The sequence below is a fragment of the Benincasa hispida genome, chromosome 7 (genome assembly GCF_009727055.1).
Source record: "Benincasa hispida cultivar B227 chromosome 7, ASM972705v1, whole genome shotgun sequence".
NCBI lineage: Eukaryota > Viridiplantae > Streptophyta > Magnoliopsida > Cucurbitales > Cucurbitaceae > Benincasa > Benincasa hispida.
In genome coordinates, this window is record NC_052355.1 from 50,324,045 (window position 1) to 50,395,817 (window position 71,773).

Here is a 71,773-nt window from a genome sequence, read left to right on the forward strand (position 1 = left end):
CTTTTGTCATCGTCAGATTCATTCTGATCTTCTTTGTCAGAAAACTTCATGGCACGGATGATGTCGAACTTGAGCTTCTGTCCATTCATGCTCAAGGTGATCTCTCCTTTGTGCACATCAATCTGGGCACGACCTGTTGATAAAAATGGTCGCCCCAGGATGATGGGCACATCCTTGTCGGCTTCGTAATCTAAGACGATGAAGTCGACTAGTAATATAAATTTATCGATTGTAACCAGCACATCCTTCACCTTCCCTTCTGAATGCACTAGAGATCTATCTGCTAGTTGGAGAGTCACAGTCGTGGGCACAAGTTGCCCTACATTCAACTGCTTAAAAATTGACAGAGGCATCAAGTTGATGCTGGCTCCAAGGTCACATAATGTTTGCCCGTTTTACAATCCTCCAATGTAGCAAGGTATAGTAAAGCTCTCAGGATCGCGCATCTTTGGTGGGATTATGGATTTCGAGCTCTACGTCAAAGCCACCGTGGAAAACTTACCAGTACCTCTCTTCTTAGTCACCATATCCTTAAGAAACTTCGCATATGTTGGCATCTTCTCAATCGCTTCAGTGAATGGAATATTAATATGTAATTGTTTTAACATAGTCATGAAGCGTTGGTACTGTACCTCGTCAATCTTCTTCTTTCTGAGTCTCTATGGGAAAGGTGGCAACTGTACTCTCACGATCCCCTGCTCTCTTGGCTCTGAGGTGGACGCAATCTCTGGCTCTTTCACTTCTTTTTCTCCTTCTTCTTCTCGATTCACCGCAATCTCAGGTTCCAGCGCAATAGAAGCAGTCCGGCTAGGCTTCTTCTTCTCCCTTACCACAGTCTTTCCACTCCGCAATGTCACTGCTTGACATTGCTCTTTACCCGTACCCCCTAGGTTGTGTGGGAGTTCTGTTGAACTCGGTAGGACCCCTTGCGGTCTATTCTTGAGTTTGCTTGCAATTTGGCCCATCTGTAATTCCAGGATGAAGATGGATGTCGCCTGGTTTTGAAGCACAATTTCGTTCTTCTCGATATACTGCTTCAACAAATTTTCCAAGGAGGAAGATTGTGGCGGTTGCGAAACTGCTGCCTTGACTACCCGTCTGACTGGTATTTCGCGGGAAAAATTGGGTGGCCCTTCTTTTTACACCACAGATTGGAAGTTTTTGCTGCTGATTTTTCCACGCAAATTTGGGTGGTTTCTCCACCTGGGGTTGTAGGTGTTAGAGAATGGATCATTTTTCACAAAATAAATAACTGTGGGTTATGTAGGCATTCTTCCATTGCGTGTCCTTCACCGCAAGTCGCACACCCTGTTGGCAGTCTGATTGATTGCGTTCACTTGCCCACTATTGCCGTGTTGGGCTGTTTGATTGCGATTCCCTGTATTTAAGTTCATCATCGTAGTCATCTAACTCTGAAGTGAAGCGATAGCACCATTATTTGCATCATTATCCTTTATTCTCAATCTCAGATCGCTCTCTCTCCAGTCCTCGTGATTTTTAGAGATGCGATCCAGGATGTTCTTAGCCTCATCATACGTTTTTTCTAGCAGACCACCAGCGGCTACCACATTGGCAGCAGTCTGCGAAGCGGGATTTAATCCGTGATAAAAGATCTTCATTTGCAAGCAATCTAGTAATTCGTTGTGTGGACAATCCCTTACCAGCCTCTTAAACCTCGCCCAAGCATCGCTGAGCAATTCGTCCATGTCCTATTCAAAATTGGTTATTAATTTCCTTCTCCTGGCGTTCTCAGTTGATGGGAAATATTTCTTCATAAACTTCTCTACTACTTGTTCCCAGGAAGTGATCTCCCCCGGTTTGAGAGAGTATACCCATTTTCGTGCCTGATCACATAGAGAAAATGGAAACAAAGTTAGTCGAACTTCTTCGGTAGAAATATTCGGGAACACAAAAGTGTTGCAGATTTATATAAAGCTCCGGAGGTAGGCGTGCGGGTCCTCGCCACGGCTTCCTCTGAACTTTCCAATAGTCCTCTGAACTGATCATCTGCAGCATCACCGATTTCATTTCGAATCGAGATCCATCAAGGGCAGGCCTCATGATTCCTGGAGAGAAATTGTAAAGGTTTGGCGATGCATAGTCTCGAATGGTCCTATTACGATCATTTGCCAGTAGGATTGGATTCGCCATGATATTATTTTCGTTTGGTGCTCCATTTCCAGGCTGCTCCGTCATATCGTCTTTATCTGGTTGTTTTTGCTGGCGGCTATCTCTCAATCTTCATCGAAACGTCCTCTCAATCTTCGGGTCGTAATTTTCCAAAGATTGAGAGCTGCAAATAAATCACAAAAATTACTGTTAGCACACCGTTTTGCCGAAGTCCCCAGCAACGACGCCAAAAACATGATGTGTTATTTTATGTGATGAAATAATGGAATGAATTGCGGTGATGGGAATGCGTTGAGCAACAAGTTTTCTTAGCAGAATCCAAGTATAAATTCCACTGAGTTTCCTGGTAAGTCCAGGGTCAAACTCATGGACTAGGGAAAATGGTATGCGGTGATAATTTTAAAGAAGACTTTGCGGTAACCAATAAATCAAATAGTTGTTTTGGGTTATTGTTTGTGGTTTTTGGGTATATGCCCTAGTTTATTGTATTCATATGTTTATTGTACTCCTATGTTTCTCACCTAAATTCGACATTGTGATACTCCACTAGGAGTTTTAGTCCAAGTGGGAGTTTGTTGGATTTTATGTCCTAAAACTCGTAGTTTGTAAATTAATAAACATATTCTGTTTTATTTTTCGATAAAATTGTTATTGAAATTGTAATCTTGAATCCAATAAACTAAGATTCTGAGGCTATTTAAATGTAGACTTGAACTTTATGTGATGGCATAAAACATGGATCAAGTTCGAGTATATAGCCTAAAAATGGTCTATAGTATAGGGATAAGATTGGGTGCCTTATTTTGGGGACACTATGGATGCGGCCCATTTTGTAGTTAGTACAAACGATGTGATCCTAAACCGTTCATGTGGAGATATGAAAATGGGGGCATCCTATGTAAAGAGTTTACATAAAACTGAACTATGAAATAGTCACTTTTTACGTTCTAAATGTCGTTTTATGTATAAAACTGACTATTTCGTTAATTGATGACCTACGTAACTTAGTCTTAATCCTAAGCTAACTATGAACTCGTGTTCACTCGGAATTATCCTTAGATCTGCATAGGTGAGGGCAGCTCATTATCCCTGGCCCAATAAGCCTCCCATTTCAAGGCTAAGATCAGGTGGATAGCTGGGAACATAAGGTGCAAGACGGAATTCATTCCTACCCGTTATAGGGATAGTAGATAGGTTGTTCCCTTTAGTACTGAATACAGGTCTTGAATAAGGGGCCCCACCCTCTCTTTGGCCCGAGAGGGGTTCAGTTTATAGGTTAGACCTTAAACCAATTGTTCATTAAAGGATCGGTGGAACTTAAGAAACAAGATGTAGTCTTGGGGGTAAAACGGTTTTTATGACCCAGCCGAGATTACAAACAACCTGTGAAGGATTAGCTTACTAATCATGGTTATATCAAATGGACACAAATATATCTATAGTGAGGGGAGTGCAACTACGGGACTATAGTGGAATGACCCGTTAGTTAACGAATATTGATTAGCTCCGTCTAAAAGAGTTTTAGCCAGCTAATCTCGGATCGTTAAAGCCCATGATCTATAGGTCCATTAGGTTCCCCTACTAGCTCATATGGAATAAACTTAGAACAGTATGATAGAATAATTTGAATTATTCGAATTAGGTGAAGAGAGAGAAACCGACAAGTATATGTGATATAGTGGTCGGCTTTTCAGTTTAGAGATACAACTTTAATATTTAAATGTAATTTAAATATCAAGAATATAAATACGTTCATATTCGGAAGCTCGGAAATAATGGAAATGGTCAAAGATGTAAAAAGTATAGATTCTAACCTAGCTCTCTCAAGTCTTAGGTTCTTTCTTTAGACTCTCTCTCGAGTAGCTCTAAAGGGATGTTGGGCACAACATAAGACAAGATAATCGCATGTAATGAAGATCCTAGGTCATGTTAGCTTAGTTCTTCTCAACCCATTCGATAAATTTAGCTACTCATGCATGCTTTTAAGAGAGTGAACAGATGTAGATAAGCAAGTTCCATTTTGTAGATATAGAGTTGAAATACAAAATAACAATGTGAAATGAGAATAAAGAGCCTAGTAGCAATCTCTTGCTTCCCAAGGCTTTTATACTGTCTTTTCTACTCATGCATGCTTTTAAGAAAGTGCTGCTAAACTAAGAATTAATTAAGTGTTAGTCAGAATTTACAAAATATGGGAAATGTTTCTAAGTATAGACATATAATACATCATAGCAACGCAATGAAAAACACAAAAGTAAAAGATTAAGAATATCGCAAGTATTGACAAAGAATGATAAAGAAAAAGGCACAGGCAAAAAGTGGAGTGAATATGTACTTATTATATTGAATATAAACAAAGTATACATATTACGAATGAACGCAATCCAAAAAATTTTTTGCCTGTACAAGAATCAAAGAATTTGATTAACTTATAAAAGAATAAATGAATTGAAAAGAATACATAATGGTCACATAGAAGAAAAAAATATGGGAGGATCATTGATGAGGGGTTGGAAGGTCTGGAGGAGGATTTTGAAGTGGTACAGGAGGAGCTTCTTCAAAATTTAAGTGCTGTCAAAGATGTGGGGGCACCATCAGACCATGAAGATATGCGGTGAGAAAGTTAAGGTACTCTTGATTACGCTCTACAATTAGTCTCTGGTGCATATGGACTTTATAAATGCTACACTGTATGTTGATCAGTGCCTCTCTTGATGTGGCAGCACTACGCTGAATATCATCAATCTGCTCCATTACCACTTCAAATCTTTGGTTGAAGAAGTGTTGTTGTTGAGAGAAAAGTTGTTGTTGCTGAGAGAAGAGGGATCTCATTTCTGCTAACTCAGCAGCCATGGAGGTGATGGAGGGTTGTGCCTGCGATGTCTCACCAGCATTGTTTTGGGTTGGGCAGAAGTGCCTTCACCCAAATAGTGTTGGCCATCAACTTACGGCGGTCGAATGGGTGGTTGCGGTGATGATGCTGCTGGTGAGTAGACTGGTGGGAATGTGGTGGGAGAGTTTGGAGTTAGAAGAAGGTTGGTGAAATGCTCATGGAGTGGAGAAGAAGGTTGTATGGGTGAGCTTGGAGGGCTTGAAGGTCAAATGACTAAGGGAAGAGGGTCCATAGTTTCTAAAATTTGCGTTGGTGACTCTTGAACCATTTCTTTTCCCTTGTCTTCTCTACGCTGTCTTTTGGGCCTGGGTTCTTTCGACGCATTCAAATCGATCGTGGGCCTCTTTACTAGAAGCTCGGGGCAGTGTGGGGAGTCTTTGAGGAGCATCCTCAAAATTTTGATGTTGATGAGGTCATGGACTTCTGGCATGGGCTCCTCATCAACGCCTACGTCCATAGACAGGCATAGACTTGAAACGATCCACGGGACGAAGTACTGCCCTCGGATATGCCCCACCAATGATCTGATTTGCCTTGCGATCAACTGCCCTACGTCGATAGGAATGCCACGAGCGATGCAGTATACGGCCATGACCCAATCCCTTGATACAGTCCTGTCATGCGTTGTTGGGATCAGCCGCTTCTTGACCAGGTAAACCCAGAGTCTTCCCTCTAAAAGCAAGGACTTGGACTCCATGTTGCGGATGCCCTTGAGTGAAACCGACCACTTCGTGCCCAGTTACGTTAATATCCTCAGCTCGTCTTCCATCTGTTGTTCCGTGGGATGCTCAATAATTTTATTCCCTGGTGCATCAGGGTTGTCTTTCATCTGATATATTTTGTTGATGTCCCTTGCGCTGAAGGATACTGTTTCTCCTTTGAAGTTCACCGCATCCCTGTCCCATGTAGACGCCCGCGATAGAAGTCCCGTACTACCTGAGGCACAATGATGAATGGGCACTGGTAGAATGTGTCCCACCATGTTCCACAATCACGCTTCTGATGAGGTCAGGTAGTGGCATCGGCGCAGGAAAGAAGCCCATCTCAATCAGCATGTCACCATTCTCCTTTCTCTTTGATGAACGCTTCCTGGTCGGTGCGGGCTCACTACTTTTAGCGATTACCTTGCCTTTTTCTTTGGCCAACGCAAGGTGGCTTTGTCTCTTCTCCCGCTCCTTGTGTTGCTCCTCCTTCTCGTGCTTTGTGAGTTCTTTTCCCTTCTTCTTATATAAACGTTGCAAATTAGCTTCGCACTTCTTATCCTTCTCTTCCAACAATATCCTCTCCTCTTCCTCCCTCTTATTTTTCTCTTTCTCTTCCTCTTCTCTTTCTTCTCTCTCGAACTCTTCTACAAACTGCTTGGAGGCCAGCTATAGACGTTTTTCCTCCTCGTGCCTCCGTATCCCTTCAAGTCTTGCAAGCTCATTATTGCTACGCATTTCTTCGTATTCCAATCTTCTTCTTCTATTTCCTTCTACGATAATGAGCCTTACCTCTCCTTCTTTTCTTGCTTCTCCTCCTCTTCTTTTCTTTTTCTTTCTTTTTCTTCCATTGCGATAATTAATCTTTGTGGGTCAATCGACCCTTACAGCACATTCTGCCTGCGACGCCGCATTAGGGGGGTTTCTTCTGCTTCTTCTTTTTCATCGATCGCAACCGTTTTGCGTTGTTGCAGGTTGCGTCGGCTCCATCAACTGCGCTAATTCCCCATATCCTCCCTCACAGAGGTTGATTCTCTATCTTTCTCCAGGCTTGCAGCTCTCTACTTCTCTTATTCTGCTCTTTTTAGCGCCTCTTCTCACGTCGGCGCATTTTCTTTTCTTCCTTCTCCTTCTTCTTTCTTTCCTTCTTGGCCTCTTCATCTTCATCATCATCCTTTTTCTCTTTGTTCTTTCTCTCCTTGCGATGATGGGAAGATTCAGCCTCTCTAGCCTTCTTTCCTTTGTTCTTCTTCTTCTTCTTTTTCCCTTCAGCTACTTTTGGCTGCATCTCTACTGCAGCCACATCCAATGCAACTTAAGGGGTCTCCATCGTAACTTCAACCTCCTTACTCTCCTCCATCACAACCTCTTCCTCTGCAATTTTGGAGGGTTTGTCATAGGTTTCTGCGTTGGCAGTCACCTCAGGAATCTCTGGGGCCAGAATGCCTATCCCAATTTCTTCTTCAATCACCACTGCCTCCGCCATCACCACTTCTTCCATCACCACCATCGTCTCCTCCTCCGTAAACAGTGATTGATTTACAACCCCTGCCTCGGGTAATCCACATTCTTACTTCAAATGATTCAAAATGTTGCCAAACACTTCCTTGTCATCATGCCTCTTCTTCTCACTCTCCATTGAGACGGCTGGGGTTGGAACAGGTGTGCTCTCAGTGCTTCCCCCTCTTTTGAACAGAGGAGATCTAACAGCCAAGGGGTTTCTCTGGGCTTTCCCGACGAGTCTGGGGACAGTATGAGCTTGGGCGACAAGTCTACGGCTGGCAGCGAGGAATGCTGGCTCTCGCATCGCAACTTGGTTAAAGGAAAGGGTGGATGGTGAAGCAGATTGGTTGGAAGCTTGGTCAGTCATGGATAAGAGCTTGGAAGGACTGGTAAATTGTTGGGATGCTGGGGGAGAAGGAAGTTTGTATGCTAAGGTGCTAGGGTTTCTGATTGCAACAACGAGGTAAAAATGTCAAAATGAGGGAAGGGTCCTATTTATAGGTTGGGCCGTAGTGGGCCCAACGTGATTTTTGCGGCGATAGGCCTCGAGACACTCAAAAGGCGCGTCGTTTGACTTCCCTCATTTAGGAATTTCAAAAAAATTGTCCTTTCGTCTGCCGAATCATCATTACTTTAGGATACGAAACGATTGGACTCCCTCAAATTACAAAAATAATTTTCATTAATATTTTACTCGAATGGATGCAAGATAAAGATTAACGTAATGTGCTCACCAACCCAAATGCCTCTTCGCAGAGGACGGGCAACTACGCATACATCCCCACAACACACCCTTTAACCAAACACATTTTTGGAGGATACCTCAAAATAGTGCATTTAGCTAAGGACAGGCAAAGGATTGTTGCCTTGCATACTTGTTGTTAATTGTTTGCTTCTTTTTTATTATTATTATTATTATTATTACTACTACTACTACTAATTCATAAAGTCAATAACGAATTAAATAAGCAAGTGAAGACAAAATTCAAGAATTCAAAGAGACAGGAATTTAAGAAAGCATTAAACATAGTGGTGAGATATGGACCGATAGATTCGTTTCTTGAATGAGCATAATCCACATCTCCGCAGGCGATCCTACTTGCCTTCCCAATGTCCTAGAGAATTGCTCCTTTCCTGTAGATTCCGAGGCCTCTGAATTGTTGGGCAACGTTCCTGGTGCTCTGGTTCTCAGCTCAGATGCCAGCTGGCCCACCTGAATCTCTAAATTTCTTATTGAAGACGCCTGCACTTGCATCACTGCGTCATTTTTATCCATATATTACTTCAGCAGGGTCTTCAAAGAGCTTCTAGAAGTGTTAGAAGATGAGGGTTACTGGTGATGCGACTGTCTCAGCTGCCCTTGATTTGAATTTTGGTGAAAAGGAGGATTCCCTCGTCCGCCACCTTGATGGTTGATTGGCCCCCCTTGGTTGGTATTACCTCCCCAACCGAAGTTAGATGGCTCCTGTCTCTTATACACATCTAGATGTGTATAAGAGACAGGTTCTAGATGGCGCATACTTGCTGGATGTTCGATGGGCACACTTCAGCTCCACGAGCCCTTCCACAATTGACGCAACTTAATACGGCCACTTAAGCCGGCACAGAAGGTTGCACTGATTGTTGAGAGATGGCTCCTTGATTAATTGCCATCAATTGGAGGATGGAGGCCACCACGCCATCTGTGCAGCCAACGTGGTCATTGTCTCCGCAGGGACAATGGCATTTTCACTTTTTCGTCTATCGGCGCCTCGGCTTCCATATCCATCGTCTATCATATCATCCATGTTCTGCGATATGCGGTCAAGGATGACCTTCACCTCTGTGTATGTTTTATCCATAAAACCTCCTGCCACGGAGGCATCAGCAATAGCCTGTGTTGATCTGATCAAGCCATTGTAAAAAGTGTCCATTAAGACGCAGTCGGGGATCCCGATATGCGGGCAGTTTTTCACCAATCTTCTAAATCGCACCCAGGCGGTGCTCAGGGTCTCATTCTCCTTCTGCTCGAAGTTTAGCACATCCTTTCGCTACCTTGCATTGACAGCCGGTGGGAAGAACTTCTTCATAAATCGCTCCACCAGTTGGTCCCATGATGTAATTTCATTTGGCTCCAGTGAGTGAGCCCACTTCTTGGCCTCATCCTTCAAGGTGTAAGGGAACAAATACAGTCTTATGCTCTCTGGGGTTACACCAGGTAGAAAGAAGTTACTGCACATTTCGACAAAGTTGGTCAGGTGGGCATGTGGGTCTTCACCTTGCAGACCCCCAAATTGCCCTGCATTTTGGATCATTTGAAGTATGACCGGATTAATTTTGAACCTTGCGTTCTCCTCGACAGTAGGCCTCAAAATCCCAGGTGAAAAGTCATACAAGTTTTGTTGTGGATTCCTATCTATGTTAAAGCAATTACGGTACCTCGAGGTTAAAGAAGAAGAAAAACGAAGAGGTACAGTACCAACGCTTCCTATCTATGTTAAAGCAATTACATGTTAACATTCCTTTCAGTGAAACGATTGAGAAAATGTCTACCTATGCCAAGTTTCTGAAGGACATGGTAACCAAAAAAAGAGGCGCTAGAAAATTTGCCACGGTGGCATTAACGCAAAGTTCCAAATCTATTATCCCACCAAAGATGAGCGATCCTGGAAGCTTCACTATTCCTTGCTCCATAGGAGGACTCTATATTGGGCAAGCCCTGTATGACTTGGGGGCTAGCATAAATTTGATGCCACTGTCAATTTTTAGACAATTAAATGTGGGGCAACTTGTGCCCACATCCGTGACTCTCCAACTGGCCAACAAATCTCTGGTTCATCCAGAGGGTAAGGTGAAGGACTTGCTGATCACGATTGATAAATTTATTTTGCCAGCTGACTTCATCATCCTGGATTATGAGGCCGATAAAGATATGCCCATCATTTTGGGGTGACCTTTCCTATCAACAGTTCGTGCTCAAATTGATGTGCACAAGACGAGATCACTTTGAGCATAAACGGACAGAAGCTCAAATTTAATATAATTCGTGCCATGAAATTTCCTGATGAGGAAGACCGGCCAGATTCGGAAGATGACATAAATTTGATTGAAGAAGAAAAGTCTGATGAAGAGTATGAAGAAGAGGATGTCGATGCATCCGTAGCTACCTGCAATACGATCATAGCAAAAACAAACAATGAAGAAGGATCGATCGCAACGTAAGAAGTAGAGCCGAAGGAAGAAAGAAAAATAACGCAACCTTCTCTCGTGGAGCCACCAACCCTTGAACTAAAAACCCTACCAACACATACGAAGTACGCATTCTTGGGGCAGAATAAAAAGCTGCCAGTGATAATTTCCTCCACACTTAATGCAGATCAAGAGAATGCATTGACGAGCATTCTCAAAAAGTATGTGCGAGCAATCGCTGGACGCTCGCTGATATCAGAGGAATTAGCCCCACGTACTGCATGCTCCACATTCGTCTTGAGAACGACCACAAAGCAACCATTGAGAATCAACGCAGACTTAATCTTGCGATGAAAGAAGTCGTCAAAAAAGAGATCATCAAGTGGCTGGATGCGAGCATTATCTATCCCATTGCAGATAACACGTGGGTCAGCCCCATGCAATGTGTGCCGAAGAAGGGCAGAATGATGGTAGTCCCCAATGAGAACAATGAATTAATATCACAGAGGACCATCACTGAATGATGCATTTGTATGGACTACCACAAATTGAATGCAGCCACAAAGAAGGATCACTTCCTTCTGCCATTCATCGATCAAATGTTGGATAGATTGGCAGGGAATGATTTTTACTTTTTTGTGGATGGATACACTGGGTACAACCAAATCATGATAGCTCCTGAAGACCAAGATAAGACCACATTCACCTGCCCATATAAGATATTCTCTTTCCGTCGCATGCCATTCAGCCTCTGCAATACGCCAAGCACATTCCAGAGGTGCATGATGGCAATCTTTTCAGATTTTCTCGAGGACTCAGTAGAAATATTTATGGATGACTTCTCCATTTATGGGAACACTTATGAAGTCTGCCTGGCCAATTTGGAGAAAATTCTAAAAAGATTGAAGAGACGAACCTGGTGCTTAACTGGGAAAAATGTCACTTCATGGTGACAGAGGGTATAGTGTTAGGGCATAAGGTCTCTCGAGAGGGGTTGAAGGTGGACAAAGAAAATATTGATGCAATTGAAAAGCTTCCACCTCCAACCAACGTGAAGGCAATACGAAGCTTCCTGGGGCATGCCGGGTTCTACAGACGATTCGTTAAAGACTTTTCTAAGATAGCAAGACCATTGAGTGCGTTATTAGAGGCAGACAGAAAGTTTGAATTTGACAACAATTGCCTCAACACATTTCGAATTCTAAAGGATGTGCTGATTACCGCACCCATCTTAATTGCGTTGGATTGAACACTGCCATTCGAAATCATGTGCGACGCAAGCAGGTATGTGATGGGAGCTGCGTTAGGGCAAAAGAAGAAAAATAATTTTTCACCCCATCGCATATGCGAGTAAAACCCTGAACCCTGCCCAACTTAATTACACCACCACTGAAAAAGAGCTCCTGGCTGTGATTTTTGCGTTGGAAAAATTTTGGGCATACTTGTTGGGAACCAAGGTACTCATTCATACTGATCACTCAGCAATAAAATATTTGATGACAAAGAAGGATGCAAAGCCGAGATTGATCAGACGGGTTCTCTTCCTTCAAGAATTTGTTATCGAGATAATTGATCGAAAAAGGACAAAGAATCAAGTTGCAGATCACTTGTCATACTGGAGAATCCTGAAGTTGACCGCAATGAATCTGAAGTGAGTGTCGTGTTCCCAGACAAGCAGCTGTTTCGCATAGAAGAACTGCCATGGTATGCGGACATCGTTAATTATTTGGTCTATGAACAAATCCCTGAAGATTACACCTACCATCAATGGAAGAAGCTCAAGAATGAATGCAGACACTATTATTGGGATGAGCCAAATTTGTTAAAAGAGGTGCAGACCAAATCATTCGATTATGCGTACCAGATGCCGCTCAACAACGCATATTGTCACAGTGCCACGATTCACCTTATGGAGGGCACTTTGGAGGACAACATACTGCAACCAAAGTTTTGCAAAGTGGATTCTTTTGGCCTTCATTATTCAAGGATGTTGTTGATTACGCAATGATATGTGATCGGTGTCAATGCACTGGAAACATTCATGGAAGAACGAAATGCCGATGAATACTATCCTGGAGCTGAAATTATTCGACGTATGAGGGATTGATTTCATGGGACCATTCTCTCCTTCAAACGGTAAACACTATATTTTATTAGCCATTGACTATGTCTTCAAGTGGGTAGAGGCAAATGCATGCGCCGCAAGTGATGCGGCAGTAGTCTCCCAGTTCCTGTAGAAAAATATTTTCACGCATTTTGGCACTCCCCGTGCCATCATAAATGATGAAGGATCACACTTTGTCAACCACAGTATTAAGGAGCTACTGCGCAAGTACAACATCTTCCACAAAGTGGCCACCACATACCATCCGCAAACAAATGGTCAGGCTGAAGTGTCCAATAGGGAAATTAAATCAATACTTGAGAAGGTAGTCAAACCTTCGCAAAAAGATTGGGCAATGAAGCTTGATGATGCATTATGGGCATATTGGACCACATTTAAAACACCTATAGGCATGTCCCTCTATGCGTTGGTATTCGGAAAAGCGTGTCACTTGCCCTTGGAGCTGGAATATAAAGCATTGTGGGCGGTCAAGAAACTGAACTTCAATTTAAGGAAGCAAGGGAAGCACGGAAAATGCAATTGGTCGAGCTAGAAGAATGGAGGAACAACGCATATGAAAATGCGAAAATTTATAAGGAGCACACCAAGCGCTAGCATGATCAACGCATATGCAGCAAGAACCTCCAAGTCGGACAGAAAGTCTTGCTTTTAAATTCACGTCTGCGACTCTTCCTGGGAAAGCTAAAGTCTCGTTTGTCCGAACCGTTCATAATTCGACAAGTACTTCTACATGGCGTAGTGGAATTATCAAATGATGACGGTACCAACATATTCAAAGTCAATGGGCAGCGAGTAAAAGTATACCATGGAGAAGACTGGCATCGCCAAGTCAACTCCATGGAACTAAGAAACTTTGAATAAAGAAGGAAGTAGGTGGTCCCTGCGTTGTCACATGATGGCAATTTCTCAGGGACGCAAGTTTTGAAAAATTTCAAGCCTTCAACTCTTTTCTCCATTACTCAGAATCTTCATTATCTTTCAGCTATCCTTTCATTTTTTAGTTCTATTTCAAAAAAAATAAAAAATAAAAAATAATTTGCGTTTACGATTTTTCTTTTGTTTAAAATAATTTGACCCTCTCTTTGTTTTTCTTACAACAATCGAGAGGCTGGATTGCGATGATGTTATGCGAAGAAGCATTCATCTTATTCCATCACCGCAATCCACAGAAGAAATATCGCTGCAAGGATGGATGCGTCAACACAATGCAGGCAACAGCGCAAAATTTGGGGGTGTACTCTTCCTTATATTTATTGAAAATTTTGTGCTATCACATTGCATTTCGCTTTTCGAAGTTTTATCACCACATCCTTCTTAATTACCTTAATCATTTAACAAATAGATAAATTTAGTAATTTACCGCATTCTGTTTCTTTGCCAAGTATGATTTCAATGATGAAAAATATGCTTTTATTTCTTTCGTATATATTAAAGTCGACTAAATATTAAGATCGTCACCTCATAAAATATTTCTAGAAGTTAGGGGTTTGCTAGCTTTCTTTCAAACTCTCTTTACAACGTATTCTAGAACATAACATCGCATAATTTATTTTAATCTTTTGGAAATGGGGACATTGCCTCATTTTAAATTTGGGAGTGAGGTATTTATTTTATTTTTCGACCTTGCTATTTTCAATTCTACAAAAAAAAAATATTTCTGAGAATAACAACTCCATTGTCAACGTAAAGGGGAAACACATGTTGATAAGAGTTAAATTGTGAAAGGCACTTACCCGTAGTTGGATGTCCGCATGACATACGTGGGGGCAAGCCAAAACGAAAGTAAGTTACCGGGATCAACGCATAAATTGATGACCGCAACTCTAATGCCAAATCGGTATGAATTTAGTCTGAGAAAGAGTGCATTACTCGTAGTTGGATGTCCACATGACACTTGTGGAGGCAAGTCAAAACGAAGGCAAGACACTCGGATCAGCGCAAGGTCAGAAAAAAATAGCAATAAAGAAAATTTTTGTACAAGGATAAATCTTTTGTCACCCCGGTAGAAAATTTTCTTTATGAAATAAATCGTGTGATGTTCCAAGAATTTAGTAAATTCCTTTTGAAAGTTAAACTTGCAGGTCCTAGGTCTTAGAAATATTTTAAGAGTAGACTAAAATAAGACTTAAGAAAATTCTAGTATATAGGATTTGAATGAAATGTCCTTGAGAAATCTAGGAAAAGAACTTTGCAGTGGACTTGCTAAAGGAATCTTTAGCTTATGCTTGAGGACAAGCATTGTTTAAATTTGGGGGTGTGATAACGGGCAGAAATGCACGTTATCATAGTGCTAAGTTATAAACAATATTGGATTGCGTTGAAGAAAAATGATAAATTACGTCCATTAAGCATAAAATATATAATATTGCAGTCGCGTGCGTCAGCGCATTGGAACTATTGATTTTTTATTTTTTATTTTTTGTGCAGAATATGTGTTAACAAATTACAGAGATTGCGATCATAGGAATTCATCAGTCGAGCACAACTTCACCACAAGACTTTATGTGGATCGCGCTCGCAAATACTCACCCAAGAAGAATCACCGCAACATGGTGCGCGCATCCAAACAAAAGGACAATTAAGATCGATGGGACAGAAAGATGACAGTAGTCGGATCCAAATTAAGTTGTTAGCCGATAACGGTCACAAAGTACATCCAGCTTTATCAGTGACAATTATTCGGCGCATCAGTCAGGAATTAAAGTTGTCCCATCTGTATAACTAGGAAAGAGAAGCCGCATTTCACCTTTTGATGTCCTATAAATACCAAGTGCATTCTTCAGAGAAGGGGTTAAGTAGTCAATTACTTCATCACTTTACAAGTTCACACCTCTGTTCATAATTTTCTTTTCCATTTCACGGTAGAGCTAAAGAAGAGTGGTGACAATGGAGATCGTCCAAGGCAGCTCGAGAGAGAACCTTGGGGTGTAAGAGCAGAGAGGGAGTTGACTCTCACGAAAGCGAGAAAATCATTAGAGCACGAGTAGAACAGTGTAACATCTGGTGGCAAGAAATTGCTCCAGGATCTTTACTATACTTGCATTGTTATTCTGTATTTCATCTTTTATCTATTCAATGGAAGTTATATTTCTACATCTGCTCACTCTCTTAATATGCATCAGTAACTAAACTAGTTGAATGGGTTGATAGGAACTAAGCTAACATGATCTAGAAAGTTCATTGCTCGGGATTGTCTTATTTTATGCTGTGTGAAACATCCCTTTAGAGTTGCTCGAGAGAGAATCTAAAGAAAGAACCTAATTTGTCGAGAGAGCGATGTTAGAATCTGACTTGAAAGAGAAAGATTAGGCCTGCATAAACAAGAAATAGGGACTTAGAGATAAGCTCTGTTTGTCAACTTGCATCACATGCATCCTAGGAATAGGAATGATATTATGGGTCGCATATTTGTGTGAATGTCATGTTGTCATTGCATAAATAGAAATAGAGGTTTATGTGTAAATCCTGTAGACTTATCGCATATTTATCGCATGCGTTCTAGCCTTAAAAGTCATGGCATTCACGTCGAGAGGTGGTTTACTATTGTATGCATGTTGCATGATCACAAGCCATGAACGCAACCTAGGAAGTGTTAGCCAAAACCTTTCTCAACTCGTTCACCGCATATTCATCGTATTTCCCATTGCCAACTCTTTTCGAACTCTGTCGCATTTATTATTATTTTCATTAACGCAACAACAAACCAACCACCTTATTTATTTTACCGATTATCGAAACAATAAACTAAGGCATAAAAGCCCAGTACAAGAAAATCTCCCACTTGCCCTAGTCCAACCGCGGGCTATCCTGTAGACCCATGCTCCATAGGTGACTTTCAAATACTGTAGCTGTGAGAGCCTTCGTAAACAGGTCAGCAGCATCAAAATGGCCTAGGTTAGACTGATCCTTCTCATCTCCTCAACATATTGAGGCGTCTTAGGACATATTTCCTTAGACAAAGTGACACCATGCCTAAACGGTAGTAGGCCGCTCCTGGAGTCCTGCATCGAGTACTTGAGCAACATCTTGTCAATGTACGATGCCTGAGACAGTGCTAGCACTTTGTTCTTACGATCCCGAAAGATCTGTATACCTAGAACAAACTGAGCCTCTCCCAAATCGTTCATTTGGAATTGGGTAGCTAGCCAGGTCTTAACTGTAGTCAGTAGACCTACATCATTCCTAATGAGTAGGATATTGTCTATGTACAACACTAAGAAAACTAGCGTTGATGATCTTCCTATAGCACAAGGTTCATCAATGCCACCATCCCAGTCAACATCCTCCATTGCCTTCTTATAAGACAATGGATCCTCAACGCCGCCATCTGCTACCATAGCAAGGATTTCCGTGAAACCCAGATAGCGAATGGGTGGGTTCACAACCCTCCCACTACGTCAAGGTTTCCTCAACACTTGAGGTGGAACTGACCTACTGGATGAACTCCCATCAACAACCCTTGCTGATGTAGCAGGCTCTTCAACAACTCTTGTTGAAGTTTCAGTAGTTTCATTGGAAAGCTCACGCAACACGACATTGCTTCATGGACTGTGCTCCCTTATATGATCCTTCTCTAGGAAAGTAGCATTTGTTGAAACAAACACCCTATTTTCCATTGGATCATAAAAATAACCCCCTCGTGTAACTTTGGGGTAGCCTACAAAGAGGCATAACCTTGACTGTGGTTCCAACTTCTTGGGATTAGCCTCAAGCACATGTGCAAGGGAACCCCAAATGCGGAAGTGACGTAAACGTAAACTAACTTTACGCCCGTTCCACAACTCCAGAGGTGTTCTTGTAACACTCTTGGAGGGAACACAGTTGAGTATGTTTACCGCAGTCTCCACTACGAAACCCCAAAACGAGTCCGATAAGGAAGCGTAACTCATCATCGAGCGAACCATGTCTAACAAGTCCTATTTCTCCTCTTCGCTACACCATTTTGCTGAGGTGTACCTGGCACTGAGAGTTGGGAAACGATTCTATGTTCTATCAAATAGTCTTGGAATGCCGAGTCCAAAAACTCTCTATCCCGATCTGATCGAAGTGTTTTAATCCATCTATCCAATGTGTTTTCAACTTCAGCCTTGAACTCTTTGAACTTTTCAAAGGATTCAGACTTCCGTTGCATAAGATAAACATACCCATACCTGGAGTAATCATCAATAAAACTGATAAAATACTCATAGCCACCTCGGGCTCGCATATTCATAGGACCACAAAGGTCAGAATGTACTAACTTAAAAGGCTCCTTGGCTCTATAACCTTTTCCAATAAAAGGTCGTTTAGTCATCTTACCCTCGAGGCAAGATTTGCACACAGGTAAAGAATTCTCTTCTAACTCACTTAGAAGTGCATTCTTCACCAATCTCTCAATCCTATTGAGATTGATGTGCCCTAAACGAAAATGCCAAAGTTCGGCATTTTCTTTTGGAGAAATTCGTCGACATTTTGATTGAGTTACGGCAGTTATAAACAATTCAGTATTATGGAGAGAATTAATGGCTAACGGCCTTAGCACATATAAATTTGATTCCAGATTTGCTGTGCAAATAAAAACACCATCTTTATGAATAAACCGTTATTCACAATAAAAGAGATAGTATATTTACTTTCCAATATACACTTTACAAAAATAAAGTTCCTCTTTAGTTCAGGAACAATATATACATCATGTAAAATAAGAAACCTATTTTGTAAAGCCAACCGGAGTCCTCCCACTGCCACAGTTGAAACGACGTGTCTAGTGCCTACTCGCATCGTCATCTCACAGGCCTCCAGCTGTCGCCAAGTTCTAATCCCCTAAAAAGAAGAACAAATATGGTTAGTGGCACCTGAATCAATTATCCAGGCAGAATCATCATTCTCCACTAAACAAGTTTCAAGCACAAGTAAATCACATTTACCTTTATCCGCCTTGGCCTTGGCCTTGGTTGCTTTCTTCTCTTTCAGATACCGAGGACAGTTCCTCTTCCAGTGTTCATCTTGGTTGCAATGGAAATACTTTCCCTTAGCAACTTATTGATGCCTACTTAGGGTGACAGGCGGTGGGTTAGCAGGTGCCTTCCCTTTTCCCTTACCTCCCTTCTTCTTCTTCCCCTTTGCAAAGTTAGAAGTAGAAGGTGTAGACTTCGTTCCTGAGGTCGAACTTCTATGGAACGTCCTGGAGGCCCATGAAAGCCAATCATAATTGCCTCACCCTTCTGCCTCTCCTTACTTTTCATAAGGATGTGGCTTCTGTTTTGAACTCGCTGAGATAACGTGTGTTGTAAGGTATATATTTACTTTCGTTAAGAATCACTTGTCACAAGTGCAGAAGCTCTCGACAAGCAAATGCTAGGTTATGCCAATCCTAGCTGCACCACATCGATGGGTAGACCATTACAACTCCGCCACATTAAAGTGGGACCATTCATTTTAAACAATAGTTCACGAAACAGATGGGTGCCCTTCTTCAATTTGGAGTTCAATATGTATGTGTAAAGAGCCTGCATAAGCTGATCAGCACGGATTGTCGAAACATCCCGCAGGGACTCTCATTGATCTCTGACTCTAGAGACCAATTGAAGGATCTCATATCTAAGAGTTCCACTAGAGCACTGTTCCGGATGCTCCCCGAATCTTCCAACAAGTGAGAGAAATACATAATATATCATTTCAGTTCATAAGATATATGCAAAACAAAACACTTTAATTAACTGGCATGATCATAACAGATAAGGTGAACAAAGGAAGAGAGTATCCGATACCAATATGAAGGACAATCTTCAATCTTTGGCTCTCAAGCAGCCGGAAAACCTCCCATGCGATCTCTACACCCAGCCAAAGCTCCGAATGCAGCACACCACAAACCGAGAATCACGAACCATCTATGGGCGACGCACACCCCACCACCAAAGAGCACCGGGTATTCTCAGAGTGAAAACCCAAAGGGTGGTCTTTGGTGAATTTGGTAGAGGAAGGAGGAAACACGAATCGTGTAGGCAATAAGCAAGTGGGAGGGAAAAAAACACTATCGCATAGTAGAAATGCTTATCGTTTAGGAGGAGCTACACAATTATGTAGGATTTACTGAACGATCGTTTAGGAAAAGGTATACAATCATTTAGTAAAACCGGTACACTATACGATCGTTTAGAGAAACTATGCGATCGTGTAGGCGATAGTGTGCGATCTTTTGGGCATGAGAAAGACGATTGTTTAGGCGAAGAGTGCTATCGTATAGGCTCTCGAAAACACTTAAGCGATTGTTTTGCTTTTTACCAACGCGCGCTTTCTTGAATTCTTTTGGCAATCGACAAGGGGTTCAAAAATGAAAACTCTTTTCATTTTAACTCATCAGTTACACTAACCAACGTTGCCCAGTAACCCATGTCCGAACGTGAATTTTGGATTAATTATCATATAATTAACCAACTGATTAATTAATAAATATAATCATATTATGTTTTTATCCTATAGTTTGATATCACATATCTACTATAGTATTTTCTTCTCTACTTGATGTAAATCATATTTATATCTAATTTTCTCCATAATAATGTATCTCATACATTTAGCCAATTATATCATATATAATTAACTAGTCCAATTATATTTATATCTAATTTTCTCCATAATAATGTATCTCATACATCATGTCAACTATATCATATATAATTGACCCGTTTAATTATATCATATATAATCGAACTTCCTCTTGTCAATTTGAACATTTCAAATTAACCCAAACACTAGTTCTCAACTTTATCCAAGCTACCCAGGAGACCTAATGGACCTATGGCTCGAAGCTCCAACGATCCATGAATAGCTTACTAAACTCTTTAACCACAAGATCCACCATCCGTTAACTGTCAGGCATTCCACTAAAGACCAACAGCTAAACTCTTCTTACCACAGATATATTTCTGTGTTCATCAAATATAACCAATCATGAGTACGATGACTCTTCACAGATGCTTGTAAGTACAGTTGGGCCAAATTACCTTTATGCCCCTATAGTTACATCTCACTCCTTAAGTACCACCAATTCCTCTAATGAACAATACAACATAGTCCAACTATGTGTGAACACCTCTTGGGCCAAGAGAATGTGTGTAGCGCCACATCGTTCAAGCCCCAGAATCAGCCCTTAAAGGAGCTATCTATCTACTTACCCCTACCTCGGGGAAGGAGTGAATTCTATCTTGTGTAGCTGAGTTCTCAGCTCCCAAATCAGACGAATCCCTAAAATGGTAGGTTTAAATCGGTGACCTGGCCACTCGCACCCATACAAATCTAAGGACTGCCCTCAATGGCAGTAGTTCCCAGCTCACTCAGGATTGAGGTCATGTTACCTATGGTCATCCTAGTGAAGTGAAGTTTCTGTCATGAACGGTGTTATATAATGAGACGTTAACACTTTATGGTCAAGTCTTATACAAACTCTTTGTATAGAACACCCCCGCTCGCATGCCTCCAACATGAATGATCAAGATCAGACCATATGTGACAAGTCACAACACTTGTGACCATTCCACAAAGCGGGTCGCATCCGTAGCATTACCAAGATAAGGTTTCCCTCCTATATCCATATACTACAGACCATTTTGGTTATCACTCAAGACATGATCCACTTGTATGTCACCACATACATGCTTGTGTTACATACAGATAACCAACGATTTTATGTTTATTGGTTTGTGGTGAAGACCTTCAAGGCTCGACTCGTGGCAAAGGGTTATACCCAGGTAGAGGGAGTCGACTATGAGGAGACTTTCTCACCTGTTACCAAGTTAAAGTCGATCCGCATCCTCCTGTCCATTGCAGCTTATTATAATTATGAGATCTGACAAATGGACGTCAAGACGGCCTTTCTGAATGGCAATATTGAGGAGACCATTTATATGGTGCAACTCGAGGGATTCATAGCCTAAGGTCAAGAGAAAAAGGTTTGCAAACTGAATCGGTCCATTTATGGATTGAAATAGGCGTCTCGATCTTGGACGTTTTGATACTGCGATCAAGTCGTATGGCTTTTACCAAAACGTTGATGAACCTTGTGTCTATAAGAAGATCATCAACACTCCAGTAGTCTTCTTAGTGTTGTATGTAGACGATATTCTACTCATTGGGAATGATGTAGGTCTATCAACTGCAGTTAAGAACTGGTTAGTGACCCAATTCCAAATGAAAGATTTGGGAGAGGCTCAGTTTGTTTTAGGTATACAAATCTTTCGGGATCGTAAGAACAAAGTGCTAGCACTGTCTTAGACCTCGTACATTCACAAGATGTTGCTCAAGTACTCGATGAAGGACTCCAAGAGAGGCCTATTGTCGTTCAGGCATGGAGTCACTTTGTCTAAGGACATGTGTTCTAAGACACCTCAAGAGGTGGAGGAGTGATAACTTGTAGAAATACAAGTTATTTATGCCGCTTTATCTAGATATTGTGGCCAAAAGAGAAGGAATATGCGTCGATTGTATGAAAATTAGCTCAGAAATACAATAATTATAAAGTATCGCAATTACACCCACTAACATCATCAAGATGATAAAAGAGGACATTTCTATTCTGTTTTGTAGGAAACCAAGACACTACTTGTGATCAAGGCTCAACGAGAATCTAAATAACGCATCTCTGTCACATTGCGCCCGTCAAACCACAATGAAGAGACGATCAATGCAATGACGGCACAATGCGATAGTCGATCACAAGCTGAATTTCAACCGCATGCGGTAATAAAAATAACTCCGTATGCGAGCACCCGATTGAAAAATGTAGCTAAGCAATGCAAACGCGGAGGATTGCGACACGTGTACAACTAACCGTTGTGTAGATTTGACGATCTAATTGCATAACAAAAGAAATATTTATTCCTCCATCTTTGGAATTTCCATAACAATAAGTGGGGTCCACAAGCCAAGAGTCAAAGCTTTTCACCTATAAATACCCCCATATAATTCAGAGAAGATATACTTGATACGAGAGTGAATTGATGTTAAATTACTGAGAGAGAGGTAGAGCTGAGTACTAATCGGAAGAAATCCGGGAAGAAAAGAGACAAGAACGAGAGGTGAGTCTCAGTGCTATTCTGCTAAATCCCCGTCATAAAGCTCTGTGCTTAGATCTCTGCTACCGGTTGAGCAAGCCTGAGAGGGAAGCAAATCTCCATCTAGATCGACGCCAAGACGTTGGCGCTTATTTGTATTCATTTCTAACTCTATTCATCAACCGTATTTCATCTTCTTAATCTTTTCATTCACAAATCATGTATCAGACGCTAAATAGTATTATTGAATGTCTTGATCATTTCCATTTCCACTTCTCTGTCTACTTCCGTTCCTCCATTAATCATTTTCTCCATGAAGTTTTCTCTATCCCCTAGTAATTAATATGGATTAAACGAGTAACTTAATCTATGTTAAAGAGATAAATGTGTTTGGCTAAGGCATGGTAGACTACATTTTCACCTATGAGAGCAGAAGTGAAGATGTCATTCTAATATGTTGAGAGAATGTTAGAAGAATGCGGTATCTAAAGCGAGAAGTACTTCCAGAAATGGATGCAACCTTGCATTCATTACGTTCATCCCTATTTTACCACAGAGATGTGGGAACACGGTCGATCACCGAGAGGTGTACGCTAAGGGAAAAACGGAACCGTACTTATAGCTTTAACACAATTAAGGACTTGCGCTGTTTATATTAACTATCTTTCCTATTTCTGCTTCGCACATAAGACTTGCCACCGCATTACACGATCTTTGTATAATCTTCACAGCCAACCTTGACCTCGGTATTTTGTATCATGAAACCTGTATCTTGTATCATCTTAGCTTAGGTTTACTTTATCGCAATTTATTTTATTACCGCATCTTTACCACTTTACTTTACTTTCTCCCATGTTTAATTACTTGTACACAAAACTCTTTTATAAATTGAAAAAAAACCCATGGTCGCATGTATCACAGACATAACGCAATAACCTCAAATAGTCCTTGTGTTCGACCTCGGATCACACCGAGAAACTTGCGGTGGAATTATACTTAGTTCCAACGTAAGGAAACTTGTGACAACGCACAACGTACTACAAGAATAGTCATCATTAACGCATATCTAGAAGTAGTATTGCATGAACTTATATCTTGTGTACATCATTGTATATCATCTTAAAACCCATGTTACAAGGAGATGAGACAGATCAGTCTAACCTAGGCCATTTTAATGTTGCTAACCCATTTACGAAGGCTCTCACAGCTACAGTGTTTGAGGGTCACCTATGAAGCATCGGTCTACAGGATAGCCCGTGGCTGGACTAGGGCAAGTGGGAGATTTTCTTGTACTGAGCTTCTATGCCATAGTTTATTGTTTTGTACTAGTTTATTGTATACCCCACTTTGCTTTAGGACAAGTGGAAGATTGTTGGGGTTAATGCCCTAAAGTCTTGTGTCCTGTAGTTTGTAAACAGTTTGTACGAACGCTTGTGTTGTTAATATATGATATTTACTTCACATCTTGTATTTTTGCTCAGTTACTTGTTTTATTTGTTTTACCACAAACCAATAAACATAAAATCCCTGGTTAACTGTATGTGACTCAAGCATGTATGTGGTGACATACAAGTGGATCATGTTTTGAGTGATAACCAAAATGGTCTGTAGTATATGGATATAGGAGGGAAACCTCATCCTGTAATGCTACGGATGCGGCCCGCTTTGTGGAATGGTCACAAGTGTTGTGACTTGTCACAGATGGTCTGATCTTGATCATTCGTGTTGGAAACATGCGAGTGGGGGCGTCCTATACAAAGAGTTTGTATAAGACCTGACCACGAAGTGTTAACCATCTCGTTATATAACACCGTTCATGACAGAGACTTCACTTCACTAGGATTACCATAGGTAACATGACCTCAATCCTGAATGAGTTGGGAACTCCTGCCATTGAGAGCTGTCCTTTGATTTGTATGGGTGTCGGTGGCCAGGTCGCTGATTCAAACCTACCATTTTGGGGATTCGTCTGATTTGGGAGCTGGAAACTCAACTACACAAGATGGAATTCACTCCTTCCCCGAGGTAGGGGTAAGTAGATAGATAGCTCCCTTAAAGGCTGATTTCGTGGCTTGAATGATGTGGCGTCACACACCTTCTCTTGGCCCGAGAAGTGTTCACACATAGTTGGACTATGTTGCATTGTTCATTAGAGGAATCAATGGTACTTAAGGAGTGAGATGTAACTACAGGGGCAAAACGGTAATTTGGCTCAACTGTACTTACGAGCATCTGTGAAGGGTCATCGTACTCATGATTGGTTATATCCGATGAATACAGAAATATATCTGTGGTAAGAAGAGTTTAGTTGTTGGTCTTTAGTGGAATGCCTGACAGTTAACGGATGGTGGATCTCGTGGCTAAAGAATTAAGTCAGTTATTCACAGACCGTTGGAGCTTCGAGCCACAGGTCCATTAGGTCCTCTGGGTAGCTTGGATAAAGTTGAGAACCAGTGTTTGGGTTAATTTGAAATGTTCAAATTGACAAGAGGAAGTTCGATTATATATGATATAAATCGACTAGTTAATTATATATGATATAGTTGGCTAAATGTATGAGATACATTATTTTGGAGGAAATTAAATATAAATATGATTTATATCAAGTAGAGGAGAAAATACTATAGTAGATATGTGATATCAAACTATAGGGTAAAAATATAATTTGATTATATTTTTTAATATTTTAGTTGGTTAATTATATGATAATTAATCCAAAAATCATGTTTGGATGTGGGTTAGTGGGGCAACGTCGGTTATTGTAACCGATGAATTAAAATGAAAATAATTTTCATTTTGATTGCCCGTCCGAATAGAAATTAGAGAAAGCGTGTTGGTGAAAGCTAATCGATCGCTTAAAAATTTCGAAAGCCTATACGATAGTCACTCTCCGCCTAAACGATCGTACACCTCGCGTCTAAACGATCGCACACTTGTTCTTACATGATCGCATAGCTTCTCTAAACGATCGTAGTGTGTGCCGAGTTTGCTAAACGATCATATACCATTTCCTAGATGATCGTTCAGTAAAACCTACACGATCGTGTAGTTTCTCCTAAACGATAAGCATCGTGCTATGCGATAGCGCCTTTTTTCTTCCCACTTGCTTATTGCCTACACGATCCGTGCTTCCTCCTTCCTGTACCAAATTCACCAAAGATCATACTTTGGGTTCTCACTCCGAGAATACCTGGGGCTCTTTTCTAGTGGTGTCGTCCTCGCGGCGTTCGTGTTTGTGCAGTTGTTCGTGTTGTTGTAGTCGATGTTGCTGCTGGGTGTTGGTTGATCGGGTGGAGGGTTCCGCTGCAATGAGTTCCGAAGTTTGAAGACTGTCTTCAACTGGTATGACACTCTCTCCCTTGTTATATCTTGTTCATAGCATGCCGATAATTATTTTTTGTTTGCATAACTGTACGTTTGAATGTATATTGTGTATTTCGGTCACGGTGAGATCGGAGCAATCCGAACGCGCTCATAGAACTCTTTGTAAGAGATCCTTCACGTCGGGACTGGGAACATTAATCTAAAGACTGAGTTTGGAGAAAAGTTAGTACTATGAGATGTCAGGTTTGTGCCTAGGATGAAAACAAATCTCATCTTTATTGGAAAATTGGATGATGAGGGTTACAAGTGTGAGTTTGGCAGTCGCCAATGTAAATTCATGTTGGGATCCTAGGTAGTGGCAGTTGGCCATAAAAATTCTACACTATATAGATGTCAGTTTAGTGTTGTCAAAGGATCAAAGAGACAGTGAATGCAGTTAAAGTTGTAGATGGGAGGTGTAGAGGTACAGTTGAGCTAACAGCAATGATAGCCAGTGTTGATCAGTTAGATAAAGGTCCATCGGTCCAAAAGCAATTGAAAGTTCGAGATAAGAAGTTGATGGCTATCACCAACCCTCAATTGTCAAATAGCTGAATGAATTGATGAAGTCGCAGAAACAAATAAGGGCATCAAAATGGAAGACCAGAGAAGTTATTGAGGTCAAGGATAAAATCTCCAGCTTGGCAACAGGTATGAAGGAATGAGTCAAACCATGTGCAGAATGTGTCTTCTTTAGGAAGGTGTTTAGGATTGAAGAAGATGTCAACTGATACCAATTAGCTGAAGTGGGAGAACTAGGGGTGTTCAAAAAATCCGATGACCCGAAAAACTCGATCAACCCAACCCAACTCGTGCAGTTTGGGTTGGGTTATCGGCTCATTTGGGTTGGGTTTGATTCAAATAAATGAAAATTTTATGGGTTGAGTTGGTTCATGGGTTCACCTAATATAACCCAAACCAACTTGAACCAACTCGAATTTATTATTAACTTTAAAATATATATTTTTTATTACTTATAACACAATTATTTCTACATATATTGATTTAATTTTATTTAATTCCAATATTTTTTGAATAATTTATTTGTAAACCTTTTAAGAGTAGTTTCTTTGCACTTTAGAAAGAAAATTTTCACTATGTAAATTGAAATTGAGTTGTTAATCTTAATTCAATATATGAAAATAATTAAATTAGATTTTTACATATTTACATTTTGCTTCTTTTTAGAATAAAATTTTAAATAAATGTCCCGATTAACCCGAACCAACCTAATCCAAATATTCCATGGTTGGGTTTGGTTGGGTTCATTTTTTTAATAAGGGCCATTTTGGTTGAAAAAATTTACAACCCGAACAATTGGGTTGGATCTAAAATTGGGTTGGGTCTAAAAAGTCTTTCAACCCAACCCATGAACACCTTAGGGAGTACGTGGCTATCCTTTATGTCTGAGGGATAGTTCCACATAGCTTGCCTATACCTCAGGACAAACACAGATGAGCTACAATTATTTTTCTGATGGTTTTCTGTTTTGTTACTTGTTTGATTTTACAAGTTTTATGTTGAACCTTGGTGTTTGTCAAGATGATCAGAGATAACAGTTATAATGAGAATTGAGTCTTGGAATTTGTCAAGATGATGAGTTTCGTTGCAGTGAAAGACAAGATTGTCGTTTTGTCTCCAAGTAGGAGAATGATAGTATTGTAGAGACAAAAATTCCATAGAAGCACACTAATGGACAATATAGTTACACACACAATCAATTTTCAAGAAAAGCCTTGAAATTGTGGTGTGAGTCTCAAATTTGGGTTTGACCCATTTACTTAGGTTTTCAGCAATTGTATCAAAATTAAAAGAGGATGAATATATAAGTTTTTTTGTGTTTTGGGCCAAAGCCCATTATGGGGCTTTGAGTTATCGTGTGTATCTGTTTTTGTTAGCTGAAGGAGGGAGGAGTGTCGCAAGGTGAAAAGTCCAGGACGGCATCTTTTTTGAACGGCAGAAGCACACCTTTTGAGCAGTCTCGTGTGTGCGGCAGTGAGAAGGGAAAAAACAATGTGTATTTTTCCTTCAGTCTTGGTATTTCTCTTTTATGGTTAATTTCAAGATACCAAATTATGATATAGGGAATCAAATAATTCGTGTTGGGCTATTTAGGAGAGTTTTGTAGCGTGAGTTTTAAAATTTTACAATCTTCATCATAATAGAACATGCAATTGCAGAAGACTGGAACACATTCTCGAGTTCGGGACGAACCAATATAATTTTCGGTGTCATTCTTTTTTCCCTTCTCTTAATTATAGAATTATTTTGGTAATTTTATGATTGTTAATTTTTTACTGAAGTGAAATACCAAACTTTTATCTTTCTATAAACAATGTTTTTAATACAGGAGGAAGCAAACCCAAGAAGCCTGATGTAATGAACAGAAAGAAAACCCCATCTTAAAAGTTTCCCAAAACTTTATACACACAATAAATTGAATCCACAGCATCCATCAATCTTTGTACTAAAAAATCCATCACAAACAGAAGAATTTTGTTCTTTCAGTGTCACATAAAGTCTACCAAAAGCAGCAATGCCATCCTTTCTGCAACAAAGAAAACCAGATGGTTAGGGAAAACAAAATTGTATATTGTAAAAGTGATGTTGGGTTTTGACAACTGCAATTTGATGAAAGTGATATAATGTAAAATGTTGGAAAAAATAATGAATAATATAATGTTTTGAGAGAGTATTATCGTCGGTATTTTAAAAAAGTTTGCCTAGGCGTAAGGCGTAGGTCTGGCGCCTTGTCTTAAAAAGGCGTGGCTCACAAAATAAGGCACACCTCAACCACACATTTTTTGTGAAGCCCCAAAGCTCGAAGTCCTCGACCTTGGGGTCTTCTCATTATTTTTAAAGATAGTAATAATTAGGGTTTTCCTTTCTTTATTAACTAAAAAATCAAATTTACTAAGCCTAAATGCAAAATTTCTGGTGTTTAGGGATCGATTTTTTTTTAATATTTTCACTTCAACTATGCTTTCTTTTTTCTATGTAGTACTTTTATATATATAATGCACTTCACAAAAAAAAAAAAAAAAAAAAAGACCCGCGCTTTTTTTTTTTTTTACACATTGTACTAAGCATCAAAAGACTATTACGCTTTATTGTGCCTTGAACTTTTAAAAACATCAACTATTATAATTTGGATCAAGGAGATATTTTTGTGTGATTGTAATAATTTTTCTCTGATTTGAAGTTTTTCCACGTTAATTTTTGTGTTTATATTTCTATTACTTTCATTTAATTTCTCTATTATTTGTTCGGTAGTAACCAAATGTTTTTCCCAACAAGTAAAACATAACAGAAGAGAAGTGCAAAAGAAAAGAGAACATAACAAACCTGCTTTCTTGGATACTCGTGCTCGTGATTCTTCTTAGCAGCTTCATGTTTTTTATTTTGGTATTGGTTTTGGTTTTGCTGTGGTATCACATTATTAGGAGTTCCAGTTCCCCCACCATTCTTCTTATTATCTCGAGCCCTGTCGAAAATCACTGTAAACCCTTCAGCAGCAGCAGGATTTTTTTCATCCCACTCACCAAATTTGGGCAGAAATGGACCCTTCTGAACAAGCAGAAAGAGCAAATCAGAAATGGAAAACAATGAAGAAAACAAAGCAAACAAGCAAAAGCAAGCACGACAACAAAATGGGCAAAGTGGAATCTTACTGATGCCATATTCGAAGCCTTGTGAAGGTTGCAGTTTTGAAGAAATGGGTAATTAAAGAGTATTTGAGCTGAAGAAGAAGAAGAAGAAGAAGAAGAAGAAGAGGTGTGGTTGAAGATGAAGAGGAAGTTTGGGGTTTCTTATAGAGGATTTGGTTAAACGCGTAACAGCGTTTTACTGTTGTGATGAAAAGGAGGAAAATTCAAGGGCTCAAATTTGGCGGCTCAATAACGATGGCCGAATGTGAATTCAATTTATTAAGCATAAATATTATAACAACTATACTTTAAATTAATCATATCTGCATATGGTTGCTTTGTTTTTTTTTTTTTTAATTATTTTTTATTTTTCTCTCCTAATAAAGTAAAAGTTGAATGCCTATCTACCACAATTCAGTAGACAGTTTAAAATATAATTTGAATCTGTAATAGATTGTATTTTTATTTGATAACTAGGTCAAAAGAATTATTTTCAGCGAATTGACAAAATTGGAAAAGGTAAACTGAAACTTGTAAAAGTTCATTTTATAGCCTTTGACCAAATATATGACCGCGTTTTGCCTTAAATTGATGCACTTTCCAATAGGAGTGGACATATAAAGGCATCGAAAATTTCGATCAAATTGAAGCCGATCGATCAAGGTTGGTGAAAATTAAAAACCGACCGATATATACAGTTTTTTTTTTAAAAAAAAATCTAAAAAATAATTAGAAAAGTAAACCCACTACCATCAACCCAAGCCCAACCCTATTGTTTTAGTATTTACTTATTATTTTTCTTTTTATGTTGCCTAAATTTCAAGCCTACTACATGATTGATTTAATTTTTTTTTTGGTAAATATCAATTTGTAATCCTAAACTTTGGATACTGTATCAATTTAAACCATGAACTTTGGACGGTATAAATTTAAATCTCAAACTAATAATTGTATCAATTTAAGTTTTCATAAGTGTATTCATTTAAATCCTGAACTTTTATAATTGTATCAAAACCCTCCATGATGTTTTATTTGAATATGCTTGTAAAAATTTAAAGTTTAAATTGATCTATTTATGAAAGTTCAACGTTTAAATTGATACACTTAAGAAAATTTAAGGTTTAAATTGATACAATTATTAGTTTGGAGTTTAAATTAATACAACTCCTAAAGTTCAAAGTCTAGATTGATACAACCTCTAAAGTTCAGAGTTTAAATTGATACAACCATTATAGTTTGAGTATGAATTGATTTTTGCCTTAAATTTTTTCATAAAAAAATGATTGATTTAAATTTTAAAAAGTTGCAAATTATGTTGACCTAACAATAACACTTCATTGATTCATCTTTTATTTTCATTTATGTTGGCTTTGCTTACACAAAAAAAAAGGACAAAACTGACACCAACCGATACACATCCCTACTTTCTAACATTAACAAAATTAAAGAAAATTATATTGTTTTTCAAATATTTGAAAAAACGTTTTTCATTTTGTTTTCAAATAACTAGAAAAGGTTTATATTATTGTGTAGGTTAAAAGTCACTAAAAAATTTTGGGAAGTTGAAAGTTGTTTTAAATACTACTTTGATTCTCATATTTTTAATTTTGGTTCATTTTACTTATTGTACCTTCAAAATGTTCATTTTGGTATCTACACTTTCAACTTTTGTTTATTCTAGTCTTTGTAACTTCAAAATATTCATTTCGATCTTTGTACTTTCAACTTTTGAATATTTTGGTTCTTGTACTTTTAAAAAGTAACTATTTTGATCCCTTCATTTTTATTTTTCTTTCATTTCTAAATAATAAAAAAAGGTCACTTTTTAAAAGTTCATGAATCAAAAATAAACTCATAAGGACCAAAACGAACATTTTGAAAATATAGGAACCAAAATGAACATTCTAAAAGTACATGAACCAAAATGAACATCCTGAAAGTACATGAACCAAAATGAACTAAAACTAAAAGTACAAGACCAAAGTAGAATTTAAACTCGGGTCAAACTAAAAATATAGGAACCAAGCTATCTACAACTTAGGGTTTTGGAGAAAGAATAATTGTCACTAAAAAAATGTGATTCAAAACATATTTTTGTTCTAAAAAAGGGGAAAATATTTCCCAAAAGAAGTTATCATTACACGTTGTCTTTTTCTAAAAAGAATTATACATCGACTTTTAAACGGCCAGCTACTAGAAATAAGTTGGAACCTTGGTAGCGTTAGAAAGTTACATAATTGACCATGTAAACTGAAGAAAATGGTCAATGAAAGTGTAGATTGACGAACGAAATGAAAAGGAAAAGTATCAAGGCCTATATTCTATTATTCATCTATAACTTGATCTATCATCTAACACGTACAGAAAAGAAATGAGTTCTCTGAACTCCTAAAAGTTGAGTCCCGAGAACCAAATATAGGCGTGACAACAGGTATAATCTAATGAAGTCAATAAATGAACCAAGAAAAAAAATAAAGAGGATTGTTGCAATATACATGATACAAATTACCGACACGTGAAGGAAATCTCTTGGGTGGTGGATGGTTTCTATTTGGGTCACAAAATGGTTCCCAGTAACCATATATGTAACAAGAACCAGTAGGTTATGAGGCTGAGCCTTGCGCCTGGACGACTCATTAAAATTCGCCCACCAGAAACCCTGCAAAGGGATTAGCATCAGGAATGCTCGTGTGTCGTGTCTTATCCAAAGGGTAGAATTTTGAGTGTACTTTGTTATGTGACAGTTTAATGAAAATGATAGTTGAGTATGACCAAATAGAGTTCCAAATGCCTTCTAATCATTTTCCCTATATGGTGGGGAGCAGTGTTTTTAAATGCCCAAGGTGCCTTAGGGTGAAATGGCCCTCGGGAGCCTAGGCGCAAGGCGCACAAAAAAGATGTGGACTTTTTTTTTTTTTTTTCCTGTGAGGCACACTATATATAAAAATATTACATTAAAAAGAGAGAGTATAATTGGAGTAGAAATATGGAAAAAAATGGATCCAAACACAAGAAATTTTGAATTTAGGTTTGGTAAACTTGATCCTTTTAGTTAATAAAAAAGGAAAATCCTTAATTATTACTATTTTTTAAAAATAATTGAAAAGCTCCAAGGCACAGGGCTTTGATCCTTGGGGCTTCACAAAAGGCGCGCGACTAAGGCATGCCTTATTTTGTGAGCCTCATTTTTCTATGGTGAGGCGTCAGACCTGCACCTTGGGCCTAGGCACGTGCCCGAGAGGGCTTTTTAAAACATTGGTGGGGAGGAAATCCATGTGTTTCAATAAATATAATCATGTTGAGACCATAGTCAACTAACCATACTATAATAATTTAGATAGGAGTTTAGGTGAAGCGTGTATTTTTGTAAAAAATAGCACTTACCAAATTCCATCAATTCGATCCGCAATAAGTTTTCCTTGTCTTGGGATGAGACCTGATGTATTAAGTGATTTGAACACATGACCTGAAAGAAAGACGTGTAAATTCTCCATGTTTTGAAACTGATCAAACAAATAGGCAAAACTAATAACAAACCTTTGTCTTCACTTTCCATGCCCTTTCCTATTAAACGATCAGATTCTGTCTCTATGTCAATCGCAAGATGATCAGTTGAACCTTTTCGCAAAGTTCGTGCATGGGCAGCTGAGGCTGATGGAACAGGTGGCATCGCACTTTTCCCAGTTGGTCCCTGCAAAATACCAAACAGTAGAAGATGTGATCCACGAAATTTCGGGCCAAGAGATTTATATCGAATGCACATCTAAAAGGTCACAAAACAGCATCCTACTCTTGTACTCCTGGATAATACAGTAACTACCAATCTCGACTGACCCAAGCAAGCAACTTATATTCCACATCTTAAAAACATCAACAAGTTTCTTTATTATTATTTCTCTTTGTCGTTTCTCACAAGTAAATTCAATCTTCCTAGTATATGAATATGTACCGCATCTTCAATTTCTGATATCTCTGATCCAGAAGGAAAGGAAGGTGAGATGCTCCTTTCTTTGATGATCTCTGGTTGAGATGTCCGCCCTTGAAGTGACTCTTCAAGTAGCTTATTCTTGGTAGTTAGTTCATCCACAACTTTTTGGCTCCCTGTTAACTTCTTACTCAGTTCCTCAAATTTAGTTTTTGAATGTTCAGATTCTGAAAGCATATCCTGAATCTGCTTTCCTAAAGTTCTAACTAGTCCCTTCAAGCCATCTGGCTTCGAATCTCCACTGTAGTTACTATCCAACAAACTAATCATTTGTACCAAAGAAAAAGAAACGTCCGATAGATCTTTCTTCATCTTCTCTGAATCAAGTTGATTCCTCGAAGCTCTGTCAACCTCCTCTTTCAGCTGTTCAAATGCAAGTACTTGTGTAGTCACTGTAGACTGCAGCTTTTGCTTGTCATGAGATAATAAGTTGAGCTGATTCTGTAACTCAGAAACATAATCAGCTAGGTAAAAGAGCTTCTTTACATCAGGTGAATCATATTTTTCCTGATCTAGTGATTCTGATTCTTCCAAAGGGATCTCAATCCTTCTAACTTTCTCTAAGAGGGCTTTCATTTGCATTGTTGACAAGACGCAGTTTTCTGCCTCTGAGAAAAGTATAAATAAATCAGAAAATTTTTAAAAGATCGTGGAAAACTTCTACAATTACTTGAAGAAAGAAGAAGATTGGTTTACCTTGTTCTTTCCCCAGCATACTACTATACAATGATGAAACTTCAGCCTCCCTTTCTTTTAACTTTTCTTCATTTGCTTGACAAGCCTCCAGTTGACGCCTAAGTTCACCACAGGAACTCTGTAATAGTTGTAAATCAGTCTCCAACTTAACTACCATATTTTGGTTCAAGTCTTTTTCTTCTCTAACTTTTTCAGTAGTTGCCTCGGTTATTACCAATATATGCTGCATATCTTGAATTCTACCAGCTGCAACCTTGCTGGTGCTCTCAAACTGTTCAAACATAGATCGAACTTTTCTACTAGCAGATAATAATTTTTCTGCAGCAGCAGCTGATTTGCTACTAGATGATTTTGCTCGAGACTCTGCAGCTGAAGCTCCACTAGTCTCACTACTTTCCATGGGTATGGTATCCTTCAAGTTGTCAAGTTCAGGAATGGAGTTGAGTAGAAGTAGATGGTTGGTCACTTCGACCTGAAGTTCTTTTGTTGTGTCAACACAAGCCGACAGTAGAAGTGAAACGTCATTTTCCAGCATCTCTCTGGTAATTTCTTGTTCTTGTTTATGCATTTCGAGATTCTTCACCATCTCTTTCAAGGACTCCACATGTTCACACACAAAAACTATTTCTTTCCTTGTTTCTTCCACATTTTTTAACAGACCAGCAATAAACCCGTCCATTGAAGAGGAGAAACCTTCAAAATAATTGGTGAACTTTTTGTTCTTTAACCAGATTTCTTCCCGAATCTTTCTAAAAGATGATGAAATATTACCAACATCATCTTCAACAACCACCTCACGACTTTCACTTTCAACAGCAAAATCAAGGAGCTTTCCATGAGAGAGGGTTTCCATAACATTCAGATCCTAGATTAAATTTAAAAAAAATGTAATCAGAACAAATCCGGAATATTTGACAATAATTAAGTAGATACTTCACAAATTTCTATAATTGCAAGAGCAGACACGTCAATGTGCCCCAGGGGGAGAGGAAAATACTGCACTGTTAATAGATTAAAAAACGCATCAAATGGCTGCATCCAGAAAAGAAAATGCAAAATCCAAATAAAATAACAACAATAATAATAATAGTCAGATTCTTTTACGATAAAAGAACTGCATTTATAAAGAAGAATAAGAATACTATAGAAAAACAGGCCACAAAAAGAAATCAGGCTGAACCAAAGCCAAATAAATGAGCTACCAAAATATACAAACATTAAAGACAGAGACCAGCATAGACAGATTGGGATACAGAAAAAACTGTCTATGCAGAAAAAACTGTGTGCACTTGTTGAAAGTAATAGAAAATAGTATATTACCAATTTTGATATCTAGAAAAGCATCGAAAATTACCTTGACAGCATGGTGATTGTGAGAATCTATTATGCCGCTGTTAACAAGACAATCCCTGGTGTTCTTCAAAATGATATTCATCTCTTTTAGACTCTCAAACTTCTTCTCAAAGCACCCTGTCACCACAGTCAACAATGTCTCGTCTGCAACAAACTTATGAAGATCATTGAGGTAGCCCGCAAACTCTACAGATCTGCTCTGTGAGCTGCCATTTGTCCTGGCTAACTCTTCCATGCATGCATTTAATTTGGAATTTAGAGCAAATATCTCATTTTCAGAAACTTTCCCCTCTCCTTCAATTATAGAAATTTTACTCTCTGCCTTAAGTAATGAATCTTCCAAGGATTTTCTTGCTTCCACAGCCCCAATAAATTTGCTCGCTTGAGAGCTGACTTCCTCTTGCAATATCTTTCGCTCAGTCTCTAGCTTCTCTATAGCACTTTGTGCTTCAGCATTCTGTTCCGTCAGTAAAGCAACATTGGTCTCAAGCTCGGTCAATGTCTTTTTTAATGTGTTTATAGTTCCCTGGGCCTCTGCCAATTTATCTGTCTGAACAGCCACTTGCTCCTTTACTTTCTTAGACTCTATCTCTGCAGTGACCTTACAGACTTCAGCTTCTTCTTTCTCTTTGACAAGCACAGATATTTTATTTTCTGCTAGTGATAACGATTCTTGAAGTGAGCTCATGGATAAAGAAGCCTCCGCAGACATCATGCTGGACTGGGAATAGGCTTCATCTAGTGCTTTCTGTAATTCCTGTTCAATGTGTCTCTTACTAGATTCTATTTCCCTTTTCTCCTCAGAAAGTTGGAAAACGTTGTTCTCAGCGGATGATAATGCATCTTCCAGTGATTTCATAGCAGCTAAAGCATCTCCTAATTTACTTTCCATATTACTTGATTCCTCTTTAACATTCTCCAATTCTTGTTCAGTACGTATCCTAGCATCATGAGATTCCCTAATGTATTCTGCAATCCACTTCAACTTAGCTATAGGCTCTTCAAAAACAATATTAATGGGAAGAACTATTCCATCAATTGATTCAATTACTTTCTGCAACATATTATTGCTCTCCAACAAGAACTGCTCATATTGATTGCATTTGTCCTTCAAAATACCAAGTTCAGACTCCAACTCCGGAATGCGTTGTGCATCAATAGACAACAAATTGATTTGATTTCTGCAATCAGCAACTGTTGATTCTAGACTATCTAATTGTTGTTTCAACTTCTCTATTTCTGTGTTCTTATCATCCAAGAGACTCTTCAAACTTTCCCTGTCCTGAACCAGTCCTTTGCCTTTCTTAACTGCCAAGGACAACTTTTCCCTTAGAATGGCATATTTCTCCTCTGATCTCTGAAGATCCCTCTGCAAAGAGTCATTTTCCTCTTTAATTTCTCTATGTTCTTCAGATATTGATCTTAACCTATTTGAGCAATTACTCAAATTAGAAGACTCCTCTTCCAGAATTATATCATAGAGCATCATATCCTGATGACTAACATACAAAAGAGCACGAACCTTTTCAAAAGATTCCAAATATTCATCAGAGATTTTGGCAGAAGCACAAGCCTGCTCTTTTATCCTTTGAAAGCATCTGTAAACAAGCAAGTTCAAATCCAACGAAGTTTCACTGATCCCTCCATCACTTGTTGTCACTCCAGATTCTTCTTGCAACATTTTTATCATTTGAGTCTTCTCCAACGAAGTCTGATGCTCTTTTATCCTGACTTCTTCGTATTTGTTTAACAAATCATCCAACTGCTCCTGGAGATAGTCACTTTCCTGTAATTTGATTAAAACTAATGCACTTATGCGGTCAATCTCTACCTGTGCTGCTTCTTTTGTTTTAGCAAGTTCATCCTGCAAGATCATTATTTCATCTTTAGCCTGAAAAAATGCTTCCTTAAGCCAACTGACAGAAGATTTCAGGTCATAAGGTGCAATCAAATCTGGCCAATCAGATAGGTTCACAGTATCTTTTAATTTATAAAACTCCAATAAAATAGCCTCCAAAACTTTCTTCTCATCCACAAGCCACTTGAGTCTTTCCATACTGCCCATTGATTTAAGTTCCAGTGGAACGTCAAGTTGAGATATAATATCCTCAAAACTTTCGAGAACCATGTTCCTTTGCAACAGATTTTCCTGAAGTGATGCAACTAAAGTTTCATTTTTAGCCAAGTCAATCTTAATTAGTTCGGCAGCCTCCAAAGCATTTGATTTCTCTTGCAGTTCAGCAGAACATTTTTCAAGTTCATGACATTTTTCAGCTAGAGACTGGTTTAATGCATCACGTTTCTGTACTAATGCCTTGCCTTTTGTCACAGCCATTGTTAACTTTTCTTTGGTATTAAGACACCTTATCCTTTCCTGCTCCAGCTCACTCTTTGCCTTTTCAAGTTCTCCATTAACAGTCTCAGCTGTCAACCTGTAATTGTCTAGCTCATCTGCCAATCTTCTATTTTCATCTTCCAGATGATATATTTTTTCAACATTGCTTACCTCTTTAGCTTTGAGCTGAATTAACTCATCATGAGCAGAGGCCAAAATTGTTCCAACGTCAGTATAGATGATGTCTGACTCTGCCCCAGATAAACATTTTTGGAGTTGATTGATATCCAGAAGGATTTTGTTATAATTATCAATTAACAGAGAAGTGCTTCTTTCAACATGAAGTGTTTTTTCTGATATAGAATCGTCAAGAAGATGCTGCTGATTCAATACTGAGTTGAGAGAAGTTAACACTCTATCTAATGTGGCTTCCATATCCCTCTCCTTTTCTGATGAAACTTTAATAGAATCTTCGATCGAATTTGCATAAGAGCGAACAACTTCATCAGACACCGAAAATTCAATAACCTTTGCATTAAGATATTCAATCTCTTGATCCTTCATTAAAAGGTTATTACGGAGTTCTCCTATTGTAGCTTCATACTGCAATCGTTCATCTAAATTCCTCTTAACCAATTGTGAGCATTCATTTACCAGGTCTTTCAATGTGGTATTAATACCCGAAGTGTTTTCTTCCACATGCTCAGTTCCATGCAAATGAAGGCTCTCATTCAACTGACTGCTGGTAATATTGAGCAATGACGGTTGATTAGTAGCAGTCTTGAGTTGGCGACAAATGATAAGAAGTTCTTGCACAAAAGCCTCTCTTTCTTCCTGCAAATCAAACACAAAAAAAAAAAAAAAAAACAATTTAATGCCATTCCAAAAGCATGCAACCACAACTGGGAGGGGGTGGTTATGAACCTCAAAGTCGTGTATGACATTTTCTTTCTCAAAAATGGTCTTATTCAGAGTGGCCGTCGTGTTTTCCACCTCGTGCATTAGAGAAACCTTTTCTAGCTCATACTGTAATTCCTGTTGCATATCAGAAGGCGTTTCCTCTGTCAAACTACCTTGAGTTTCACCAGCTGCTACTACTTCTCTGCTATCAACATTGCCAACTAACTCGTCCGGGCAGTCCACAAACATATCTTCTTTTCCAGCATCTTCGACTACTACAGCACCATCAGGGCCATCTTGTCCAGAGTTCTCTGCACGTTCAGTAAGAGGAACCACTGGCGACAACGTTGATCCCTAAAGCCCATGTTAAAAATAATTTTATCTTCAAAGCATTTAACTTCCTTTTCTTCTCTAATTGAAAAGGAAAACTCATATTAAGAAAATTCTGCAGCTTCTGCATGTGAGTAAATACTATAACACAACACTAACCTGGTTGGATTCAGAAGGGGAAAATCCAGTGGACACTTCAGAGGACTGCAAAACGGAGTCATTCTCCGAAACAGTATCCGCGGCAGTCTCGGAGGATAACTCCCCAACATTAACATTGACCGCATTTTCCACCCTTTCAGCTCCATCTTCAGCTCCACTTCCTGAACTCTGCAGCGCCTGCTCTGGATCATGATTCTCGGACATGTCGATATCTCATAACCCAACCGCCCTAACCTCTCAACGAGAACTAGATCTCAAACAAAACGAAACCAATACTGGCAAATCAAGAAGCTCAATAATGAAACCTAAATTGAATCAAATAACGATTAAACCCTTAAAAACTACGATTCAAACCCTTAAATTCGTTGAATCACAAATTCAAAAAACAATAAATAAATCCAAATGGCGCGTAAAGGAAATGGAAACCAGCAAAATCGGTGTCGCGATTCCGTACAATCGTCAGCTACTGGATCAACAGGTCGACAAACTGTTGCACATGAATCTGCAGAGTTTGACGCGATTCACTTCGCGAAACAATTGATCTGATTTAGCGCCATCGTTCGTCTCAATCGCAGGGCTCAGGTGGACGCTTATTCACTACTGTTATTTAGTTTGAAGGCGATCGGTTAAAGAAGGAGAACGTCTCTTCGAATCCTAACCGTTCATTTTTATTTCTTAACAGTCACTTTAAGATTATGGCCTATTGGCCGTAATTATTTAACAATAATTTAAAATTAAAAATGTTGGCGGATTTCTTTAGGTGAACAAAATGGAACATTTTTACTTATCCATTTATTTCTATAATTTTGAAGCTGGTTGGAAATTTCTGAAAAAAAGCTAATCGTATGTTATTTTTTCAACATGTGGGTAGAAAATAAAACTTTTAACCTCGAAGTCATAATAAATTGAGTTATATTCAAATTAGTGTTAATCGCCAACCAAATGTTCAACATGTTTCAAGTACTTTTCATTATTAAAAAAATTATGGAAAAATTTGTAATCTATATAGTTAGTGTAAATTTGCCTCAATTACTCGATTTAAGTGAAATTTTGAAAATTTAATAAATAACTTGACATGATATTATTTGTAAAATTGGAAAAATTGGTTTCTTGACCATTCTTATATGAGATTACAAAGCATGACGTGTTCAAAATTGATTGATTGTACACTCTTGATATCTAAAATCTACAATATAAATTTTAAAAAAACTATTTCTCTCTCTCGAGAAATATTGTTTGTTATGGTATTTTCAACTTGATCCATCTCCTCTCAAAATTTTAGAGAACTTTATTACGTTGTTCTCACTTAAGGCGGAAGAATACCTCAACTAATTAATACTTATATAAGAGACTACTATAAAATTTTAACTCATTTCTTCAAGTCCTTGCTTTCTTCCCTCGTTCAATCAAATTAATATATTAATTCGAATTTTGATTAATATGTATAATCAAAAGAAATATAGTAGATACAGAATTCAATCTGAGCATAGAACTAAAAAAATGGTAGTGACACAAATACTTTAGGCGTTTGGTTGGAAATTAAAGTTTGTTGAATAAGAAAGGAGATGGCCCCGTGGGCATCAAACAACTATGAAAACCAAAGCCAAATGGAATTTATTAACAAATTTGGGATATGTGTGCATCCTTACCAAAATCTTCGTGGAAGCTACACAATCTCTATACTTTTTAACTCTTATAAAAGAGACCATAATACTCATTTCACTTATATCGTTTCTTTCTATTCTCCTTAGACGAATAACTATTTATAACTGCTCGACAATAAGTCTATGTCTTAAGTCTATGTCTTATTTGAGGATGTTCGACATTCAAAGTCAATAAGTCAATATGAGGTACAACTTATGAGCAGAAAAATATTACAAGCATTCATTTCTCAATGTGTAGTCTAACATCAGGAAAAACTCAAATGTGTACTAAATGAAAAGGCTATTCAAACTCCTGCAATCCAAGTCAATATGTTAACCATTCCTCCTCCTTGTTTTAGACCTTAGATTTCAGAATCTCAATCAGTCTAAGATGATGCTTTTGGCAGAGAAATATCTCCCCACGGTTTTCTCTATCTCAGTCTGTTTTCTGCAATGAGCATTGCTTTCAAAGTGGATTTTCAATCATTTTCAATTCCTTTGGACAGCAGATTACTTTCTCGCAAATTATTGTACTTCAGCCAACCATGATTATTAATCATAGGCTATCTTGTTGATGACATAATTATAACCCCCACACGAGAAAACAGGATGACTTATATACCATGATCGATAAACAGACTAACTCACGATAAGCTCAGAGAGTTGAAGTTCCAAGGGAAGACCCCACAAACTACACCAGTGAATTCAAGGTTTTTGAAGATCAGAACATATGATATAATCCATCAGAAACCAAATTCATCTTTATTGACAATTAGTGCATTAGAAAAGGCACTTTCAAGTTTATAAGATACATAATCCGAGATGGGGAGATGATTGGCATCTTACATTGATTCATTATTAGTTCTAACTAAGCATGTCATGTGATCAATTATTCTATATGAAGCAGAGAGGATATGTTCTGACCTTTACATTTTGTGTTGGGATTTCCCTCTATACAGTTTACTCTGAAGTCTGAACTAAATTAGATATTCCGAATATACTACAAAGAGGGCATCTGGATAGTCTTTTGGAAGGCTGTTTATATAGCGATGAAAGCGCAACATGTCCTCCTTGGAAAGAGTTTCGGCATCAACCACATCATCGCTACAGGTGAGCACCCATAAGTCCTCTGAGTTGACTCTCTTTAAGCTGCCACGACAAAATGGACAGGACTCTGACCTTGTGTTCCTGTAATGTAGAAAGAAAGAGCAATTGAGCACAAAGGCCACTTCAAAGTGCTTCATAGACAATGAAGATGCTTGATAAGATTTATTTTTACCAATTTCGGTAGCATTTGATGCACATTGAATGACAGCAATTCGGCAAAACCATCTTTGTACAGGGCTCCAAGCAAATACCACACTCATCTTCTCGTTTCATATCGATGTTCATAAGCCTACCATCTTTATCACCTCTCTTCTTGCTAGACATCTCAATCCAGTGATGCCCTTCCTTGCAATCGTCCAACTTATCCAAGCTACCATGGATTCGCTGAAGTGAAGGCAATATTATAGCTGGAATTCAAAACAAGAGGAAACGCACAACATCAGAATACACAAAACTACTTAAGAAGGAAAGAACATCAGCTAACAAACTTAACAAGTCAGTACCATAGAAGTCCCTAATAGTTGCCTTCCTTCCATGCCTGGATATATTTCGTTTTTGTTTTCCCTCTGGATATACCTGAATTGATAACAATATCAACAATAAGATATATATCATACCCACACGACGCAGTCGAAAGAAACTTCATATAATCATCAATAGTCTAAAACTACAAAAGCCAACAGACCTTGTACACAAGTATGTGGAAGAGGTTTAAATATCTTGGAAGCAAGCAAGTGCAAGAACAATCCATCCATTGTAGCAAAAACAAAACAATGGGAGCCAAGTGATTATAAACCAACTTCATTTGAAGATAAACACCCCCTTTTGCCATGGGGATTGCAGCCGCCCTAAAAGACCAAAAATCAAACCAAAAACAATCAAACATCTAAGAAGAGCATCATCAAAACCCCAAAAGACAACAGTTTATACCTATTTTGGGAAAAACCAAACTACCCTTATAATCGCTTCCAGGCAGAAACAAAACTAAGATGTCGATCATCACGATTGAAAAGGGGAAATTAAGAAAAGTACTTAATACAATCAAAAGGGGAAACTCACAGAGAATTTGCATACTGAATATCCGCTTCCAAGACTTCCAGAGAATCCTGATGAGAGAATTTCTCCAGTTGATAATACATAATCTGAAAGATTCCCTTCCCTCTTCTGCAAGAAACCGATGAAAAACAAGAGAGAAAAGAAGAAAACCAGAGCGTGAAGCTGATTTTTTTAGTGGGTATGGCGAAAGAAGAAACCCTGAAGACCCGAAATCCCTTAACAAAAGAAGAAACTGAAAATGGAGAAGGTAAGCCCCAAACCTACTTTCGAAACCCAAAAAGAAGCTTTTTCTTCTCGAGCTTTTAAGGAGCTTTGTTCTTTAGTCAATGGAGGGTTGGCAGTGAAATGACCTTTACTAAGCCTCTGTGGTCAGGAAAAGAAGCTTTCTTATAAGAAGAACAAGTTTCAGCTGAGATATGATGATGAAGATGAATGGCAGAGTCCAATGTCCATTATGGGTTTGTTGGGGGGATGGCTTCAATTTCTTTTTTCTTTTTCTTTTTTCCTTTTTGATAAAGCTTTGATTTTTCATTCTTATCCATCCAAAACATATTCCTTTATTGCTTGTGAAGCTGATTGCCTAGCCTTTCAATATTCAATTTTTAAAAAATAAATAAATAAGAAGAATTTTTTTCCTAACTCATATTATATATTTTTCAGCCTTCCATTATTGAAAAGTATAATTATTATTTAAATTATTTCCATTTTTTAATTTTTTAATCAAAATGAAATGTACCCACTTAATTAATTTAAAAGTTAAGATTAGTTAGATTAGTTAGGCTAATTGATGAATTGTGGTGCTGCCCTAAGGCCATAAGTTCATGGCTAATATTGGTTAATCTACCAAATCAAAAAGGGTGGGTTTGGCACAAAATATTATTCAACTTTAATCAATTTTATGATGATATAAATTAGATTTCACCTACTAATCATTCATTAATTCATAAAATTGTTTCAACTTTTTAGATGCTTTGATCATAAGGAAGAAGATTTTTAAAAAGAAAAAAAAAAGTTTTCCTTATATATGAAAAAATGTTTTCTTAATAATTATCCACATTTTTTTAGATGGTGACGAGTACGTTTGTGCTTCGAGAGAATTGTCTTAAGAAAATTAATATAATGAAAAAAATCATTTCTTTTTTTTATTATTATTTCAAATTCAACTTGTATGGTTAAAAGTCGGAATTTCTAGCCTTTTGTAAGATGACATGTCTCAAACAATTAAGGTATGTTCAAATTAGCATTGGAACTAAATTTGTTATCCCTATTTAATTTGATGCAATAATACCCCATAAATATGTCAAAATTTACTCGTTTTTAATGTTTAAGAATCCATAAAATAATGTACATCTAATTTTTTAAATAAAATTAACATTAATAAATAAATAGTAACATTATATATATAATTTTAGTTTTTGTAATCCAATAATAATTAATTATTTTAACTAACTAATCATAATCACCTTAAGAAAACTAATCATAATTAACATTATTTTTATATTGTCAATTTTATGGTACCAAATGTCTCCATCATTGTTTAGTATATATATATTAACAATATAGAAAAGGAGAATCAAACTTCACTTTGAAGTTTTTTTTTTTTTTTTATGACAATTGAGTTATATGTTTATTTTGGCAATAAATTTATATAATCTCATACTCACAATATTAATTTTATTTATCTTTTTATTATATATTTATAACTATATTCCCATTTGCTTTGGATTTTGGGTCTTTTAATTAATTAAAAAAAGAGGTCACAATCCTTAATGGTGTTCTCATGTGCAGCCCAATAGATATGTGAATCCTTATTAATGTTTGTAAGTATAAAATAACTTTGCAACCTAATTGATTAATTAGATTTCATAATCTTCTCGTTTTTCTACGTCTATATAGTCAAACTTCTCAGATTAACATTTAATTATTTTTTATCTTTAGGATGTTCAAATGACCCGACAATCCGAATAATATAGACTATCCAATTTTTTAATTTATTTTAATTTTTGGTTGGATTAGGTTGAATTTTTTTTTTTTTTTTTTTATTGTTCTTTTAGGTTGGGTTGGAAGAGAATTGTACTTTTTAAAAATTGGGGTGGACCCAAATATATATATATATATATATATTATTAACTCAATATATTATTATTTTTGTGATATTTGCATGAAGTTTGTAATAGATATCTTAAATTTTGATATTTAACATTTGAGTTTTATAAAATTTTAATTATTAGAATGTGTTGTACATGAATTTAAATATTTTAAGTTAATAAAAAATTTAATAAAAAAATAATTCAACAACCCAATTCAACCTGAATTTTAAAGATTGAGTTAAAGACCCTATTCGAGTTATCCAACCTATACCCGGCCAAAAGCACTGCTTTCTGCTTTTATATCAATGGCATATCTTCACCTAATTCTACTTTTCATTTTAATAACCATTAATTAGCAATAATATGCAAGTTAAAAGCCCCTCTATCTTGATTTTATTTCATTTTAATCTTTATAATTTGAATTATCTAATTTTAGACAATATAAAGTATATTATATATTTTTAATAAATCTTAAAATTGATCGATGCAATCAATTTCTCGTTGATTATTTTTTTCCAACAATATGTAGTCTCTATGCATCCCCTTTATAATTTATGAAAATGTATCTATTATCTATGTAGAACTTTTCTTTTATTATTATTTGTATTTAAAGTACAAGGACTAATTTTTAGATGTATTAAAGATTACATGAACTAAAATTAGACTGTTGAAAGTACAAGAACTAAAATATCTTAACCTAATACTATTCTACACTCTCACTACTATTACTAAGAACATTTAATCATTTTCTATAGCTATTGGAAAATAATTGTCATATAATTGTCATGCTACCAAAGCTTTGTAATCACCACTTCTGTAACAATTAACATAGAATAATCTTTTCTTAAAAGAAGATTTAATAAAACAGATAAAAATTTTATTACTGTAACAAAAGTCTTGAAGAAAATAAAAAAAGACAATTTTATGTTAACAAATTGTAATCGTGTGGCAAAAAAACGAGCATAGTTCAACTAATATACATATATTTTAACAAATAAATAAAAAGTCTGTTTGGAATCCCACTCCCAAAAAAATTGTGATTGTGTCACTTTTATGAACATTATCTATTTGATGGCGATTGATTTAAAATGTATATGTAAAGCAATGGCAATCTTTTGAGAATCTTTAGACAGGGAGAGAAAAAAATAAGCAAATAAATAAATCAAATTCATTAGATTCTAAGATCAAGTTGTAATATTATTTTAATGATAGTCTTAAATCTATGAGAAATTTATTGGGGTTGAATTTTCTCCACAAGATTATATTGCCATTCTGTTTCAAAACATTAAAAATTATAATGCTATCAATTAAAAGTATGGGATAAAAAAAATTGCTTAAGCCAGCCAAATGGATGCTTCGGCAGTAGCAGCACTTGATTTAAAAAATATAGGCATTGATAACAGATCAATCACTTCCCCTATGAACAATTTTAAGTATGTTCCATATTCACTATAACCAAAGTTATGTTTCATCTGTCCAAAAAACCATATTAAATACTAATTCAAGAAAGAGAATGATGAAAGGTAAAAATGTGTTGTCAGTGTTCCTACTGTTGTGTTCCTATCAAACAATATTTCAGTCACGGTATCGGTATCTTATCGTTTTATCGTACATTACCTGAAAGTCATGTCGGAGTTGTCGAGACCTTATCTTGCAGAGGGAAGGAGAGAACCATCAGGGCTCTCGATTTCAAGGAAGGTCGTCAGCAAAGTTTTTCGAGATGACTGTGCTTTTAAACTGCCTGAAGATAGCTTCTGGTTTCCTTCAGTACCTTGTTCAATCTTGATTGCATCTTGTATGGCCAAGATGACTTCCTGCATCCTTGGCCTGGAAACTCCATGCTGCTGCACACACTGTATGGCAACTTCAGCGATTCTCCACACCGATTCTATTTTCACATTTCCTTTTAAAAATGGATCTACGATGCTCGTCACGTCCCCTTTATGGACTAGGGACCTCGCCTGTAAAAACAAATCAATCGTGTAAAGACTCGAGAACTGTGCTAATGCGTCGAAAGTGAAGATCTTATCTTACATACCCAGTGAACAATGTTCAATTCATTTCCATAGTCTTCTGGTGAGACAGGTTTCTTCCCAGAGATCAGTTCGAGGAGTACGACCCCAAAACTATAGACGTCACTCTTTTCGGTAAGTTGTTGACAAGCATAGTACCTGTTATTTTCATATGTTCATGGTGATGCTTATGAGCAGGCGTAGGGGGAGGGGGTGAAATGTGTCATGGAAAAACAATAAAATTTGGCATACTCAGGATCCAAGTAGCCTACAGTTCCTCGAGCAACACTTGATACATGGGTCAAATCTTCCTCAGCTTGCCTCGAGAGTCCAAAGTCGGAAACTTTTGCCCTCATATTGATGTCGAGGAGTATGTTGCTAGTTTTTACATCTCGATGAATGATACTCGGGATGCATCCAGTGTGCAAGTACTCAAGCCCTGAAAAAGTGATCAATTCATTTCCCAAAATAAAAGCTTGAAGATGGATTCCCGAAATTCAGAGAAAAAATAACATAGTTTTTCACTAGGATGAACCTTTAGCTGCATCCTCTGCAATGTGCAGGCGAGCCAGCCAGTCCAAGTGCTTTTGAGTCGTAGAACCTGCCAATAAATGATTAATGGAAAAAGACTGGAAAAGTGAACCTTCCTTAAGCCTGGACAGAAAAACAAACCATATAAATGATCTCGCAACGTCCCGTTATGCATGTACTCATAAACCAGCATCCGTTGATGTTCTTCTTCGCAGTAACCGATCAAAGGAACCAAATTACGGTGATGAATTCTTGATAAGAGGGCAACCTGTCGATATTTACAGTCCGTAAAATTGAGTATAATTTCACATGTAAACTTTATTCATTCTCCCTCATTTGCTTTTCTAAAGTTGTTTAGTTAAAGTACATAGTTCTCTCTTGGCAACATAAAAACCACAGGGATCTTAAATGGACTAATCTGATCTGCATATTCAAGAAAACAATTTGATTCATTTCTAGAAATTCAAAGTCACGTCAACACAACGAGATCAATCCAATAATAGGCCAACGACCTACCTCAGTCGTAAATTGTTGATTCCCATGTGTAGATGACTCAGCCATGATCTTAACTGCCACTTCTTTGCCGTCAATCATCTTCCCATAAAAGACTGATCCAAAGCTCCCTTTACCAATTTTCTTTGAGAAGTTATTCGTCGCTTCTTCCAGCTCGGAGAGAGATAAATAGTAGGCCATGCCTTCATCCCCCTTGCCGATCGAGTAGCCAGAAGAGCGCTTTGTACTGATTTGCAGAGAACCACCTAAAGTCCACAAGACATGACATAATTTGAAAAAAAAAAAGTGGTGCTATAATAGAGATATTAAGCAGGTTTCTCGAGTGGGAACCTTTTTTCTGGTAAGGTGTCGTTCTTCTTCGAAGCTTGCGGAGTAACAGCAAACTTCCTAAAAGTAGAATAACCAGAAGCACAAGCACTCCCAATGAAACTCCTAATATAAGCTTAGAATGCATCTTGTATCGTTCACTTTTGTGAAGCCCCACATTACCATCATACCTGCAAGATAAGATCACAAAGATGTAAAACAAACACATACCCCTCTTCATGTCCCACGCCTGTAGTTCTTATTAAGACTGCTCCTCTTTGAGCGGATACATTTCAAATAGCAACTTCAAATACGTGAACTATTTTATCATGTCTTACTATGTACAATCTACATAGACTTCATGCAAGGAATAAGGATCAACAGATTAATTTCTACAAAGAAAAACACGCTCATGCATCAAGCCATGACTCCCTCGAGATGAGTCCTGACTCTTAAGGTCGAAACTCGCTCACAATGTTCGTAACTCATTTTATGATACAAATGACTTTCATTTTATTTTGATGCTTTGTGCCTAGAAAAAGAAAACCACATTCTCAAAGGCAGTTTAAGCCTTATGGTGAAGTATCAGTTGGGGTACTTACTTAAAGGTGAGTTTCTTTGCCAATAATTCTGAAGGTATTTCACCCGAAAAAGTGTTGTTTTGAATATATCTGCCACAAATGATTTACACTTGAGTTGATCAATGTAACAAACAAGCTTTCTATAATTGTTACGAGAGAAACGATAATCAAAATTTTCTATTCAACCTATTTGACATAAAATGCTCAGAGTTAGAGATTGGTACATACAGTTCCTGTAAGTTGGGCAAACTACCCAGGTAAGAAGGCAATGTCCCTGTCAATTTGTTATTCTCTAGATGTCTGCACGTTCAAAGATCACAACGTTAAATCTTGATGAAACATACTCTCCTGTTTGAAGAATGGAAAATTGTAGATAACCTCAAGAGCTTACAAAATCTTCAAGTTTATTAGATTACTCATGTCAGGCAGTGGCCCTACAAGGGAATTTCCATCCAACCACCTGAAGAAAAGGAGGATATGGCAATGAATTGCAATGGGGATAGATTACAAAACAGAGCTTTGCTTAAAGCAAGTTGAACTTACAATTCCATTAACCCATCCATAGTATTGATCTCTGGTGGAATTTCTCCCTTGACATTCTTTCTGGAAAGCTCTCTGCATAATAGGTGAAAGGATAGATATACCATGCTTAATTTACTTGAATGCAGATTCAACTTCTTAAATTTTCTATTAATTGATACCAAAAGGCTTGAATCTTGCATTGCCTATCTCAAGCAGAAGATTTCTCAAATAGCACCTCTGATTCTACATGCCAGAAATGCATTGTTTTGAGCTCTAAAAAGGCTAAAAACAAAGCCATTGAAGAGTTGAAGAAAATTACATTTTAGTTATTCTCGGTGGTTGTGTGGCAGAACAAGTCACCCATCCCCAGCTTGTTGGAACACAAGGATCGCCTTCATTTGACCTAACATTCTCTGCTGACACGTCATGGAGGACATTCACAACAGACTCTACACATCGAGACAGAAAACACCAATCAATCAACTTCAGTAGAGAAAATTTATAATCTGTCACAGTCAAAAAGTTTGAGGATATCACTAAGCTTCATAATAAGATGTGGTGATGAACAAGAACCTACCATCTCGCATATCGGTCTTGGCAGCAATCTCAACATATCTGCTAATTTCCAATGCATTCAAAAGTGGTCCACGAGTTGAATCTCGAGTCTTAACAAACGAGAACGAAAGCACGAAACTCAGTGTCACGTTCATATAGCTCGGTTCATAAAGAGTATAGGTCCCATTGGCATTCTCTGCAATATTCACCACTGCATTACTCGAATCCGGAATGTTAGGTTCCTCCAATTTGAACTTCCGAGTCTCGTTCCAACCCAAATCTTCAATCTCAGCAAAATATGCATAAGCCCTAGCATTGGCAGGAAAATCATCCAAATTCAACCTGTAGCTGAGTACTCCTTTTGTGCCAAGGACTGCAGTCTGCATCACTTTAACAGGTGGATATTCTCTTGTCATTGCATTAATATTGTTCAAAGTGCTGATTCTTTCTGTCCCTGGAGCCACCCCCACAAGATAATTCTGCCTCTTCTCAAGGTCTGAATCCCAAATTCTGTCATATGGATCATCTGGGTACCTAAGAAAAACAGATTTAAGTACAAAATAAGTAGCTTCCTCACCATTCAAATGAAGGCTGAAACCATTGATTTAGATGGTTCACTAACAGTGTAGTAGCTACATCCACGAACAGAAGAAGAATAGTTTATTGTAAATAACGTAAATATAACAAATACAGATACAACTTAGGTTTTGGAGGTCAGATAACTGTCTCAAGACATTCTAATAGAACCCTTGAAACCCCATCTCAAGTAACTTACCTTATCACCTCCTTGGTTAGAGCACCAAAATTCACTCTAGCAGCAACTTCCAAGAAGAAATTATCTTCAAAATCCGTTGCATACATTGAAAGATTAAAAGGGCGAAGCTCAAGAGTGGAAATGAATGGAGAACCAGTAGTTGCACAGCATATGCAAACATCAAATGAATTTGAAGGTGCCCTGATGATCATCTCCTTCACATAAACTCTCGAAGCATCAAAAATAGTTACAGTTGACCACTTAGTTGCATCCAAATAAAGCTGAAATTTAGGGTAAGTTTCTTCATCCTTCAAACTCCCATATTGAAAAGTTGCTCGAACCAAATACCTTCTTCTCTCCTCTGTTTTCAAAGTGTAACAGTACTTCTTGTCATCGATTGGGAAGTCCCGCCGTGTTTGGTACTGCATCAAGTTTCCATTTGGGTTTTCCACCGGTGATGACCCACCGGCGTTCATAATTCCGGCGTCGGAAATCCATGCTAGCCCTGTAACTGGGTCGGTGAAATTCTTCGTCCCTCCACAATCTATACTGATGAACTCTGTGTTTTTTTTTTTTTTTTTTTGCAGAAATCAATCTAGTGGGGTTCATTTTTAAACAAAATGGGTATGCATTTCAAAGCATCAAACAGAGAGAGAAGAATGAACATACCTTTAACCTGACAATGGACAGAAGAAACGACGAGAAGAAGAATCAAAACCAAAAAAAGAGGAAACCCCATTTGAAGAACAAAGAGAATGAAGAAACCCACTGATTTTTATCACTGGTTATACATAACAGTGATCGTTATAACGACAACAGTAAGCTGAGCTTCACTTTCAAAGTCACATGGTGTCCTCCAACTTTTAATGGGTTTGTGCTTCTTCTTTGTCCATTGTGTTCAATCATATCCTCCTTGGCGTTGATTTTGGGTTTTGGAATCGTCTTTTTCCAAGCCAAAACCTTTCACGGGCAAGTTTTTTTTTTTTTTTTTTTGGGAAGAGTGAAATACAACAAGCTCTGGCTAAATGTTTTATGGGAAAAGAAACAAATTTGAAACTAAAGTTTTTTTTTTTTTTTTTTTAATGAAAAACGTAATAAATCAAAAAGTGAATCCATTTAAACACGTACTATTTACTTGTATTTTGTATCCGTACTAAAATTGACGAATAGAGGGTGCTCAATTCAACATTTAAAGATTACGCCTATATCGCTACATATTTACTATTATCGTTATTATTTGACCTTAAACAATACGATAACAATAAATGTGACAAATTTATAATCTCAAGTAAACATGATCAAAATCAATCCAATTATGTTTGTAATTATGGTCCATTACAATCGATCTATTGATAGAATCTCATTATGATTACACTTATTTTCACTATGGAGTGATAAATGTGACTTTATTTGTTTTTATTTGAAATAGAGAGGGGCAAGGGATTCAAATCCTTAAGCAATTGTGAAGAATATGGAAAAAGCATAAACTTTTTGAAAGAAAAGATAAAGGGGAAGTGACAAATTGACAATAATGTTGATGGTGCACTACTAGATTGACAAGATTTGATGAAGATGGGCATAGAGCCATGCAGAAAACTAAAGTAATTATTTTATTATTTTTTTAAAATATAGGATAAAGTGAGGAAGGGGGTTTCAATATTATTCTGTGGCTTTAATCAACTTTAGCTTTTAGTTAAAATTACAAAATATGTGCTTTTTTCTCCACTTGGGACAGCTTGTCTGCAGCTTTTTAAAGCATTGAAAAAAATGCATACACGGATTCGTGCTGTGTCTGGTCCCTCTCTGTGACCAAATCTATTTCCATCTTCATCTTTGAAATGGTCAACAAATCAACCTTCCTCCTTTCTTTCTCAAATGCCCAAATTTTTCTACTACTCTAATTGTCAAAAATAATAAATTTGAAATTTATACCTCGAAAAATTATGATTTTTATTAATTTAAACTGTGAACTATATAAATGATTTTCAAAGATAATTATAATAAAATGTCTAAGTTGATAGGTTTAAACCATAGACTTATGATCAGTACACATATCGAATGTTAGTTGAGCTATAATTACTTTAACTAAAATGAAAATTTAGGAGCTTAATTAACTTAAATCATAAGTTTTTTGTGATATTTGTCATACGGAATCTCGAATATAGTGTAAATTGATATACTACATTTGGTTTAAATTGATACAAGTCAAGAGCTCGAGTATAAATTGATATTTATCTAAGAATTTAATATTATTTCTATATCATTTAATGACGAGTTAAAGATTATGTTTGAAAAGTTTTCTTAAAAAAAATATAGATTTAAATACTATTTTGGTCCCTATACTTTTGGTTTTAGTTTATTTTCGTTCTTGTACTTTTAAAATGTTTATATTGGTCAATGTACTTTTAAAATATTTTTTGATCCTTTAAAATGAAGTAAAAATGAAAATGAAATGACAAAATGAATATTTTAAAAGTACATATACTAAAATGAATAAAAATTAAAAACATAAAAACCAAAATAAATATTTTAAAAATATAGAGACTAAAATGAATTAAAATATATAAAAAAAATATAAGACCAAAATTGTATTTAAAACAAACATTTATTACGTACGAAGAAAATGATAGTGGAAAAATCGCAACTGAATTAGTCCTTCTGTTGGAAAAACGAAGATCTGTGTGGAAAATCTAAAATAAAATCCTAAAAAAATTATAATAAAAATAAGTGAATCATAAATATTTCATCAGGAAAAAAAAAATCAATTTTTATGTCTAGACTTATCCAATTGTATAGTACAAGTTATATTTTGAATCTTAGGCTCCAATTTTATCAAGTTGCACCTTCCAACTCAATAAAAGTGTTGAACTTTTAACCCTCTAATAAGTATCATTCCAAATATCATTACAAACAAACATTTCATTTTTTTTTTGTGTTCAACAAATTGCAGAACATATTTACTAGGTAAAATTCACAATTTTTTAGACTAACAATAATAAACCTCTTTTAATTTACAAATAAATTTATTTGATAGTTAATTTTTGCCTTAACTAAATTTATATGAAAAAAATATTGATTAAACTTCTAAATTGTTATTGTTGAATGAGAAATTTTGGACCAATCACAAGTTGACACGTCATTTATTAAATCAATGTCGAAATTCTAAATCATTAAATTTGGACTCAATTAGGAGTTGACATATGTCTTGAATTGAAGTTGAAGATAGATTTCGATGACGTCACGTGGTTTTACCATGACCGTTGAATCAGTAAGATTAATTTGGTCCAATTTGATATTATTATTTGGGTCAAAGTCCAACTAAGCCAAAAAAAAAAAACTGAATTTGACCCAAATGTCAAATCAGGCCTAAATCTGATTAATTGGGCCCAAAAGCTAGACCCATTGACCAACCATGCCCAAGTGCAACTAATTGGACCCAAAAGCTAGGCCCATAGATCAACTAAACCCAAGCCCACCTGTGAACTCTATAAATAGAGAAGCTCCCCTCATTTGGAGGGGTCGACAATTCTATAATCCAGAGAACTTATAGAAAATTCTCTACAATCAGAAGACTCCTTGACTCCTGAAGCTGACCACACTTGAAGACTGAGATCCTTCGAAGATACAAGCATTCTGAAGACTGAAGTCCTTTGAAGATACAAACATTCTGAAGACTGAGATCTTTTGAATATACAAGCATTCTGAAGACTGAAGTCCTTTGAAGATGCAAGCATTTTGAAGACTGAAGTCCTTTGAAGATGCAAACATTCTGAAGACTGAAGTCCTTTGAAGATAAGCATTTTCTATATTCAGAGAGCACGGAGAGAACTCATCAACAAGCATAAGACTCCCAAGACTCCTGAAGCTGCACTCCTAGAAGACAAAAGACCCTTGAAGGCATAAAGACTCTTCCAAGACTTCCACTTCAAAAACGCTCGGTGCTTTTCTTCTTCAAGTCAAGCATATTCACCCAACTAAGAGAGAATCAGAGGATCAAGTATTAGAGATCGAACCACATCGCTTCAACATCAACACCAACTCAAGTTCATCTCCACGAAACAAGTTTCTCCAGAAGCCTTGTGTGAACACTAATCCTCCAAGAAGATTAACAAGCCCGAAGGCCGATCATCCAAGAAGATCAACAAGCCCAAAGGCCGATCACCCAAAAAGATCAACAAGCCTAAAGGCCGATGGTTCAAGAAAATCAACAAGCCTAAAGGCCGATCGTCCAAGAAGATCATCAAGCCTAAAGGCCGATCGTCCAAGAAGATCAACAAGCCCAAAGGCCGATCATCCAAGAAGATCAATAAGCCCAAAGGCCGATCATCCAAGAAGATCAACAAGCCTGAAGGCCGATCATACAAAAAGATCAACAAGCCCAAAAGCCGATCATTCAAGAAGATCAACAAGCTTAAATACTATAGTTTATTTTGAAAGCATCAAAGTATTATGTATTAGAAATTGTACTCATTTTCCACAAAATTAATACAAATACATAGTTCAAGTTCCACGAAATGAATTTCTCTTGAAATCTCGTGCGAACAGATTGGCATGCCCGGTGGGACCTTTCTACCTCTCATCTCTCTCTCATCATCCAAGTCCATAAACCTACAAATGGCACCAAAGAAAGTTGTATCCAAAGCTACCGTCGCAAGCGATACTTACATAAGCTCTATCATCACGGAAAAACTAATGGAATCTACTAAAGGCGAGATCCTTATTAGAGAAAATCCCTTGTTCGACGGCTATGTTTCTGCTACTGATCATCAGATAAATAATCATACTTTGATGAAGTATCTGTCATGGTGACTGACGTAACGGCTGAGTCAGCCATGGCAGAGATGGAGAGGAAGATAAATTTTCTAACGAAAGTTGTTGAAGAGCGAGATCATGAAACCGCTGCTTTAAGAGATCAAATACAGGCTCGAAAAACCGCTTAATCAAGTCAATCTCTAACTATAAAAACCAATGACAAAGGAAAGACTGTCTTGCAGGAAGACCAGCCGCAACAATCTACCTCTGTTGCCACCCTGTCAATTCAACAGCTGCAGGATATGATTACAAACTCCATACGGGTTCAGTACGGAAGACCATCACAATCCTTCTTTATGTACTCCAAGCCGTATACCAAGAGAATCGACAACCTAAGAATGCCAGCTGGGTATCAACCTCTAAAGTTCCAGCAGCTCGATGGAAAGGGCAATCCAAAACAACATGTTGCACACTTCATTGAAACTTGCGAAAATGCAAGAACCAAAAGAGACCAGCTAGTCAAGCAGTTCGTCCGTACCTTGAAAAGAAATGCTTTCGATTGGTATACTGATTTGGAGCCAAAAGTGATTGACAGTTGGGAACAGCTAGAAAGGGAATTCTTGAACTGCTTCTACAGTACAAGGCGCACTGTTAGCATGATGGAGCTGACGAACACCAAACAGTGGAAGAGAGGGGCAGTCATTGATTACATCAACCGATGGAGAGCATTGAGTCTAGATTGCAAAAATAGACTCACTGAATTATCTGCATTGGAGATGTGCATTCAAGGAATGCATTGGGAGCTTCTGTACATCCTACAAGGGATAAAACCTCGTACGTTTGAGGAGCTGGCAACACGCGCTCATGATATGGAGCTGAGCATCACCAACAAGGGAACTAAAGATTTCCTAGTCCCTGAAGGGAGAAAATACAAGAATGAAGCCAAGGGCACTGAAAAGATCGTGGATAGTGCCACAAAAGAATCTATGGTCGCTCATGTGACCCTGCTAAAATTTCCCTCAAACAAAATTTGAAAGAAGGCACAATGAGGGCAAGAAGCGTCGTCTAACTCTTAAAGAAAGACAAGAGAAGGTTTATCCATTCCCTGACTCTGATGTGGTAGATATGTTGGAGTAACTACTAGAGAAGCAACTTATTCAGCTGCCGAAATGCAAGCAACCAGAAACAAGAAGGAAAAATAGATGATCCTAACTACTGCAAGTATCATCGGGTTATTAGTCACCCAGTTGAAAGGTGCTTCGTGCTGAAGGAACGAATTCTGAAGTTGGCTCGTGAAAAGAAGATTGAGCTAGATTTAGATGAAGTAGCTCAGACAAATCATACTACAGTAGTGGCGACTTCAAGTGTTCCAACATTGTCTGTGTCTCATGCTCAAAGACAAAGTCTGATCCAGTTCGAAGCCTTCGAGCCTATAGTTTTTTGGTTCCAGCAAGAGGTTCAAACAGCAAATTCCAAAAAGAAAGATGAGCTCGTTGAAGATGACAACGAAGGGTGGATAGTTATGACTCGTCGAAAAAGAAGACAGTCAAACTCCACCCAAAAAGAGTCGAGTTCCTATTGAAGCTATAGAAGAAGGAACAAGACTCATAAAAAGAAAGGCAAAAGGATAACACAGAAGCCTAAACCTGCTAAGAAAGAAGACAATGACTTCCCTCAATTCCGACGGCCAGCAACTTTGACAGAATTTCTCTCAATAAGCTTTCTCAATAATCATCCAGAGAAATTATCAGAAGTTATTGCATGTCACACTGTCGGTATAGTGGAGGTCGACAACAATCATATGACTGTTGAAGAAGTCAACGACTCAGAAGAAATGAAGCAAAGAACTTCTGTCTTCGATCGTATTAAGCCTTCAAGTGCTCAATCTTCATTCTTTCAAAGATTGAGCGTGGCCACGTAGGAGAAGAAGACCAATGTCCAACGACTACTTCTACTCGAACTTCAGCCTTCAAAAGGCTAAATATATCCATATCAAAGAAAGATCAACCTTCAGCATCTACTTTTGATCGTCTCAAGACAACAAGTGATCAACGTAAAGAAAGGATGAAAATCTTGAAGCCAACGTCATTCCACGAAGAAAACAATGAAGAAAAGATTCACGGTCGTGTCCCTTCACGTATGAAGAGGAAATTTTCTGTTGACATAAGTACAGAAGATTCCTTGATAGTGAAGCCAAAAATCATCATATTGACGAATCCTACAAATGAAGATGATGATCAAAACCATGATGAAATAAGAGCTTCTGAAGTTTAAATGAAGAAGCTCCTCATTACAAGAGCCTAAACTGCATGATGCTCTTGGCCCGCATGAGCTTAAAATGTGAACGGCCCAAAAAAAATCTTTGTACGAACTACATTACGACTTGATCCCTGTCATTATAAAGGGTACGTAGGCAACTTAAAGAAATTTAAGTTCAGTCGCGCATAAAAAAAAAAAAAATCTTTTTGAACTACATTATGACTTGATCCCTATCATTAAGAAAGGTATGTAGGCAGCTTGAAAGAAACTTCAAGTTCAGTCCAGTTAAAAAAAAAAAAAAAGGAAAAAACTTGAACTACATCATGATTTGATCCCTTTCTTTAAAGGTACGAAGGAAACTTAAAGAAATTTAAGTTTAGTCCATCAGAAAAGGTACCACAACCACCTAAGTATGATACTACAAGATTGATGTTGATCATCCCCGTTAAAGAATGACACTCCAGATTGAAGATGCTCATCCCTATTGGGGCAACACAATGGATTGAAGATGTTCATTCCTCGTAAGGAGCCAACACAGTAAATAAAAGGCACACACTTGGAATGCGCTTCGCTTCCTCTTTAAAATCAAACTTCGATGCTCTTCAATCTTCAAGTTTAGAGGCTTCATCGATGTTCCTCCATCTTCAAGTTTAGAGACTTCATTGATGCTTCATCTTCATGCTCAAGTCTGGAGGTATTGCGATGCCATCTTCACGCTCAAAGTCGCGAAGTCGAGCTCAATGTGAAGATTCATCGATGCTTCATCAAACTTAAATGCAGAGGATTTGCCGATGCTTTGTCAAACTCAAACGCGAAGGTCCCGTCGATGTTTCTCCATCTTCAAGTTTAAGGTTGGTGTGCATGGCTCGGCTCCATCTTCAATGACTTGGTCTACAAAATCATGACGCAGCTTCACTTCATCTCCAAAGTCTGGCATGGTTCGCTTTATCCCCAAACTGATGACGCGACTTCACTTCATCTTCAAGTTATGGCATGGCTTTGTTTCATCTTCAAACTGATAGCGGGACTTCACTTCATTTCCAAAATATTGGCATAGTTTCACTTTATCTTCAAAGTCATGGCGTGGCTTCGTTTCATCTCTGAACTGATGGCACGGTTTCAGTTCATCTTCAAATTGATAACGCGGCTTCACTCCATCTTCAAAGTCGTGGTGCGGTTTTGTTTCCTCTCCAAAATATTGGTACAACTTCACCCTTCTCCAAAATTGGTGTAGCTTCGCTTCCTCTAAAAAATGTGGGTGTGGTTTCACCTCATATGCGAGATCAAGTTTGGTTTATCAAGCTCTACCTCATATGCGAGGATAACTCTGGTCCATCCGGCTCCACCTCATATGCGAGGACAACTCTGGTCCGTCTAGCTCCACCTCATATGCGAGGACAACTCTGGTCCGTCCGGCTCTGCCTTGTATGCGAGATCGACTCTAGCCAACCTGACTCCGCTCAAAAGCTTGATGGCATATTCTTCTCATCTTCAAAGTTTGATGGCATATCCACCTCATCTTCAATACTCAATGGCATATTTCTCTTATCTTCAAATTTTGATCAAGAAGTAACATAACAAGGTAGACCTTATCGGGATTCTCCCTAGGGTGAAAGCATGGGAGAGTTGTAAGCCTTGTAGGGCCTCTACATCAGGATATGCGAATGGGGCTACAAGGTAGACCTTATCGGGAGGAGCATGAGAGAGTTGTAAGCCTTGCAGGGCCCCTCCTATGACGTTCAGGATATGCGAACGGTGCTACAAGGTAGACCTTATCGGGATCCTCCCTAGGGTGAAAGTATGGGAGAGTTGTAAGCCTTGCAGGGCCCCTCCCATGACGTTCAGGATATGCAAACGGTGCTACAAGGTAGACTTTATCGGGATCCTCCCTAGGGTGAAAGCATGGGAGAGTTGTCAGCCTTGCAGGGCCCCTCCCATGACGATCAGGATATGCAAACAGTGCTACAAGGTAGACCTTATCGGGATCCTCCCTAGGGTGAAAGCATGAGAGAGTTGTAAGCCTTGCAGGGCTCCTTCCATAACGTTTCAGGATATGCGACACGGTACTACAAGGTTAGACCTTATTGGGATTCTCCCTAGGGTGGAAAGCATGGAGAGTTGTAAGCCTGCAGGGCCCCTCCCTTGATGATCTTGCGGGCCCCTCCCATGACATCAGGATATGCGAACGGTGCTACAAGGTAGACCTTATCGGATCCTCCCTAGGGTGAAAGCATGGGAGAGTTGTAAGCCTTGCAGGGCCCCTCCCATGACGATCAGGATATGCGAATGGTGTTACAAGGTAGACCTTATCGGATCCTCCTAGGGTGAAAGCATGAGAGAGTTGTAAGCCTTGAAGGCCCCTCCCATGACGTTCAGGATAAATGCGAATGGTGCTACAAGGTAGACTTATTGGGATCCTTCTAGGTGAAAGCATGGAGAGTTGTAGCCTTGTAGGGCCCTCCATGACGATCAGGATATAGCAACGGTGCTATAAGGTAGACCTTATCGGATCCTCCCTAGGGTGAAAGATGAGAGAGTTGTAGCCTTGTAGGGCCCCTCCCATGACGATCAGGATATGCGAACGGTGCTATAAGGTAGACCTTATCGGGATCCTCCCTAGGGTGAAAGTATGAGAGAGTTGTAAGCCTTGTAGGGCCCCTCCCATGACGATCAGGAAGCATTGGAATAAGCATACAGTAGATAGACCAGACGAAGGTCATCCTACAAAAAAGACCGGTTGTACTCTCTTGAGTTGCGCTTTAGCTCCTACAAAAAAGTAAAGGGACAAGTTAAGTAAACCTATGCCAAAAAAAAAAAAAAAAAAAAAAGAGAAAGAAAAATAGTAAGTGGGCAAGTAAAAAAAAGAAAAGAAAAGAAAGATAGAAAGAAAAGAAGGGAAAAAAAAAGAAAAGAAAAAAATACGAAATTTTCTTTTAAAAAAATGAAAGAAGAAGAGGAAAAGGAGAGAAAGGAAAGATTAGAAGAAGAGGAGGGGATGTGGATAATGAAGGGGTTTGGGTCCTATTTATAGAGGTTCTAGGTTTTATAACAAATTAGGAAATCCAAATCAAATAAAAGATTTGCTTTAAAATATTAGTTTTTTTTTTTATTAGATTTCCTGATTTGATTCTATCCTAATTTCAAATTAAAATAAAATAGTTAAACAAATTCCTTATCTAATTTGATTTTATTAGATTTTGCACTCAAATTTATCTTTAACTAAGATTTGGACATATTTCAAATTTTATTCAAAATCAAATTTAAATTGTGGATAAAATCACAAATTAAAATTTGGCCATATTCCAAATTTTATTCAAAATCAAATTGTTCAATGAGATTAAATTGTAAATAAAATCTCAAATTAAAATTTGGGCATATTCCAAATTTTATCCCCAATCCAAATCATAGACTTTTATCATCAAGCTAAATTATTAAAGATAAATCTCAAATTAAAATTTGGACATATTCCAAATTTTATCCCAAATCTAAATCACTAAATCACCCGACTTTTATCAAATCTCAAATTAAAATTTGGGCATTTATCTAAATTTAGGTTATTATCACTATTTCCAAATCAAGTTGTGGGAAAGATCTAAAATTCAATAACAAATTAAAATTTGGCCATATTCCAAGTTCAAGTATCTATTAAGTTTTTATCTTCAATCAAAATAAATTGCATATAAGAAAAAAAATCTCAATTGTTGAAGACAAATTTCGATGACGTCACGTGGTTTTATCATGACCGTTGAATCAGGTAAGATTAATTTTGCCAAATTTGTCCAACTAAGCCAAAAAAAAAAATATCAAATCAGGCCTAAATCCGATTAATTGGGCCCAAAAGCCTGACCAATTGACCAACCAAGCCCAAGTCCAACTAATTGGACCCAAAGGCTAGGCTCATGGATCAACCAAGCCCAAGCCCACCTGTGAACTCTATAAATAGAGAAGCTTCCCTCAGAACTTATAGAAAATTCTCTACAATTCGAAGATACAAGCATTCTGAAGACTGAAGTCCTTTGAAGATGCAAGCATTCTAAAGACCGAAGTCCTTTGAAGAAGCAAGCATTATGAAAACCGAAGTCCTTTGAAGATGCAAACATTCTAAAGACCGAAGTCCTCTGATTCTCTCTCAGTTGGGTGAATATGCTTGATTTGAAGAAGAAAAGCATCGAGCGTTCTTGAAGTGGAAGTCTTGGAAGAGTCTTTGTGTCTTCAAGGGTCTTCTGTCTTCTAGGAGTGCAGCTTCAGGAGTCTTGGGAGAGAATCAAGTATTAGAGATCGAACCACATCGCATCAAATCAAATTCAACATCAACACCAACTCAAGTTCAACTCCACGAAACAAGTTTCTCCGGAAGCCTCGTGCGAACACTAATCCTCCAAGAAGATCAATAAGCCCGAAGGCCGATCATCCAAGAATATCAACAAGCCTAAAGGCCAATCGTCCAAGAAGATTATCAAGCCCAAAATTCGATCATCCAAGAAGATCAACAAGCCCAAAGGCCGATCATCTAACAAGATCAACAAGCCAAAGGCCGATCATTCAAGAAGATCAACAAGCCCAAAGGTTGATCATCTAAGAAGATCAACAAGCCCGAAGGCCAATCATCCAAGAAGATCAACAAGCCCGAAGGCCGATCGTCCAAAAAGATCATCAAGTCCAAAAGTCGATCATCCAAGAAGATCAACAAGCCCGAAGGTCGATCATCCAAGAAGATGAACAAGCCCAAAGGCCGATCATCCAAGAAGATCAACAAGCCCGAAGGCCGATCATCTAAGAAGATCAACAAGTCTGAAGGCCGATCATCCAAGAAAATCAACAACCCGAAAGCCGATCATCCAAGAAGATCAACAAGCCCAAAGGCCGATCATTCAAGAAGATCAACAAGCTTAAATACTATAGTTTATTTTGAAAGCATCAAAGTATTATGTATTAGAGATTGTTCTCACTTTCCACAAAATTAATACAAATGCATAGTTCAGGTTCCACGAAATGAATTTCTCTTGAAACCTCGTGGGAACATTTATAAACGAATATATTTAGACAATGTATTCAATTTTTACACATATGTAACTTATTCAAATATCAACAAATCTTATTTAAGAGTCTAATATAAACCGCTTATGAATTTTGAGAGATTTGATTGATAAAATTGTTAACAAAATTGATAGACAACTTAAATTCTGACAGAAGTAGCTAGATTTGATCCCAAGTGGGGAGTGAAAAATGCCATCATTCCAAGGTGTAATTATTGAAATTAAATTTACACTTTTTATATAAATAAAAATAAGATCTATATCGTTAAACCCATCAAACTTCCGTCACAATTTAAATTGTGATTAGTAGGGGTGTTTGTGGGTTGAGTTTAACGACTTTTTACACCAAATCCAATTGTTTAGATTATAAATTTGTTCAACTCAAATAACCCTTATTAAAGTTGGGTTGGTTACGATTACTCGGATGATTTATTTAAATTTTTATTTTAAAAGAAAGTAAAATGTTAATATGTAAAAATTTGATTTAATTATTTTCATATATTGAACTAGAATTAAAAACTTAATTTCAATTTATATAATGAAAAATTTCTTTTCAATGTACTAAAAAACTATTTTTAAGAATTATTGGATAATAAATTATTCATAACATAAAGGAATTAAATGAAACTATAAAATAAATGTATATATAATTATACCATAAGTACAAAAAAATGTACACTTTAAAGTTAATGATAAGTTCGAGTTTGTTTGGGTTATTTAGATGAACTCATAAACCAAACAAACTCATAAAGTTTTCATTTATTTGAACTCAACTCAACTGAATTGATAACCCAACCCAAACAGTGGTTAATTGATTTTTTTGGATCACCGAGTTTTTTGAACATCCTTAGTGGTAAGATTTTTTAGGTGAATGTTTTTTCAAGATACACATTTTAGTAGAAGATAAAAAAAAACCCTATTTTCCTAAATTATTTCAAAACTACCCTTTTCCTTTTTTTTTTTCCAAAAACAACCTTAATTATCCAATTAACCCGTCTAATTCGGCAAAATTTGAAATTCATGATCTAAATAAATGCAATAATTTACAACTCTAGATGTCATAATTTTTTTGGAAAATTATAATGGAAACCAAAATTATGAATAATATTTATAGATATAGCATCTTCTTAAAATAATTACATATATGGTAAATTTTAAATGGTCAAACCTTATAATTCTTTTCATTTTCCAAGTTTGTCCTTGTACATTGGCGCACAAACTTCTTTCTTTTATTTTTTTATTTTTTCCTTTTAGATTGTATGAATAACAATCATGTTTAAATATTAATATTCATAGCACAAGGAAAAAAAAATATCGTAGATACAACACAGAATTAAACCTAGACTTTTGAAAATGTGGGTATAGTTTTGAAAGATATCCATTTTTTAATGTATTAAAATATGTTCATTAGTATTTTAGGAGAGATCCACCACTCATTAGATTCTTTTATATTTGTCTCTACAAATATCTAAGAAGGATGAATTTGATTATACGTTTTTCTTAGATATTTTTGAAAAAACATTTACAAATAATGTTGATTGTAGATCTGATTTAGGTTTTGAAATTTAAAATTATATATTTTTAATTAAATTAAAAGAAGGTTTTATTCATCTTTAATCTCCTAACAAAAATATTATATATAGATTCTTTTTGGAAAATCTCTATCTCTTGATCATGTTTATCGTTTACGTTCCCATCTCTAACGCCGATCAAATTTTCCAATATAAGTGGCATTATCGACTTCATGTTCCTCAATAAGAGTGGTATTTGCAATGTGGCCAAACGACAATAGTTTCAAAACATGGCTCATACAACACCTACATCTTGCCAAAACTGTGATGGCGTTTCTTGGACACAAGTTTTCGACCCCATTACCAAAAACCTTGGTTGCCTTAGAGGAGGAGGCAACAATCCTATAGGTGTGTAACATGTTTTTTTAAATTAAGGTTTCAAAGTGCTTTTTTTGTGAGATTTTCGAATAATTGTGATTAGAATGAAGGATAAATTAGACATTTGAAGAATTTGTATACCTATAGGAAAGTTGTTGCATAGTAGGAATCAAAGACTTTGGAATAAGGAGTTGTTTATTATAGTCCTAGTTAGGTTATTGTAGTTGGATTATAATAGTTTGGGTTTGGGATATAGATAATTATAGTTTGAGTTATAATAATATATGTTTGATGTGTAAACTATTTTCGTTTGAGAATGAAATAATAAATACTACATATATTAAATATTGTAGCAAATAAAGATTTTGAAATAATGTTGATTATAGCTAATCGGGGACTACAAAATAATATTTACCATGGTTATTATAGTCTTAGGATAATCCTTGCCCCAAACACTTCCTTTAAGTTTTAGTATGGAGAATATTTGTGTGATTCAGTTGACAGTTTTTAGTACATAACATTTTCATTTGCAAGACTTATGAAGTTTTAGCTATTACACTAAATTCGTATGAGATTTAAATTACTTTTAGAAGAAAGTGTGTTAAAAAAAGAAAGACGAAAATTCTAGCTTATACAAGATATTTGTATGACTCATACTCATGAAGATGGAAAAAATGTATGGCAACATATTTCAAAATTTCAACTATTTATGATTAAAAGGTATTATAAAAGGTATTTATTGAGCTTGTAAGAAGTTGACTTCATTGTATTTACTTATTTCGTGCCTAAATTAAGAATTAAATTATGATTAACGTTGATCTTGTTGGTATATATAAGGTGTATAACTTTTCTATTTCAACCAATAATTTTTAATTATCGATTTTAGATTTTGTAACTCTAGTTTTGTTTCGATATTCTTTTTTAAGAAGTAAAGTTAGTTTTGATATATATTTTTAAACTAAAAAGGTTAAAGCCCGCAAACCATAACAAGTCCAAACGAAATCTCAACAAAACCAATCAATAGTGTTGTCACAAATCAAACCCATCTTCTTCAACTTTCGCTCCAAAACCCCACATCTCAAGAACATATCTGCAAATAAAATGTCTCCACCTTCCTACATCATAGATCACATTGTGCGTGGTTATCAGTCTCCCTTTCACCAATTATCTTCACGTCTCAGACTTTCATTTTCATCGTTTTTCCTTCACTGACTTAGCCCTGAATTATTCATATAGTTTCTCGCAAATGAATTGAATTCCTCCTTCCTTCATCGTCAATTATCACTCATAGACGTCACTGATGATCAATTTTAGACCTTTCAGTAAGTACATCATTACTTATATTCAACCAATTTCTTCTATTTTTACTTAAAGATTTAGCAATATTTAGCCCTAAATTAGTAGATTATATTGTTGATATCTATTATGTTATCAATGTAGGTATGTAATGTACTTTTGATATAGGTTATGCTATAGTTTAAATTTAGCCCTAAAATATAGTTGATATCTTCTATTTGTGCCTATCAGTATATGTCGTTGATTTACGTCGGTTGGTTCATCTTAACCGTAGCTTCTATTGTTAATTTTATTGTTAATTTTGGGACGAAGGTTTCGTTGATTCATCGTCGAATCTCAACCCATCTTAGTCGGTTTATCTTCTTTTGATTTCATTGCAAAGATTTCGTTATCAGTGAAATATTAATTTGTTGATTTTTCATTCATCTTCTTTAGGGATATTAATTTATTGATTTCATTACTACTGACCTTCAACACACATGGAGGATATCAATTTTAGTATCTAAAAGTGAAGTCTATAAATTAAGGCTACTAGTTGATATTCTTTTTATTTTTTTAATATAAGCTTGTCGAGGCATATAGTGATATTTTGTATAAGTTTGTGGATTCTTCTATATAAGTTTGTATCAAATTCGTATTGTTGATGCATATAGATATAGAAGGATATCACTAAAAGGAGGGGGCTTCAACCTACATTAATCTTTTGAATTCTTATGCCACTATACGATATCAAGGTCAAACTTACCAATAAAATAAGTTGGAAGCTTCTAAAAATGTTAGGTAATGATGAAACATTTAGATTATATCCATGGAGGAGGTTGTGTTTTGAACAGTATTTTAAGAAGGTCGTCATAAACCAACCACAAGAATTTTCAATTGTACTAGTTTATTGAGGTGATACCAAGACTAAGCAACTTAATGTTGAAAAATGATGGACCAAGGATTATTAAATAGGAATCACAAGAATAAGAGGATTGACAACACAACACCAACATCCTTAAGGCTATTGATGTAAGTATATTTTTTTAATCGTTGAAGTTATTTGTTTATTTATTTACTGAACATCAATGATATGAATTAGCATCTTCTCGGTGATGTAAGCTATTGCTAATATCATGTTATCAGTTATAGGATCTATCCCCGATAGTATAATCGACAACTTCCTTTATGAAACATCATGTTTAGGTTTATGTTATTTCATTGATTCGTACTAAGTGATAACTGTCATCAAAATATTATGTATATTTTGCGAAGCTATCAATCAAGGAGATGGAAATGGAAATTGAGCTGGTGAAGAAAAATAAAGAGAATAAGAAGAAACACAAATCAATTGGAAGGAGAAAAGCTTCATTACAAGAAGGTATTGAAAAATTGAAACAAGCGCAATAACTTGAATTGAAAATTTGAAACGAGCACGAGAAAAGATGAAAGAGACATTTAAGGAAAAATAGCAAGAGATTATCAGTATATTGGGTAACATGATTGATTATAATAACATAAATTGTATATGCATGTGGTTGCTGAAGATAAAAAGGATGAAGAAAATCCTGACCAACAAAACTAAGAAAATGTACACCAAGATGAAGAGAAAGGAAAAGAGAAAGGGGATGAGGATGAAGGGAAAAAGATGATCACGAGAAAGTGGACGAAGAAAATATAAGCAAACAAGCGAATGATAGAAAAAAACTAACTATTTAACTACTGATAGCATCATGTTTATTTATTTACTGACTAAAGAAATAGGAATTAACATGCTATCAATAATTCAATAATTACCCTTTTCTATCATTCGCCTACTTGGTTTTATCTTGTTCGTTTACTTTCTCGTCATCTTCATCCACCCTCTTCTTCTACACTTTTGCCTTCTTCATGATTATCTTTATCATTTTTTCTTCCTTATCTTTCTTTTTGTCTTGATGTGCTTTTTCTTGATCCTATTATTCAACATCTTCTTTAGCCTCATGTTTTCAGCATCTTCAGCCTACATGCATACGTTATAATTTTTTATACACAAAAAAGGAAAATCTTAACTCTCTGTCTCCAACATCTCTAAGTCTCAAAATGAAGGATGGAGCTTTGTTCTTTTCAAGTGATTCTTGAGATTATTTTTCGCTAACTTCTTCTTTTGACAGAAATCTATCATTGACAGCTTTCATTATGTTGCCCATTATATTGGAGATCTCTTTATGTCTTTTTTTCTTATTGTCTCCCTTCATTTTTTTTCTTATCATTGGTTCGGCCAAGGTATGTTCATGAAACCTATTATACTCTGTTTTTTTTAGTATGTTTCTTTTCAACCAAAATTAATGAATTAGAATGCTTATGGATCCTGATTTCTTCCGCTGCGTGCTGGTGTAGATCCAACAATTGGTATCAGAGCATCTTATAAGCATTCATTTCAGATTAATTCTGGTTTGGTGGGTGTTTTGTATGAAAATATGAAACTGCTGTAATGATATGGTTTTATGAGTTTTGGTCTATACGATAGAAGGCGAACATTATACGATCGTGTAATTTTGTTAAACGATAGGCGTTGGTTGCTAAATGATCAAGAAAACACTAAACGATCAAGCCAAAGGTATGACGATGGTCGTCAATGCTAAACGATCTGAATTGACGAGATTTTGGGCGAGAGCAAGAGAAGCTGGTTCGACCAGTTTTCTTGAGGTTTGGTCCGGTTCAGCTTCAAATGGTTTGTGGTTGGTCCGGTTCAAACGGTTTGGGTTCGGTTCAAGCGATTTTGGAGCGGTTCGAGCGGTGTTGAGGTTGTTTTTGTAATAGTTAGGCTTTTGCTTGCTTGTTTTTGCCAAAACTAAAACCATATCAGTACGTGTTTAATTATTTATGCATTGGATGTATGTTATAATTAAATAAATCTTGTATGTGCATATAGTATGTCATTTAGATTTAAAAACCCATCATAGGAAGCATGCAACATGCATTGAAAGTATGTTAGGGTTTCTTGTAATTAATATAAATATTATATTAAATATTGAATGCCTGGATGTTGTGGATGTTTAACATGTTTAAAGTTTTATAAGATGTTATAAAATTGGGTTAGACATTTAAAATCCATAATGAAGAACAACTGCATGCTTACATAGGTTAACCACTTGTTTTAATTAGTTAAAATAGGCCGTTATAAAATTGGGTTAGACATTTAAAATCCATAATGAAGAACAACTGCATGCTCACGTAGGTTAACCACTTGTTTTAATTAGTTAAAATAGGCCGTTAAACTTGTAAAACTAGGGTTACAAAATCAATCGGTATATAATCTTGTCAAAGGTTGGGGTATTTAAGTTGACGGTCTACGGAACACCTCCTATATGGGGATTATGGTCGAATAATTGACCGTTGGTAACCAGTTTTATGAGTATCCGTGAGCGATGTGAGGTAATAAAAGTGTTTATCACCTAGACATCGTAGGTTTAAGTCCATTTATAAGAGTTATACATGGATAAACCACATAGATTTAGGATTAGTTTTATTAGCCAGAAAAGAACCTAAGTATATAGTTACCCAAACGTTAGAACACTTCAGTGGTAGTGAATAACTTCTATATGATAGAGTTATTAGAAAACTTCAACGGGAGATTAATAACATATGCGGTATGTTATTCTTAGCTCTCGCGTCCCTAAGAGTTCATAGTCTAGATTTAAGCGGTAATTCGTGTCACCCTGAAAGTGACCTCCCTACGGAGAGTATTTTTTAGCTTAAATTTAGACTTTGGTGAATAAGGGGAAGTTGTTCGAACAGAAATCAAGTGTATGATTTCAACTGCCACGTCTCCACATAGTTCACACCGTGAGATTCATATGACGCTTTGTGTCACCCTAAAAGTTACCTCCTTACGGAGAGCGGATGTATGCGTTAATACCAAGGTGAATGGAAAAAATAGTTCATAGTAAGTGGGTGAAGAAAATGTGTTAATATATCCTACGGTCTCCTCCATTAGTCTGAACCATGAGATTCCTATGTTGCACCTGTTGGTTAGCTTTAAGCAGCCTTTTGCTACCTGTTGGTTAGCTTTAAGCGGCCTTTTGCTAGTCGTTTAACGATGGCTATCCCCATGGAGGGCTGTAACATAGGATTAAAAAAAAACCAGGCTTCAGTAAAATGAATAGGGTTTTATAGTTCCGTCTTGGGTATTGTTTTCTATTTTTAGAGCGATACTCATATGTTCTATAAGGTCTGAAAATGGCGGTCTACACTTACAGAATTATTAAGTGTTAATAGTGTCTGACCAAAAACGGTACCTAAATGACTATCGTAATATGAGTTATTCTAGAGGTAGTATTTAGTCAAGAATATCTTGATGTAGTATCGTTGCAAAATAATAATCTTGGGTAAATTATTAAAATTGATAAAACTTGATTGGATATTAAATTTCAAAATGACAAGTTCATTAAATACAAGTGTTGGAAATAGATAAATTCATTGGGAATAATTATGTGAATTAGAAATCAAATTTGAACACGATACTTGTGATAGACAATTTGCGATTTGTCTTAACTGAGGATTGTCCTCCCATTCCTAGCTCTAAAAAAAACCGAAATGTTCGGGATGTATATGACAGATGGGTCAAGGCTAATGATATAGCCTGTGCTTATATCCTCGCCAGCTTATCTGATGTGTTGACAAAAGAAGCATGAGGATATGAATACTGCCAAAGAGATTATGGAATCTCTGCGAGGGATGCCATTAAGTACGTTTACAATAGTCACATCAAAGTGGGGACCAATGTTTGTGAACATGTCTTAGACATGATGGTCCACTTTAATATGGCAGAAGTAAACGGTGCTATCATGAACGAAAGAAGTCAAGTTGGTTTTATTCTAGAATCTTCTCTGAAGAATTTTCTGCAAATTTTGAATGCATTAATGAATAAAATTTGACTAGTCTACTCAATGAGCTACAGGCTTACCAGAAAATGTTGAGAATAAAGGGTCTGATGCCAGAAGTAAATGTTACTACTGTCGAGAAGTGAGGAATGTTCTCCAAGCCTGAAGTTGCTTCCTCTTCAAAGAGTAAGAGTATTCTTGTGAAGAAAGACAAAGGGAAAGAGAAGAAGAAACCTACTGGATTGTAAGGCAAGGATAGCACTACAAAGGGAAATGTTTCCACTGCAATGATGAAGGGTACTGGAGGAGACACTGCCCTCAATATTTTGTCGAGAAGAGAGCAGAGAAAAGGTAACCAGGCTAACTTGACCCTGGGACCATTTGCTCAGCTCATCCAGTGGGAGAAGTTGCTACTTGGTTTTAATTGTTAAAACTTGTATAGAACAAATTGTATATATTTTTTTGATAAATGAAATGTTCATTTTCAAAAATTATGTTTGTTCTAGCAACCTCTGTTGAGAATCAAATTGTTAATTTGTAGATATTCAGATATCTAAATGGCTAGATCAAAGTATAGAAAGTTTAAAGATTTCTAGATCTGACTGTTAACAAAGAGTTGTTGAGACAGGTCAGATGCATCTTGCTCAAAGAGTTGAGAGTACCTCAATATAGTGCTTCCTGACCATTATTGAGATTAAGATGCAATTC

The 71,773-nt window shown here is 37.0% G+C and overlaps 4 protein-coding genes across 8 annotated transcripts; all 4 read right to left on the reverse strand.

Moving 5' to 3' along the window:
• Window positions 1-28,314: 28,314 nt before the first annotated feature.
• On the reverse strand, window positions 28,315-29,789 carry LOC120081815 (protein NOI4-like). 2 transcript variants are annotated; one of them, XM_039036986.1, is made up of 3 exons: window positions 29,586-29,789; window positions 29,260-29,478; window positions 28,315-28,462 (listed from the first exon to the last, which is right to left on the reverse strand). In XM_039036986.1, exons 1-3 carry the CDS (start codon window positions 29,592-29,594, stop codon window positions 28,436-28,438), a joined length of 255 nt encoding a protein of 84 aa, XP_038892914.1. In that variant the 5' UTR covers window positions 29,595-29,789; the 3' UTR covers window positions 28,315-28,435. The 2 variants fall into 2 exon arrangements, with proteins under 2 accessions (XP_038892914.1, XP_038892913.1); XM_039036985.1 differs by having other exon boundaries at window positions 29,260-29,481; window positions 29,586-29,776.
• A 2,032-nt stretch (window positions 29,790-31,821) lies between these two features.
• Window positions 31,822-39,923, reverse strand: LOC120081655 (putative leucine-rich repeat-containing protein DDB_G0290503). The gene is made up of 9 exons (XM_039036702.1): window positions 39,774-39,923; window positions 39,320-39,566; window positions 38,855-39,184; window positions 35,597-38,764; window positions 34,243-35,107; window positions 33,511-34,154; window positions 33,099-33,252; window positions 32,946-33,027; window positions 31,822-32,220 (listed from the first exon to the last, which is right to left on the reverse strand). Exons 2-9 carry the CDS (start codon window positions 39,521-39,523, stop codon window positions 32,118-32,120), a joined length of 5,550 nt encoding a protein of 1,849 aa, XP_038892630.1. The 5' UTR covers window positions 39,524-39,566; window positions 39,774-39,923; the 3' UTR covers window positions 31,822-32,117.
• Window positions 39,924-41,107: 1,184 nt separating this feature from the next.
• On the reverse strand, window positions 41,108-43,644 carry LOC120082076 (E3 ubiquitin-protein ligase AIRP2-like). Of its 3 annotated transcripts, none has more exons than XR_005483035.1 (6): window positions 43,129-43,644; window positions 42,755-42,917; window positions 42,573-42,645; window positions 42,242-42,476; window positions 41,887-42,150; window positions 41,108-41,653 (listed from the first exon to the last, which is right to left on the reverse strand). XR_005483035.1 is itself a non-coding variant. In XM_039037297.1 (6 exons), exons 2-6 carry the CDS (start codon window positions 43,206-43,208, stop codon window positions 41,940-41,942), a joined length of 762 nt encoding a protein of 253 aa, XP_038893225.1. In that variant the 5' UTR covers window positions 43,209-43,233; window positions 43,390-43,644; the 3' UTR covers window positions 41,699-41,939. The 3 variants fall into 3 exon arrangements, 2 of the variants coding, with proteins under 2 accessions (XP_038893225.1, XP_038893224.1); XM_039037297.1 differs by lacking the exon at window positions 41,108-41,653 and having other exon boundaries at window positions 41,699-42,150; window positions 43,129-43,233; window positions 43,390-43,644; XM_039037296.1 differs by lacking the exon at window positions 41,108-41,653 and having other exon boundaries at window positions 41,699-42,150.
• Window positions 43,645-46,545: 2,901 nt separating this feature from the next.
• Window positions 46,546-51,978, reverse strand: LOC120081410 (probable LRR receptor-like serine/threonine-protein kinase At1g67720). Of its 2 annotated transcripts, none has more exons than XM_039036251.1 (15): window positions 51,659-51,976; window positions 51,011-51,548; window positions 50,258-50,769; window positions 50,000-50,129; window positions 49,702-49,773; window positions 49,550-49,618; window positions 49,387-49,458; window positions 49,180-49,248; window positions 48,602-48,768; window positions 48,275-48,516; window positions 47,900-48,026; window positions 47,763-47,828; window positions 47,480-47,666; window positions 47,254-47,386; window positions 46,546-47,176 (listed from the first exon to the last, which is right to left on the reverse strand). In XM_039036251.1, exons 1-15 carry the CDS (start codon window positions 51,726-51,728, stop codon window positions 46,862-46,864), a joined length of 2,769 nt encoding a protein of 922 aa, XP_038892179.1. In that variant the 5' UTR covers window positions 51,729-51,976; the 3' UTR covers window positions 46,546-46,861. The 2 variants fall into 2 exon arrangements, 1 of the variants encoding a protein (XP_038892179.1); XR_005482811.1 differs by having other exon boundaries at window positions 47,035-47,176; window positions 47,500-47,666; window positions 51,659-51,978.
• Between the last annotated feature and the right edge of the window lie 19,795 nt (window positions 51,979-71,773).

Excerpts from the sequence above, each read along its gene's own strand:
- LOC120081815 (XM_039036985.1), bottom strand. Across the intron at positions 28,463-29,259 it reads ACGAGTATCCAAGAAAGCAG|AAAGGATGGCATTGCTGCTT; the intron begins GTTTGTTATGTT and ends TCTTTGTTGCAG.
- LOC120081655 (XM_039036702.1), bottom strand. The coding sequence starts at position 39,523 with ATGTCCGAGAATCATGATCCAGAGCAGGCGCTGCAGAGTTCAGGAAGT. Across the intron at positions 38,765-38,854 it reads ATGTCATACACGACTTTGAG|GAAGAAAGAGAGGCTTTTGT; the intron begins GTTCATAACCAC and ends TTTGATTTGCAG. Across the intron at positions 35,108-35,596 it reads ACAATCACCATGCTGTCAAG|GATCTGAATGTTATGGAAAC; the intron begins GTAATTTTCGAT and ends AATTTAATCTAG.
- LOC120082076 (XM_039037297.1), bottom strand. The coding sequence starts at position 43,208 with ATGTATTATCAACTGGAGAAATTCTCTCATCAGGATTCTCTGGAAGTC. Across the intron at positions 42,477-42,572 it reads AACTATTAGGGACTTCTATG|CTATAATATTGCCTTCACTT; the intron begins GTACTGACTTGT and ends TTTGAATTCCAG. Across the intron at positions 42,151-42,241 it reads ATCAAATGCTACCGAAATTG|GAACACAAGGTCAGAGTCCT; the intron begins GTAAAAATAAAT and ends TCTACATTACAG.
- LOC120081410 (XM_039036251.1), bottom strand. The coding sequence starts at position 51,728 with ATGGGGTTTCCTCTTTTTTTGGTTTTGATTCTTCTTCTCGTCGTTTCT. Across the intron at positions 49,619-49,701 it reads ATGGATGGGTTAATGGAATT|GTGGTTGGATGGAAATTCCC; the intron begins GTAAGTTCAACT and ends CCTTTTCTTCAG. Across the intron at positions 48,027-48,274 it reads ATCAACAATTTACGACTGAG|GTTGCCCTCTTATCAAGAAT; the intron begins GTAGGTCGTTGG and ends AAATATCGACAG.